The 72,089-nt window shown below is 42.0% G+C and overlaps 1 protein-coding gene across 1 annotated transcript; it reads left to right on the top strand.

Annotated features, from left to right (window-relative positions):
- Window positions 1-37,135: 37,135 nt before the first annotated feature.
- fam20ca (FAM20C golgi associated secretory pathway kinase a) lies at window positions 37,136-70,290 on the top strand. Its single transcript, XM_068579477.1, has 10 exons — window positions 37,136-38,612; window positions 39,361-39,545; window positions 42,499-42,577; window positions 64,018-64,110; window positions 66,074-66,189; window positions 66,935-67,115; window positions 67,250-67,359; window positions 67,485-67,566; window positions 67,789-67,848; window positions 68,522-70,290. Exons 1-10 carry the CDS (start codon window positions 38,062-38,064, stop codon window positions 68,778-68,780), a joined length of 1,716 nt encoding a protein of 571 aa, XP_068435578.1. The 5' UTR covers window positions 37,136-38,061; the 3' UTR covers window positions 68,781-70,290.
- Window positions 70,291-72,089: the final 1,799 nt, after the last annotated feature.

The raw sequence follows: 72,089 nt of genomic DNA, 5'->3' as shown, positions 1-72,089 counted from the left end.
ACTCCCACGCTCTCTGGTCTCCGTCAGCAGAAGGTACTGCCATATTTCACTCCAATTAAATAGTTATCTTAATGTAGCTGAGGAAAGTAGCCCAGCTTCCTCTCTCTCTCTCTCTCTCTCTCTCTCTCTCTCTCTCTCTCTCTCTCTCTCTCTCTCTCTCTCTCTCTCTCTCTCGCTACACCATCTCCCCAGGCTATAGCATATGTAGTATTTTCAGCTGAGACCAGAATGCCTCAACAGCAACACGTTCAGGTTTAAGTGGCGTCCTGAAAGTTTTTTTTTTTTAAAATCAATAAGAGGTATTGGCTTCTTTCAAAGCAAAAATGCATACAGTATGACTCCTTATAATAATAATTGTATAGCCAACTTTACTCCAATAAAGCCAAGTGATATTGATTAGCTGTTGGCTCACTTCATTCACCTGAATTCAGTAGTTGTTTAGTTTTTTTTCTGGCCCGGAGTCATCTCCTTGGTTTTCCTTGTCAGCTGCAGGTTGGGCTGACAAACAGGCATGCTTAAGATACAGTCAGCCTGAGACCCATAATGTACTGCCTCCACGGAAAACACAAAGGTTCACAACATGCACTACGTAAAGCTACTCCCCTCTGCACCCAGCACACACTTGTCTCATGCCTCTAATTCAGTGCAGTCTTGGGAGCATTAGAAATAAATTGGAGTCATTTTTCAACTTGCACAGGCTTCCTGTCCGAGACAGTCAATAGTCTGCTAAATACATGGTGTTTGTGAGGAGGGAAAGTGTAATTGTTCTGAGAGCTTGTCAGGGTCTAGCTGTACATCAAGGTGCCTTTACTTTGGCATCCAATGAGGCTGGAATAGAGAGATGTTTTGGAGACCCTTAACAGATTGTCTGCAAATTATTGAGTGGGTAAACTAACATGCACATTTCATCAAAAAAAAAAATAACACTGAAATTAAAAGTAAATACCTAAAACAGTACTGTAAAACAGAAAACATGTGAATAGTAAATTATACCTGTGAGCAGAGGCAACAGCTTGCAACAAAACATAATGATATGACAGAATAGGCCTTACTGTTGTGACAATGCTTCATTACGAAAGAAGTTCTCGAATAAACCAAACACACCAAATGAGGCAGACAGAAAAGAAAATACACTTCATTGACTTAAGAATTAAATATATTAATGCCTTAATCTGAACTGTAATAAATAACTAAACCAAACTTAATGCGTGACATTACATTTGCATCTAACTTAGTGCAAAAGTAATACTGTGTTCATCATCATCATCATCATCATCATCATCTCGGCTTGCCAATTTACTGAGAGTTTCTTTAGATGTTATTGGCATTTACAGCACAGCCGTTTCTACATTTCATAGTTATGAAGAAGTTCTCATATCCTGACAGCTGCCTCAGAGTCTGAATGCAGGTCTCTGCTGAGCATCGGACTTTAAATGATTCCCTCTTTGTGTCACCGATCACTTCTGTTCTGCTGCTGGACTATATTAATAGTTTGGAATTGCTCAGGGTCCACTACTAAAAAAGAATTGCTCATTCAATTTGGTATGTCTTTGTCTGCTGATTTACAACAGCATGACTTTAAGCTTTGCGGTGTGAAAGTGTTCTTTTTATTTTTTAGTAACAATTGTGTGAATGAAACCCACACATAGAGGCCAACAGCAGCTCAGGGTTGGGCAGTACAACCTACAATTTCTATCATGGTATTTTTGAAGTCCATGGTTTATTCCTGTGTCTTTTCTTTTACATGAGCCTCCATATAAGTGTTGTCTTTTTCTACTATCAGTGATACATATAACATACAAAAAACATTAAATGTCATCATGTATACTAAAGGCTTTGATTACTGTATGGTTTGCTTGCCCCCTAAAATTGTAAGACATATGGAAACATATTATAATGACTGCACGCTATGAAGCAATATTCTATTTAATTTACAAATGGTGAATCCATCATTTATAAAGTGTTGAACAATGCTTTATGAATGATGAATTACATGTTCAATCACACTTAATAAGTGAAGTGTTTCATAGCGTGCAGTTAATACAAATTACCAAATATATATTGAAGGAAACAGAATGCATCAAACAGCTGCAGAATTTAAAGAGTTTTTATTGTGCAAACTGAAATCCAGACCTTGACCACAGGTGCGTTGTCATAGAAAAGTGGGCGACAACACAGCTCAGCTTTCATCTGATTTCTGAGGTAAATGAAAAGCAGCTTTAATCATTGCTCTGAACCCTTCTTTCTCAACGGTAGTGGGGCCATGCACTTGCACGGGTGGATGGTTATTGCAATCATAATGTCCCTCCGCCGCTGCCTCTCCTGTCGTATGCAGCTCCCCGAGCAAATTCCTCTTCAAGCAATGTTTGACCCTTTGGCTTCGCTACTAGTCGACGGCCTCAAATCCGACTACCGTAATCGCTCTCTCGCTATTCCAACACACGTTTCTCTGCTGAGGTGACGGAGTAAATTACTAATGTTAGCACCACTGGCGTCAAGATTTGCTCCTGCTACTTGCTACTAGCTAGCAGCCACAGCGTCACCCGGAAAGTATTGATCTTAATTAAAAAAGGGTCGACGGTTAATTATGCCCCTCTTGCAGTGGTTCATTCACGCTCTGGGATATGAAAAATGTACATTAGACTGGAATTTAAAACCAGTATATCTGATCTGAGTCTTTATACCCCTCAGATCTGCCCCTCACATGGTAACACTAGGGATGTTGGTTTTACTCACCAAATCTTACCCACTTGCATCCATGTGTAGGTTGTGTCACAATGCTGAACACTTCAAGAGAGAGGATTTGGATGAAACAAAGATCAAGTCAGGACATTCAAGGTCACTGTGTTTTATATTTCAGATTTGTCTTATGAGGATTTGTTTAACCGCTGAAGAAAGAAATGTCGTTTTACCCCACGGGCCTCTGTTGGTAATGTTGGCGAGACTGGCGATCATATTCTCTCGAGTCATCAATCAGCGGCCGTATGATCAATCACATGTCAACTACACCTTAGCGGGTATCACCTTATTGGATCATCTATCACATATAATTGCACGCTGTGTTTTTGCGAGCTGTAGTCCATGAATTATAAACGGAAAAGTCTTCCAAGATGTGACAGAAAAAGACAAACCTCTTCAAAGTGTTGTTCCAAATGGATATGCAGCAGAGGGTATCTTTTGACTGTAACAAGGATGACATTCACCGATACAGGTTGAGGTGTCTACATGCCGTACGCCCACAGTGAATCCTTTTACAGTGCTGGTAGGGGAAAGTGAAATGATCAGAAGCTGTAATACAACCACAACAAATCAAAAACCAGGAGTGCGATAAAAAAAAAAAGAAGATTTGTGGGTTATACACGGCCCCAGAGAGGAGAGGAAAGGGGGGAGAAGGGTGAGGAGGACTAATTGTCTTTGTAGAGGCTCATAAAGTGTAGGGTCATTAGAGTTAATCTTGCCGTGCTGTCACCTAGGCAGCTGTGATTATCTGACTTCTATTGTTGCTGCTGCTATCATGCTCCTCGCGCTACGAGTGCTGGTTGTCTCTTTGTTCCCTTGTGTGGCTGGACAGCTCTCCTTTTCACCTGCGTCTGTCTGTCCGTCTTTGTTGCTCTCAGACTATCAAGAGTTTGCTTTCTCACAAACTCACTTGCTTTTGTCAATTTGTCCCTCCTCCCCTCCTATCTGCGGTATACATTTCAACCTGGATGTCAACAAAAAGTGCTGGGTATTGTTGAAATATCGCATTGTTTGATGGGTAAACCGGATTTGGTTTCTGTTTCAGGGTGACCCTGTTTACCCTGATCACCTAAAGCAAGTTGCCAACTGTTAAAATTGTCACAATATAGCTGTGTGAATGAGCACATATGTGTAGACTGCAAGATCATGAGTAAAGTCCACTTGAAAAAGGTAAAGACTTACCTCACTAAAGCATTTTAACCGATCTTGTGTTTTTGTTTTCAGGTTTTTTTTCCCGACACAGCTAATGTTAAAATGCTTAAATGGCAGAAATGCACCTCCAAGCAGTGACTGCTGCTGTTGATCTGCACCTTCTTCATTCTTTGCCGCTTTCATCTTGTGACTTTCCCTGCCAGGGACATTGAATATAAGTCTATAATTGATGTGACATAAGATGGAAAATGAAACCCACTTGAAACAATTTCAGTAAATTTCCATCACTCTATCAAAGTGCCAAATAATGTAATGCCACATAATACAGAGGAGGCCTTTATCCATTTATCCTCACGGCATCCTGACAGCAACACTGCTGTTGGGACTGAGCACTGCAGCGCTGTCCAAGGTGCTGGATAATACAAGCTCCCCAGATAGCTCTTCAGCAGCACACAGACAAACACAGTGCACAGAATATGCAATAGCTTCAGAAAGGCTAACCAAAAACATGCACTTGTGTTTAAAAAAAATACTTCTCCTCAACATACATTAAAGTACAACAATACATGGCAACTCAAAGTACTTTTCTTAGATTTTCCACTATACAACGTCTCATAAAGCAAAACACAAAGGTGTCAGGGAAGGAAACTATAAAAAGGCTCTGACATTAGGGAATCGGTAATAACAAATTTGTTGAAAAAATAACGGAACTGGGAATGTTTTCTTCGGTCCATCAGTTCCTACAGGACACTGTGCTTTGGCCAGTGAAGGGTCAGTCTCCCTGCAATGGTAATATCCACCCCAAAAATCTTTTACTCTCAATCTCTAACGTCGGGTGAACAAACGGGATGGTAGTAGGGAAACAAGCCTATCTTTGATGACATCAGTGAGCAGACTGAAGCACCACAAAGACCCACGCAACTCAGACAGCAGCAACACAAATCACGTGATCACAATCCCATAGGTGAAGATCACCCATCATCGGTGTTCTGAGGTTAATAAACCACGAGCAGGTGATGACAGGGTATTTTGAGCCAAGGGACATAGACTCTTTGGTTTTATTTAGCCTACATTTGTTCTTTACAGAGTAAATACGCTTTATATTTAACTTCAATGGATGTGAATGTTTCATCTGTGCAGTTTTATTACGAAGGTATAAAGGGTCAATGGAGCGAAACAAAAGGCTAAAAACACCCCAAGTTCCATAAACCAGCTGAGCAAACTGCAGTTATCTATTTTATCCTCACACACTTTATTTTTAGATATGACTGAATAGTCAGCCTTCATTTAGAAGTATAAGTAGACGACAAATATTTGTACTTCAAGGGCAATGGTTTAGCTTTTTGGACTTCATTATTCAAATAAACATCGTTGATTTGAACCATCTATTACTCCCTTCTTTCTTCCTCATTTTCTTAATTATTGAATACTTAAATTATTTTAAATCAAGCTTTTGGTCAGGATCATTAATAGCGCAACTTAATCAGCACTGTTGTGTTGGCACCACAAAAGAAGTACTACGAGTGTGAGGTGACGTAATCTATGTTCGCAGTACCTTAAAACATTCTAAAAAATAGTTTAAATTTCCCTGTTTTCGTCTAAGCCTACTTGTATCTGAGTTTATGATCTCACAATTAGGTTTAATGCATGTGCAGTAGAGGGCTTTACAAGCAACAACCGTTTTTACTGCTGTAATACAATGCACTGTGAAATAATCATCAATTACTATTGTATATAAAACACATAAACGGACTATTTAGGTGTTATTTGGTTCAGAACCAACCAAAACCTAATTAGTCCGTAGGGTCTGGTATGTGTTATTTCAATTGTGGTTGTACAATGCTGTGGAGGATACACATATACTAGTGTCAACAAAAATATTAAAAGGCAATAAACATCTGTCTAAAAATTGGCCCCAAAAAAATAAAAGTACAATATAAAAAAATAACAACCATTTTAAGTCAAAATTACATCCGTAGGGGATGTGGCCCTGCATGTCTTAAAGTGTTGTGCAACAGCATGATCGATAAGCTTCACCTCAGACTCCCTCCGCCAAACACACCTGAAGCACAAATGGCTTCTCTGCTCCAGCGGCCCGACGGTTCCTTTTTGTTCCCCTCCTCCAGCGAGTGAGCCGTAAGCTGGAGACAATAGGTTTAATGGGATTATAAAGGGCAGCAGAGGAGTTTCCATGGATCACAAAGCTCACAATTGATCCGCGGAGTGAATCCCAAACAAGACAACATGGTTAGGTAGGCCTCTGTTTCCTGTAACAACATGCTGACTGTGCGTCTTGTCTGGCCTCTGGACCCTCGTGAAGGGTCAGAAGGAAGGTCTGGAAGAGGGTCTGGGTGGATGTGCTGCGGCCCTGAACTAAAAACCCAATTACCCCAGAAATTCAGTCAGGCTTAATTAGGCTTGTCTGATGTGCAGCGGCTTCATTATGTTTCTAATTAAGTGCCTATCAGCTGAATAGAAATAATGTCTTTATGCTACATCAAAACCACGCTGCACTCTGCTGACATGAATGCAAAACTATCCTTCGGCAATCTTCCTAAGTGGGTGGTCGCATGGAGGCTGTTGTCTCCTTTAAGAGGGTCTTTGGAGCCGAGGTGTTCATCTTGTGGGCTACCAGGCACAGAATGAGCTGTGGATTGAGATGGGAGTATTTCTCAACCACCAAGAGAAACCAACTACAGAGTATGACGAGTTTTAAAACATTAAAATGGCTTTATTTTGTATCTTCTCAGCACCAGGGCTTCTAATGTAAAACACAAGATGTACGTATGTTGTAAAATGCCCGAATCTCAAACTTTGTGCACAAATTTCACATATATTTGATCTCACATGATATATGGATTTAACAATTTACATTAGTCTGGTTTGCATACTATATGACATCTCTGTAGCTCAAGTTATTTGGCTTGTTTCATATATGTTGTGCAACTTGACAGTAAGCAGGCAGAAACCTTCACAGGGAGAGTGAAGTCAAATATTTGCTTTGTCAGCTCTAAACTCTGATTTAAGAACCTCTTAAAATGTGATACTTTACTCTAAAATAATTCCTCAGTTGATTCAAGGACAAAACGAGTAAAAGGGCTTTCAAAGCAATTTTGACCTTGAGAAAACATTCCTAACCTTTGGATATTCGCTTCAAAACATTGACTTATTCATACGAATTCATACGCAAATGCCTTTATACAACAATGGCAACAGCAGCTTGGCAAAGATGTAAAGCAATATTGGTAAACAGACATGTCGCAACCACTCAAACAAAGCGGCGTAGCTAGTCGAGCTCTTGGCCTTTATCTACTTCATGAATTTATGTGGCACTCTAGAGAAATTGAAAATAGAGTGCTTTCATTTGTTTAAGGCTCCAACTACAAGCGGAACACAAGTTCTGGCTGAGGAGCTACTAACTGCTGCTGATTTACATATCTCAGAGGATGAGATACTGCAGGGACAAATGAAGGCTCAAGAGGAGAGAATGTGGCGCGACACGTACCGAGGCGCTCTGAAAAAACATTTGAAAAGCAGCCGCCTTGCAGTAGAGTCAACAAATGATGTAAACAAAACAGACGCCATGGTTTCTTTTATTTCAGTACTTTCCATATTTATTTATTACAATAGCATATCATTTGAATGTGGTTTCCAGTTTCCAAGAGTTGAAACAAATCAACACATCAAGACAATTGCTAATTAGGCAAAAAGCGAAACACATATGTTTGTATTGGGTAATATTTTAAATGTAAGATTTTCTACAGTTTTTACCTTGTAGTATTATTACTTTTAGCTGAGTTGAGACTTGTGGATTTTCTACCTGCGCTTTCCGTCTGAGTCGACTTTTGTTTTAGAAGCTCCACTCACCTTTAGTTAAAAACCGCCACGTTGTAAAGCAACAGGAGGAGCTGACGTGATTGGTCATTGTTGAAGTCATCCAACACCACAAAGCAATGTTTTCCGCACCAAAGTTAATACACTTGCCGCCCGTGTTTGCTGGCTCCCGGCCTGGCCTTCGTAGATGGCCCTTCAGTGCAGTGTTCTGTTGTGTAGACCACTTTGGAGTCACCCAATGTGCCAGGGAAAAATCAATATCAATATGGCTCTTGTGATAGTGACCAGTGTTCCAAACAGGTTTCTAATGATAGGACCTTTTCTTTGATCAATGGCAGATCAATGCCACATAGTTATGACAAAAAACCTGTTGTTTTTAACGCCCCATAAGCATCAGGGTAGATTATAATATTCAATCACGGCGTCATTGATCCACTGTGAATTTATGAAATATGAAACAGTTTCCTGTCGAAAGCGATCATTTGAGGCGCCACAAGTCGTACACGGCTTTGAATGGCTGGCAGAGGAGTTGCGTGTCATGTGTGTGCGTGTGAACATTCAGTTACATTTATGGATCACCAAAAAAGAGGCCCAGGTAAAAATGTGATCAGCTCACAGTAAAATGTGTTATGCATAGTCTGTCATGATGATTGACAGGGTCTGTCGCACTTGAAGGCAAAAGATCACTCAAGAGCACTGCTTTGCATTCAGTAAGAAGACTCACAGTGCCTTTAATTGTAAATCCTTCTTGCAAGGCACTTAGCTCTCTATATCCGCGCGTATGAGTGTGTGTGTGTGTGTGTGTGTGTGTGTGTGCGTGTGTGTGTGTGTGCGTGTGTGCAGCTTGTGGGATTTTATTTTATCGTCCAGTGGAGCAGAAATATGGGAGGCAGTTGGCGAGCATTGCTGCTGGGAGACATTTAGAGGAGCTGTGCAGGTTTCTCTCGGGGGGGAAATAGGCACTTGGAGGCAGGTGATTGCCGGGATAGCCCCAAACCGTACTTTAAGTTTGTCCCGGTCAAAAGATGAATTCTTCCTCTGTGGAAGCACTTGGTAAAACGATGGGTACAAATAAGCTAATTCTGGGTTGTGTGGTGTGTACGTAAGGGCGGCACACAAGGCACCATGAACGGTAAGACAGACAGACCCCAAGCGAGAATCTTTTTGTCTTTTGGCTGTCGTCAGATACCTGACATCACTCTTCGTGGGGGTGACAGTTATTTGTGAGGAGGAAAAATGTCAAGCCTGGCGTCTTGTTTGTTGTAAAAAAAGAAATGGAACAGGACAGACTGTAAGTTTATATGTGAAGTATTCAGCCCTGACCGCTTAATAGTCCCGAGACAGTGAGTGAGAGCAGCTATGTGATTTTTCATCTTTTTGACAGAGGTCTGGACACTTGTTGTTTTTTTTTAAGACAGTGTTTTGAGCTGTCATTGTCAATATTCTCTATAGAAGAGTTTCGCTTTCGGAGTGATTGAGTGGGTTGTCATGTCGTCGAGATTCACATTCTTGATAAGTACATTTGATTGAATTACTCCAAACTGCAATCAATAATGATTACGGAGTTCTTGACAAGCAAATAGTTACTGATTCAGGCATAGATATCCATTTAGAGAAAGATTTATGATTTCATGTCTCAAAAACACTGTTGGAGATCTGACATTTGAATGAAAACCCCAAAACGTTTTTACTTTAATTGGATATCCTCACAGGATATTATTGTTATTACAAAAAAAGCTGAAACTATATAATATTGAACTATATGAAACAAACAGATTACAGCAAATTGTAGAATTTAACACTTAAATTAGGGCTGAATCTTATAAATACTGACTCACCTCTCCCTGACTTCTGCTTTGCATTTAGATGACAACCGCTGATTAAAATCGTTTTCCCCTGGATCCACAAGGCCTGTGTGACAGCTTAAACCAAAATGTCACTCGTGATGTTGACTCACTCCTTAAGGCTGGACCACACGTCTCCAAAACCCAGTTTGTCTCAAGTAGAGGTTTCAGGGTTAATAAACGTGTGACGACACTACACTGGACATTTTACAAGAAAAGATATTCATTGTTGACGCTCAATATCTGGAGAGCAATTACTTTGATTTTAAGACGTTGGATAGCTTTAGCTATTGTTGCTCTGTGCAACATGCTGTGACTCATCAATAATGGACCAGGTTTGTATTTTTAGTAGCTGAGAGCGTAGAGAAGGCTCCCAGGACACACCGTGTCTGGTGGAACAAGCGTTTGTCTCAAATTTACAGATCGTCTGTTTGACGTATCAGGATTCTTTAAATCAGACATTTCGCAGAAAAAGGGGAATTTTCTTTTCGCTTTAACACTAAATCCTCTGCCATCTTCTCTTGTCGGTCAACTCTCTTTGCTCTTGTCACATGATAGTTGAAGATAATTTCAGTTTTTAGTTGTGTTAATATGCTTATCATTTTTATGTTTGATGAAGGGGGCTATTGAAGGAAGAAATGAACAAAAACATGTTTGTATTATATATATATATATATATATATATATATATATATATATATATATATATATATATATATATATATATATATATATATATATAAATACAAATATAAACTATATAAATATGTATATAGTAAATACAAATATATGATTTATTTATTTTTCGCTGTTGTATTTAGAATGGCAGACTTCAACTAACATATTTAATCAGCAGGTGTTTGTCCTTGTACTGACATTTATTTTTAAAGATAGATTCAGATAATCCAAAGGATTATCTGCTCCCGGTGATGTAATGATGCTCTCACAGCTCACAACAGTATAAATCCTTCTGATGGAAGCCTGCAAAATCTGTGAGGTTGTTTTTTGATTTTGGAGGAGTTTGAGTAGCTAGTAGGTTTTCATACTTTATTATTGGGCATCTATTATGGCTCACAGTACGACCCAGGCCTTGCATCATTCATGACAATCAGAAGATTAATGTCTCAATGTGCAATAGCAGCACACTAGTTATTTTGCATAGAAAAAAAAAACATTTGTTTGTATTGCAGCAGCCACATTACGATGAGATCAGCCTGCTGGTTTTAGGTGAAACGCATAGCTGTTTCTCTTCAGCATGTCCCCAGCCCACATTGGCAACGTTTTCGCTCATGCATAGGGAATCTTACCTCAGAAAGCGTCGAAGGAGTTTTTCATTTCTGATCTGCAGAAACCTGCCTGACATGGATTGCATGTCACACGTTAAGAAAAGAATCACATCTTCTTACTGACCGCAGTCTTTTCCCATCTGACACGAGCGTTAAACAAATCACAAATACATTGGCCACTGGAAGTGAACCGTGTCAAGTTATGTTTTTTCAATAACGGCAATCTTACACTTCAGTCTTGCCGTGCTTGTCTGTTTTGATTGCTGTGATGCGAGGGACAAAAATATGTTTTTATTTTTCTTAGAATTCATGAAGGCGACAAGTTATCAAACGGTTTTCTGGAAAATAAATATGTGGGGTTCTGATAACTAAATCACCAGCATGTTAAAAAGTACAATGTTATTGCTTAAAAGCACTGAAATAATGAATTAGTGAATCACTGAAAATAGTGAACCTCATCCTTCAATCGGTTGGTGAAACAAAGGGTGCCTTACTTTCTGACAGTTGGGACAGTGACCAGTGAAACTGAGATTCATTAAGCATAGCTGCCTTTTCCTCCCAAAAAATCTGGCAAACAAACCATGTGCCATTCCATTTTACACCTCATTTAGCAAGCTAAGCAGATAAACCATTATTGCCTGGTGGCAGAGGACTAGCCGGCCTCTGAATACAACACTGCTCGGATGGTGACAGAATTAGCAAAGCTAAGTGTTTCACACTTCAAAGGTCAGGAGCTTGCGGTGATTGAATATTAGCTTGTGTAGCACAAATGAAATAAATTACCTTTGCGCTTCATGAAGGGAGATGAGAATACAGAGAGGGAAGAGAAAGACAAGTAAATCTGATGGAAAGGGACCGTCAGTGTGGAAGCTCAGTATAGACCAATCCACAGCCACGCTCATTCACAGCCAAGACCGTCTGCTGGGCTTTTTCTCTTGTTACTGTAGTGGGGAGCGCTCCCCAGAGAATGGAGGGTAGAGTTTTGACGGCAGCCATCTGCCTGGCTCCTCCCCCAATTAGTGCCAATTTATGAATGACACCTGTTGTGATGGCCTCGCCCCCTTTTGGCCCCTGTCCTGGCGCTGTGGTGGCTCACGCTGTTTTGCATGCTTTGCCTTGTGAGGACTTTGTTCTGCATGTTTTGGCTGTTAGTTGTTTGTCGTTGATTATTTTTCTTTGATTCCTTTAATAGACTACTGATTCATTTTACGAAACACGTCTTTGGAGAAATATCAGTCATGAATCTGTGTCCTTAAAACAATTCTAAAACTATATCTTAGGGTTGTTAGAACTTGTATTTCTCGGGGTGCGAGTCCCCAGGTGGCGTTGTCGGTTCTCCTTTTCTTTCCCCCTTACCCGAAGGGCCTGTCACATCAACACATCCAAGCCTTTTAATCAAGTAACAATATGTTTAACTAAAGAATACAATGTGCTTTGTTTCACATTTCACTTGTGTTGTGTTAACAAGGCCGTCTTTTCTTCAGGCTTCGGTCTTTATTTTCTAACATCAATGTGTACACAAGGAGGCTAAGCAGCGCTGCCAAAGGTACTGCTGGAGACTGCCTCTGCAGCTACACAATTACTTTAATGCACAACGCAGACACAAATGAATAACTGTGAATTGTACATCTGGCTTGTGTTGCCAATGTGCTACAATGATTCACAGTTCTGTCTAAATACAGTTATGACTCGCAGCATTTTGTATTGTAACCTTATTACAAGCCAAGAATAAAACACGAAACTGCAATAAATGGAGATGTAGAGGCTCATTGTCGGGGACATTTTCATCCACCAGCAACAGTTGGGCTTTTCACACTTCAGTGGGGATCCAAATGATCACCGTAATGCTTATACAATGAAACCAGAACGTTAGAAATTGGTCCGAGCAAAACAAACTAAATGCAACGTGATGTGATGCTCAGTTATAACGATTCCATGGTCTGCCAGTCTCAACAGGTTTCAGTGAAGCTCTTTCACCAGAGTACAGCTTTTTTATTACATACTGTAAAAATAGGAAAAACACCAGCCGCCATGAATATGTATATTAGCAATTCATGCATTCCGATAGTTCACAATAATGAAAAGGTGGCGTTAGTGTTTAAACACCATCTTCACTTCTTGGTTGATGGTGATGGTTGATTGACCTGTCGTGCCACATTAATGTCTTTTATCATTCAGTACATGTAACTCAGAGGGAAAAACTTTACTGCAACTATATGTACATTATTTTGGACCATATCTCTCTCTGTTCATCCTCCCCGGATGTCACACCAAGCACACTGTTTAACCAGAGCCTACCTGCTTATTATCTGTCCATCTCTCCATTTATGTCCACTTTTTAGCGGCTAAGTCACGGGGGAATAGAGCAAAGCAAGATATTCCAAATGTCCGTCTCCCCAGAAAGGTTTAACGGCTCTTTTTCAGGAACCTCGAGGCTTCCCGGGTCAGATGAAGACTATAATCTCTCCATCTTGTTCTAAGTTTACCCTTGGGCGTCTTACCAGTTGGACGTGCTCGTAACAAACGGTAACAAAATAACTTCACATTTATTGTATTTCAACATGAGATTAACGTCAATCTTCTCATCTGCGAATAAATATATTTATACCTATTGTTTAATGCTTGACAGGCAGGAGGAACAGGCTGTGGCTGGGTATTAACTTTTAATATCCCTTGGGCTTTTTGTAGGACCTCTTCTCACCAATTTCACTGCTGCTTGGTGGATGGATACCAATGGTGTTCTGGGCAGTTTCAATCACTCGCTTTAGAGCCGTCTTGTCCTGGCACGGGAATTTTTGACTTATTCAAGGCCATTTGTGAGCTCTTTTCACGAGAATGGAGCTGCCTAATGCCCATGACAGGCATTTGTAATCCTAATTTCCAGAAACATTGCTTTACTTGCTACATCTTAGCTCCATTCATGTTGGCAGCGGATTGTATCTTTCCCTCCTTTTTCCTAAAATCAACAATCAACTCCATGGTTTTACTGATATTTAGTAGTAGGTTGTTTTCTGACCAACATTGATTTGTAATCTGGTCAAATGGCGGTAGTGACTCACCTGCAAAGTTCTCTTCTTCTTTGGGGTAGAAGTTGTGGGTGTACAGCATGAACGGGAGGGGGCTGAGCACGATGCCCTGCAAGAGGTGTGGCTGCCAATCCGAAGTGCCTGGGTGGAGATGGCATCCTCTTTGGATCTATTAGCAAACTGGTGATTGTCCAGGCTGTTTTAGATATGACGGAGAGACAGTTTCTCGAAGAACTTACACAGAATTGGAGTATATGCCGGAGGGTTGTATTAATTTAGACTGGAACTTGTAGACGGTTTAGGTACAGGAACTCTCTCCTGTGACAGTGACATGTTGAAAATGTCAGTGATGACTACCAGTGAGCTGGTTGGCACATGTTCTAAGTACAGGACCAGGAATATTATCAGGCCCAGCAGCTTTACTCATATTCCTTCTTATCAGAGTTTTTCTCAAATCTGTCGTTGATACTGACAGTGGCCCATCCTCTGGAGGCGGGGCGGGCTTGACAGCTGACTCTTTGTTGCGGAGATCAAAGCGTGTATTAAGAGTGTTCAGCTCATCTGCCAACAGCTTCACACTTGATGGGATCTTCTGCTTATGATGGACAGGTAAATCCAGAGCTGTGCCTTCCAGTTCAGCTGTCTAGTCACCTCGACGGTCATTCCTGATATTTGTTCTATAAAACCTTGCTTGCTATTGTGACAAACAAATCTATCCATCTATCTATCTATCTATCTATCTATCTATCTATCTATCTATCTATCTATCTATCTATCTATCTAGCTATCCATCTATCTATCTATCTATCTATCTATCTATCTATCTATCTATCTATCTATCTATCTATCTATCTATCTATCTATCTATCTCCCCTTGAGTAATAAATACATTTTACATAAATGGCATTTCTTCTCAATATTCCTGTCTTAGCTTAGTTCTGTGGGTTTTATATTTACTCTTTTTTTTTTACTTGCTCTGCTCCACTCTTAAGTTAAAACAGCAGCACAACATATGTCGTCATTTCAACACAGCACCTGTCGACTCTCTCAGATCTGCGGTTCTGGAGTCCAGCCAGCGACTTGTGCCAACACTTTGTTGATCTGTCTCTTTATCTGCTGAGCAGGCACATATTTTTTCAGACAGGATTGCTTTATCTAACTTTCACTCGTTGACGCTTGTATTGTGTTCACTGCATCCATCGAGTGCCCATTGTTACTCGAGCTTCCCTTGAGCCAGGCATGTTGTTTTAAAGTCTGCAGGGCTACATTCAAATATCAACGCCTCCTCGGGAATGTTTGGGCTGTCAGAGAAACCACCATGCTGCGCTGCGGCACCAACGGAGATGCTGAGGTGGCCAAATATAGCCCCTCCACAGGAGCTCCATCCTTTCCAGCTCCTCTTAACGTTTGTTTAAATGCAAGGACAGGCCTTCCATTTCAACTGTATTACTAAACCTTTTACAGCAATGGTAAATACTCCGTGAGGATATACAATGTATATTCATGAAATATAATTGTCATCATGATTAATTTGAAGAAGATAAGTTTTGGTAAAATGAACTTTGTGAATATTAGCAGTAGTGTTTTAAGTTTTAAGAGACTTTCATGTTCTTTGCTTAAATAAACAACTATGCTGCACTACTCTGACTACTATGTTGTCTTTTTTTAAATATCTATCTTGTTTATTGTATAAAATATGTATATATGAGAGCTACGTGAAAGTGGAGTCAAATTCATATATGCGTAGACACACGTGGCCAATAAAGCAATTCTAATGGTAATGTCCTATCAACTTCATAACCTGTAGCCACCTTTCCTCTCCCTTTGCTTCAATAAACATCAGATTGATTGTACGGGAAATACAACAAGTTAATATCTGTATAACAAATTGTCAATATTCTCCTCTGTACTGAGATGTAGTGCAGGCCTCCTCTGTTCCCTCCCACGCCTGATGACTTATCTCTCTCTTTACCTGCAAGGAAAGGAGAAGTGGCAAGTGTGGATGGTCTGACAGATCTGATTTGTCAAGCCATTACCCTGGTTATGTGCTACGGTGGCTTCGCCAAGCAACGCTACTCAATGAAATAAATACGCATTAGCCCTCGTCTGCATCAGCCCACAACATTGCTCTCATCGTTCATGGCATTCTTGTAGCGGGTACAAATGTCTTTCTGTCAAAGAGGCACAAGGGGGAAAGCTCTGTTCAAAAACTGGAGACGGATGAAGTTGGTGTGGGTCGGTGGGGAGGAGGCGCCGAACACTTGAGCTGTGATAAAGGCATTAGTCTTCAATAGGGTGGAAACGATGTGTGCATGCGTGGAAGGTGTGACACCAATGCATGAGAGAGCAGGAAACACAGGGCTGAATCAGGCACAGAGAAGCTGAGCGTCAGAGAGGCAACGAATGAAGCACAACTCAATCTTATTTTGATGACTCATCTCAATTCAATATAGCATATATAAAACAATATAGCAATACATACTAGACGTGTGCAATTCTCTACTGACAACCCTCAAAATGTTTCTTTTCCAGATAGTTGCCACAGTGAGGCCTGCTGACACGAGTTACTGTACCAACTTTGAGCTCCGTGTCCATTTAAACAAGAAAATGGCTTAAATATAGAACTGTGGCGTCTGTCCTCCAAGTAGCCGATGACTGAAACCACAGCTTTGCTTTGGTCACAGGCTGGTGACACATATGTTAAGGGCTTTGTGCTCCTGTGTGCATGAGGGTGAAATATGACAGAATCCTCATGTTTGATAGGATGCAGAGGGTGTCTCGTTCTTCATGATGTTATATATTGTTAAACTTACTATGCTATTCTCAAAGGTTATGTGAACATAGATGACTTTTGCGCACAGCACAATATGTCATGAATTTGTATATTGTATGCGACTTTATTTTCCCGTGTCCGCCTGTGGGCATGCATGTGTGTGGACACATACCTCTTGCACGCGCGAGTGTATGTTTAGACGTTTGCTGGGCCTAATGAGAGCCTTGAGTCTCTGGGCTTGTGTGGGTGGCAGGTTGGTGCTGTTTGTGTCGACTTGTGTGACGTGCAGTCACAAGTCTGTGTTGACTTGATGTGTGTTTGAGGTCAAGCTGTGGAATTCAGACGTGTGGGTGTGTGTGGTCAGCTGTGGTAAAATGTGGATTTCCCCCTCCATGGTTATAGCCTAACTGGGTTGCTCAGAAACCACTGTGACTGTTGTTGGACGCTGGCCACTGTAAAGGGAAAGGAAAAGAAAACGCTCTGACAGTACATGAACAAGTCACTGTTTCCTCTTATTCCTGTGTAGGTTGCATGGAAGAAGAGACGCAATCTTTCGAAATCCATCACACTTAAAGGCAACATTATTTCCACTTTATATTTTAGGAATAATTTGTCATGTGGAGGAACTTATTTTAGGGCTGAGTGACAAGACGCCTGTGTTTCAGCTTATGAAATCAAGAGCAACACAACGTTTTAAGTTTGGAGGTCAGGTTGACTTCCACTGAACGACAATACAACGGTGAGATTAGGATGAACCACCTGACTGATTGCTGGCATTTCAAACCCACACTAGGTAACCCTCCCTGGGCGGCTGTCACAGCTGGCCCTGAGCCTGCAAAACACGGAGGCCTAAATGTCACAGCGCCTTTTTCTCCACAGAGGTGAGACAGCAGGGCACCCTAAGTGCTAGTGTACCCACTCAATATCCAACATGTAATGCTCTTAAACGAGAGAGCGGACAGTGAAATTATATGAATTAAAGCATTTGAAATTTGAAACTTTGGCAGTGACATACTCCATAAAAGCAGTTTACTGAAAGACATGACCAGATTTCACACAGCTTTCTTATCTTTCTTGTATTCCTCACATTTTCCATGTATTTCTGGTTCCAATGGACAGAAAAGACGGACGTTATAGCATGGACACCAGTACGGTATGCAGCCGAAAAGCCCTGAAACCAATAATGTTTTAATAACGTATAGTATTCATTTATGTTATTTATGTTTAAGACTCCAAGTACTTAACTTGAACTGTTTTGTGGAAATAATCAAATGTGAGCATGCTAACTTTCTAAACTAAGATGGCGAACATTAGCTATAGCAACTTACGCCAGCATGTTAGCATTGACATTCTAAGCGTGTTAGCATTTACCTCAAATGGTTTTGTTTCAATGCTAAATGGACTCGACAGGATGATCCCAGCATCGCCGCTGTCCTGAGTCATTGTTTTGGATTTCATTACATTGTAAAATCTACAAAATATTGTTTTAGACCCAATGTACAACATTGCCAGACCTAACTGATTTGCTGCACACTTTTCTTGAAAGTAGTTCATTAGTCTGAGAATACCTCCCACTAAGGCCCATTCCCAGTGCACCACTTAGCCCTACGCTGCGTTAATAGGTTTCAAAAATGATGATAGCATAACAAAAACATTGTTAGAATGCAATGGTGTTGGGTAACTTTGCAACATTTTTTCTCTGGCTGATTTGTCCATGACGGTCATGCATTTTATATATTTCAATGTCGAAGTTGGCCCCTGTTGATGGCATGTGACGCCCAACAAATGTAACCTCACCAAAGCAAAGTTGCTATAATGATATAATTGCTTTCTTTTTTTAAACTACATTTATGGAAGAACACAACATTTACCCAAGATGCTTTGAAACTACTCCTGCGTAGTTTAGAAGAAGGTTTACCTGTAGCTGACTAAATGTCTCTGTAGCTACCAGACAATCAGTAGAAAAGAAAAGTAGCATTTTCCACAGTATCACATATTTTATTTACAATCTTTCGCAACGCTCTGCTGACTCTGTGAACTTCAAAAGCCATTTAGATGGAAGACAGTAATTTTCCTGTACTGTATGAAAACAATGACAGAGAAATTGATTTGGATAGGATCACAGGTGTATTTGCGAGATATACTCAAATGTGGTGAACAAGGGCTTGGGCAGTAATGGAAAACTTGGAGTACAGACTGTGAAGACTACAGAATAGATGGTGGAAATTAGAGGGTTAATGGAGACAAAGCTCAGTGTGGGGGTGTGGAAAAAGAGAGTGAGCGAGCACATGAGCCAGATAGAGTAAATAGAAAGCAGCCCAGAGAGAAGAGACAGAACGAGTGGTGGAAGGGAGCAGATGGTGGGGTAATAATACTCTGCTCTCATTACTTCCCCTTCCCTGACATTATTGTTTGGGAAATGGATATTACAGCGGACATAATAGCGTTTATTGTCAATTTTCCCCTGTATAATTCCCTTGGTTCTGCTCCTTCAAAGGCAGATGAAATGCGTACTGGATGAGGGGAGAGTCGGCACTGAGGAGACAAACCCTACCCTACTGGCATTGACAGCATGCTGTTTATTTCAGCCAGCCTTGGTGCAATGCATACAAAATCAATAGAGCGGTCTAAAAATCCATGAGGGGTAAAACGTTTCCAATACGATTCCATCTGGCCGTATTCTTTACCAGCCTGTTTGGTGCCATAAAAATAAATCTCAGAGTGCTCCAGAAGCCATCAGTCACAGGAGGGTTTTTCATTTAAGAGCGAGAGAAGCCATGTCTTTACTGTGCAGTTGAATCACAGAACTTTATCTTAGATGCATCATGGACATCGACAAGCCATGCGATGTATCTTTGCACATGCACATGGGTAATTGCTGGTTGAAGCTCGTGACCACTTAAGGTGTCTTTGGTTGAAAATGTTTCAAACAATAAATCTAACAATTGATAAATCGCTCAATTCTACGCATGGATCTGCAAAGACAAGCGCACTTCCTTCCCCCTAAACAGTCCAATGAATATCTATAACACAACTGCAATGGGTTTTTGAAGGAGAATGATAGGCTTGGCAATTTCTTTCATCAGCAGATTGGTACGACCAGAACAGCGCTGCAGGCACTAATTGGAATAATTTAACTGCTGACTTTGAAGTGTAAAATACGTGCGCTAGAGAGGAGGTTCCTGAAAGGTCAGTGCTAAAGGCGGTACACGTTGCTGCTTTGAGCCGTAGAGCGACATAAAAAGACAATATCATTATCTGGATTTCTCTTTGATTACCAATGCAGGTTGAGGTAGTCATGTGCATTTGGGCCACAGATATTCACATTAAACAATTTGTGCTCGCTTTGTTGGAAGCGTTTTTTAAAAAGAACCCACTTTAGGATTTAAACTGTTGATATCAGATGTTCTGCCGTCCTGCCCGCTGCCTTGGTCATGTAACATTAGCTTTGATTGATGTGTAAATCTAGTTGCATCCATACTGTATTATGGAAATGAAATCAAGACTTTGTCTGACCCCAACAACTACGAACTGAGACTTGTGGATGCAAAACAAGATTTGCAGGCGCACACTCAGAAGTGCAAATGTGTTCTGAGAAATGTAAATGTGTACCCAAGGTGCCAATCCATTTTGATCTTCACCGTGCTCAGATATGGCTGCCGTGTTGTTGTGGATGAGTCCTCTCCATGGATCTTCTTTGTGAAACAGACATTTACAAGACGGCATGAAGAGATCAAAGCTTTTCGGTGCTGTTGCATGGTAGTGGGTCGCATTTTAAGCGACCACATTTTGCAGATCTTACATGCTTAAAGTGTACGGGGAAATTAAAGCTGAGCTAATTCTGCATATAGTTTCTGAATTACGTGCACCCATTTTAGAATACATGTTGCATAACACAGTCATAAGATATACACATCTTACACTCTATCTAATGTTTTGTACAGATTCAAAGTAAGTTAATATATTATATTTTTTACTTAATGAGTATACTCTACATCAAAATGACCTCCTGCACCTATGACTACTGTTCATACTACAGTACTTATTAATGTTCGATTCTAATAAATGCCTTCTGAGGAATAAATGTTGCAGCTACAGTTTCGCACTATAAATAAAAGCTGTACAGTGATGGATGACAACCAGTGCTTTAAACTAATATCACCCTATTTTTCTGTTGCCAGCTTGGCAATTTTGTTCTACCACTTTTTTAGTTTTCCACCAAACAGGTTTTCAGTGGCTGGGTAAACTAGCTCCTGATTATGACCATGTTTGCCATTAACAGCGACGCTTAGCATATATTTTCATGTATGACATCATCTGAAGCAACTTTGAGTTGTGAAAAACAAAAGTTAGAAATGCTGTTTAATAATTGTTTTTGCACAAACCAAGGAAACAAAAAGAGCTTGGTGGTGTAAGCTGCACTAAACTCTTCATTCCGCACACTGTCCACTGGTGCATCCGATTCATGCATGTGAACGATCATCAATAAACTTGTTTTCAATCACAAATATTCCGGTATTAGTTCTAGTGATCATGACACAAGCTATTATGTGCTTTGTTACTTTATAATAATAATGTTCCTTGGATGATAGAAAAAGTTTGGCAGAGATTATAAGTTCCAAAATGTTGTAGAGCCGAAGCAAAATACAAACAAACAACATGAAGAAATGTACAAATGTTGTATTATCTATATATGTATGATTATTTGTTTCATTATACAAGTCTGAATGGAATTGCACTGTCAATAGCCGTGGCCCACAGTTGAGTAGATGCATATAACCTGATGCAGAAGGCTAGTGCAAATTGCCATGTGTGCTTTCAAAAAGCCAATTCCACGCTGTCCTTCAGAAGGCATTGAAATGCTGGACACACCGACTCGGAGATTCTCAAAGCGTGCTGTTGCTGCGTATCTTCAATGCCGTTTGAACAAGGAGGCTGAATGCCATTTGTCACCGACCCATTCTCCCCAGTTATGACTCATAAGACTTATTTGCCCCAATTATTTCTTCACTTTGCTTTTGTACATCAGTAATGCATCTGATACCTGATGACACAGCCGGAGGAGAAATGAAAGGGTGTTCATGTTTCACGATGTTTGCAATAGTTACAAAGATGTGAAGGTCTTTGTTGTCTGTACAAGCAGTACAGTCTGTGTTCCCGCAAGAGACCGCCATGAACTTCTTCTAGTGTTGACACCATTGTTTGAGCGTAGGTTATGATTTGGTTTCCTGATTAAGATGACATATAGGGAAAGCTATACCGGGGACAAAACACAGCGGGGGTTCTGATTCACTAAAAGGGTCTAGACTAAGAAGGCCTTTTGTGGGTGATGATTTTCATGTATGTTCATGAATAGCATACCTTTTATTGCAAACTACTTTAGTTGTGAAACAAAATGTTCTCAAGAGTATGACTCATGCGTTGCTGAGCGTTGCAAAGCCACCATGAGGTTTCGTGTTACTTCCTGTGCAGACTGTGACTACTGGTGAATATGAATGAAGGTTAGAGTTTTTAATGCATGTCTCAAATCCCATATATATAATGAAACATGTAGTCACAATAAATACATGGACAGGTTTGTCTCCTGCATCAGCTTCCTACGTCTGCTGGATCTTAACTTAAGTAATGTTTTGTGTCTCGTAATATTAAAAAAAAAAAAGGAAACAAGTCTCATTAACTGTCTGACTTGAAATGAAGTTGGAATCTGACTTCCTGCACTTTATCACCTGTTTATTGTCCTTGGTGGGAATAAATTAACATGACTCTGCATTACATTAGTCAGCTGATGATAAAATACTCATTACCAACTCCCTCTGCATACATCTCGGTTTAGCTTACTCAAGGCTTTCCGTGTATTTGATCCTTTTCATTATCTTTTCATGAAGATTACATTCATTTAGATTGGCTAATTGGCATTGCTCCAGAACTTTGATCGTCGTTTGCCGAAGAAAAATAATGCAAATAGTGTAAAAATATCTGCTAATATATTTTGTTTCTATTCATACAAAGTCCTCTACAGTAGCCTTAAGGTGCTGTGAAAACTTCATCAAAATGATGATTGGAATCATAATAGCTTTTCACCTCAACTAAAATATGTCAAACAAACCTGTGTAAGAAGTAAAGCCATCATAAAAATGTAATGTACAACGCTGATTCAATTCTGTATGAAATGCTTATGAGACGCAGAGGCAGTGAATCAAGTTGTCAATGTATATTTAGTTTCACAGAAGCAGAGATAAAAGAAAAAATAATATCTTTCACTTACAATGTGGTAAAACATATTGGCTGTTTTGACATCTGATTCAAAATGAGTTTAAAAATATATTTGGTATGTCTCTGAAAACACACACAGACACACACACAGACATCCAGCCTCCCAGACGGCTCATTGGACGGGAGCTGTTTTATCTCTTTGACATTTGCGCTGACTTTTAGCGGGAAATGTTCTCTGACGTTTAATACCTGACAAATATTACCGGATATACCGAAATGAGCTCATCTCAAAATATTTACCTTGCTGGTAGTATGTATTGAAGAGGCAGCAAGCTTTTCTACGTTATCTGCTTTAAGGCACAGTTTGTCTTCTCAGAGCAGCGACACAAAAGTGATGAGCTGCACTTTCAAATAATATGAGTTTGTATCGTTAGTTGTAAAGGTAACGCTGCAGGATTACCTGGAATAAGTTTTCGAGCTTTTGAAACTCGAAGAAAATAGAGAACTGAAGAGCAATTTCCGCAATTTTGTCCACTCCACCAAAACCCTTGTAGCCATATTTGTGTCAGTATGTTTTTGTATCAACCCCTCACATAAAGTCACAAATCTCTGGCATCAATCGACATCACTATCACAATGTGTGTACTTTCTTTCTTCTCTGTTTCCCCCTCCCTTCAGTTTCATCAGCCAACCTGTCAGTCATGTATCTGTTCAATAATTCAGAACTATATTTTTCTTTCTCCATCTGATAAAGATACGTTTATTTATGCTGTGGAAACTGCAAAGACCCGAGACTAGGCCGTGAAATTGGACTGCCAGGCAGGCACTGACCTGGCTGGGTATGTACATATTAATATGCTCATTATCTGCAGCATGGAGGGACACATGGTGTGTGGCACATCAATGACATTCAAGAGGACACAATGCAAAGACACATGTGTTTGCATTGGGAAAGATGTAGTTCGTGGATGCACCAAAGGATTTGTCTTTAGCCAAACACACGCACACACAACCAAGTCCACTCTCATGCACGCTCATCTTCTCCTGAAGGATTAGGGTTAGGACAGCATTATTAATCATGTGCAGCTTCTAACAAAAAAAAAAGCAAGAAAAACAACCCCCAAGTAACAAACTGTAACTTGTTTACGCAGAAAATTAATTCTCTGTCATGCACATCTTGTTTAAGAATTAAAGAAATTAGCCCGGGGTGAAGACGTGTCCGTGGTGCGTGTTCGACCTTGTTCTTGTTCTGCCTGTACAGGGTCTATATTAGACCAAAGACAAAATGAATGTGCAGCAGCACCAAAGGATATAAATTGTTTGGAGGACGTAGCTGAGGGTTTATGGGGTACGGCAGAATAAAAACAAGCAAAACAATCGAACGAAATATCGGTTTTATTAATCATCTCACATTTCTTAAAACACTTTTTTGTGCTGCTTCTGTTGAGCCTTGAGGGTTATCAATATTTTTTTTTTTTTTGAGTAGCACATCAGACATATAATTGCAGCCTGTGGTAGTGTATTAATCAATTCCTGTTTTGGCTTTCTGTAGTTTAACTTCTGTTATCAGTTGCTGCTTCACCACAGTTAATGATTGACTTAAAGGTTAACGTTGGTACTTCTCAACCGAGTCAGCAAAGTTTTTTGTCTATGTGATTAATGGGAACAACAATTTTGGATATTGGTCCAGTATTGAGGGATATCGCTACAGCATGGAGCTGATAAACGGACTGAATTATGACCACATTGGACCAATATCAAAAAATGTTGTACTTGACACAAAAACATTGGAAAATAGGATTAAGGTTGAAAAATAAATAAAAACGTGACCCTGGCTTTGCCAAGTGACGCCTGTTGTTTTTGAGTCCCACAGCAAAGAATTATGGGAGTTTTCTATACTTAAAGAGCACTTAGTTCACTCCTGCTTTATTCCCCTATCATACAACACCACTCATTGTGTGGAAGAGTTATATAAGTACACACTGAAGGCTCTCTGAAGGATTAGCATAATGACCAGCTGCAGACTTTAAAAAGCTGTAATCAAGTTCCTCAATGAATCTGTACATGCTAATTAAACTCAAGGAAGACTTTTTCAAAAAAAGAAAAACACAATCTCATGTGCCTTCCAGCGAAATTTAAGTGTAGAGTTGTGCTGAGAATATGAATCTGAGGAGGTGGAACACCTACTTACACTATATTTACTTTTAAGAAAGCGTTACTCTGCAAAAATGTTATGGAACGCTCTCGGGATTGTGTCCGTCCATTTAACGGTCTTCTCTTCTCAGAGCGGACGTGAACACGTTTTCTTATGGCCTGACTCATTGTCCAGTCCGTTGCAGCCGCTCCCAGTGGACTGGTGAAACATTAGTACAGCTCACTCAGCTTCGGGCCGGCGGCGGCGGGACAGGAGGAACGGGACACAGAGCATAAGGACAGCCCGCGGTGCTGGTGAATAAAGGCATTTAGGGCCATTCATGGAGGACAACCATGGAGGATGGTTGTGGGTGGAGGGCATTTTCCAGTCCGTCAGCAAATTGCATGAAGCTAATTTGAGACGCATTAATGAATGCTGTAAATGAAATATGTATAATGCGCAGCAATGTTTGAAATATTAACTACACACGTTATGAAGAGCCTGCATATCATGTCAAAATAATGTGGGGCAGCGGGTGATAACATAGTTTGCTGCACTACTGGCTCGTAGCCAATGCCGCTATCGTAGTTTGACCTTTACAGTTACACAAACAAAAGATGTTTCATGGGAAAAGAGATGTAGTCATGTGATCCTCCACAGTATTGTGCTCCGGTGGCCATAAAACGGAGGTAGTAGCTTCAACACAATTTGCCCATAAGGAACATTATTGTTAGTAGTTGTATGTATATCGTATATAGTATATGAATAAAGTATCTATCTATCTATCTATCTATCTATCTATCTATCTATCTATCTATCTATCTATCTATCTATCTATCTATCTGTCTATCTATCTATCTATCTATCTATCTATCTATCTATCTGTCTATCTATCTATCTATCTATCTATCTATCTATCTATCTATCTATCTATCTATCTATCTATCTATCTATCTATCTATCTGTCTATCTATCTGTCTATCTACATATCTATCTATCTAATAGTAGTAGCGGTAGTATTTCGTAGTGTTGTATTTACTACACAATAAAGAAGAATGGGAGATATCTTGTTTTGTTACTCACATAGTTTGTAGAAAAATAAAAGCAAAAATAAAATGAGCTCATCACTACTGTCTTCGCATGCTTAGCAGCTGTCTTGGTGAATTGAAATGTAAGAAAAAGCAATCCCAACATCAATAAAAATGGGAGACATAGAAAGTGTCTTATGATTGTTTTTATTTCAACTCCATACATTAGCATTTTCTGATGCGATGTTCTTTTGTCATTTATGGTACATCAATCCACACGTCAACAAAACTGTGTAACAATCTGTCTTTGTTTTCCCTTTTAAAAAGATGACTGATCCACACATTTAAGAAGAAATGACAAAACAGCAACATAGACGGCAGAGATAACGCAGTTGCTTTACATGTTGCTGTGCTCTTATGATAACTATTGTCTAATTTAGATGTGCAATAAGCCAAGCAGAAGTTGGCATGAGATATTTTGACATTTTGAGAAAGACAAACATCAGCCAGGCCTGAATATTTACCATGGAGAAGACCAAATGTCAAGAGAGACGTGGGTGAGAGTGCTGAAAATAAAGCTCTCTGATTTCTCTGATTATGCATGTAAATCCTGAAAATAAAATGTACTTAGGGCTCAATACTTGTTTACTAATAATACAGTCATTTTATTGATGTTTGTTATGAAAAATTGTAGATGAAAAAAAAAATTAAATCCAAATATTCAGACTTTGGGGTGACAAAGTGACACAGACCAGAGCAATATAGCTCTCATAGAGAAAATTGTGATTGTAGACCACAGCATGGTCTAAGGACTATACTAAAACATAAATACAATCCACTTTATTAAAGCAAAACATTCACAAGTTTGTTTTCTAAGAACCTGATCACACTGCGGCTTCATTCTTTGCAATTGATGACTAATTTTCTCAAAATATTACAACTTCATTCTCAAATTCTCTGTTTTTTTTCCTCTACCTCGTCGTTAATAATAATTGAAACATATTGACTCTTTTATTATTTTATTTTTTCATTTCTTTCATTTACTGTTTGTGATTTTGAATATTTTCAGTCAGTCCTGGCGACGTGAGATGAGAAGAGAATTTATTTCATCAGCTGGCTGTCACATAAAATAATTAAAAAACACCGGATATGCTAATAAGTGCAGTGTTTATTAACAGCTGCAACTTTCAAAAGAAAACCAAGCGAGACAATTATATCTTTAAAAGCTTTGACTCATCACGTCCTGTCATATTCACAACATGTAATATTAGAAGTTTATCTTGGGGTGGAATTTTCTTTTAAAAGCAAGACACGTGTCACAATTTTCAGCATGAGAATGTTGCAACAAACATCTTGGCATAATCTGAAGTGGTTACATTTGTTTGAGGACACACATTATGCAAATGCAGCACCATACAGTAATTCCTTAAATTGACAGTGTCATACTTAAGCTGATTATATCAAAATCGTTCTCTCTGTTTGGATTGCATGTTAATTTGGTGACGCCGAGCTCATTTTGTCTGTTGCTATTGTCATAAACAAGCATGAATATGCATGAGGGACAGTTTAATACAGTAATTTCTTCTGACGGTAGACTAATGCCTGTCAGTGGCAATGCTGAAGAATGATATTGATGAAATGTGTTCAAACAGCCCTTCCACCCTCCACCCCCCAGCACATACAGGCGTGATGATCTCCAATAATTTCATCCTCACATGCATCCCCAGCTGAGACATGGAGAAGTCAACATTTTCTAAAAAAGCTTCGGGGGACAGCAAGCAATGGGCCCGTCCAAACTTTGAAGACTACTTGGCACGCGCTCACACACCAACATACCAAACAGACGCCCTTGTATCGGCTGCCCTGAGCCGCCCACTGACTAAAACCACTTGTTTACTTAGTGATTCCACGTTGGCTTCCAGACCGCAGTGACCTGGGAGCAGGGTGACTTTCCACGGCCCTGCCTGCCCTGTAGCCACTGTCTCTGGCTGAAGATCAAGGTCGTCCGGGTTCACAAGCGATCGAGAGACGAGGACCCAAACACCGGATGAGAAAGAGAGGGAAACGGGCAGGGAGACAAGATGGCGGTGACAGCACAAATCACTGACTGCGGTTCCAAAAAATGCCCGCTCTATAATTTCTGATGATTTATACACTTGTGTTATTTACTGGTGCAGTATCACATCATCACTCAGGATATGTTACATGTTTTATGTTTTTTTCTGCTATTACACAGCATTGTTTTTCTTCTTATCAAGCATGAGTTGAGGTGTTAGGTGTAAAACTGATTAGGCGTGGGGTGATAAATAATGTGAGCAACAACAGTCAGAGGAACACAGTCTATGAGTTCGCATACAGTTTTTGTTTATACTTCTTGAGAGGAAGGTGGAAGATTGATGGATTGGTGGTGCAAAGGGAATTGCAAAGCAGTCAACAGTTGCCCGAGGTGACCCAAAGGTCAGGAGAAAGTATATCGATTAGACTCAAACTCAAGCCTAATTGGTTGGCATTGAAAAACTGGGAGAATGGATTACGTTCAATGTGTAGTATAAATCAGGAAACAATAGCAAACAACGTGGTGCCAAAACAATGGGTGATAATTTACACAACAACAAAAAAACGCTTCAAATGTATTCCAGCGATATGAAGCGTGAAACAGCTTTCAGAGAATTGTGGTTTGATCCGGTTTCACATCTGCCACACTGCTGCCTCTCCATCAGCAGGGACAGGGCTCACCTCAGCCATCAATAGGCAATTATTCTAATGCAATTAAACATGACTCTACTCCGCCTCTTACAATCGATACCGATCATTTCCTCTAATCACAGGAAACGTGTCATCAAAGTCCACCGGGGGTGTCACTTCTGTAATCGAGCCTCAAAAGCTCCTCTCATAGTGTTTGTTAAAACAGGCCACTCCCTCTGCTTAACCTCATCCTTCCTCACCAGCTTCCAGTGCTGTCTAATTATGGGCTTTCAGGATGAAGAGTCATGGCCAACACAACATATCCCACAAGCAGCAGCCATGGCACACACACACACACACACGCACACACACACACACACACACAGTAATGAGAAGGGAAATATCTGCCTGTTGCTCACCAGACAAGCTCAGCTCAGCGTGTGCAAGTTTTCCTATATTTGTGTGTCTGCCATGTCTTTTTTAAGTCTGAAAGTTTGGAAGCAGAGCCAACGCCCTGCAATGACCTATGTGTCAACAAGCGAGTGGGTGCAGAGCGGTAACAGGATGTGGCCCACGAGGGACGCAGCAGCAGAACTAGAGCCATGCCAAATTATTTTGTAACTAACAGCCTGTTAAATCACCCAGAGCCAAGAGGAGGAAGTGAGGGCCGGTGGCTGCCCTGTTGCAGACGGATCCCGCACGTAGGATGAAATCAATAGAGAGGATTGCCACATCATCACACTGGCCCTCTTCTGGTTGCCCTTTCTGGTGACCCATTACATGTCAAGCTAACCAGACACTGTGCTGTATCTATTGTTTTTACAATAGATGATTAGGTAACCTGGCGGTGGGTGGTCCATTCATCTTTAACATAATGTTATGGATAACCTTTTATCTCAGAAGTACTACAAAATTGAACCGGGACTATACATTTGGTGGAGGGCAAGGCAACTTGCAGCTAATATCTGATTAGTTGTGTTTGTTTATGAACAGGCATGGTCCTCAGAGAATTAATTATATTTTTTGGATGATCCTCCCTGGCGAATTTTTAGCACCACCAGTCCAAAGTTTCCACTTTCCACCAGAGACATCACAATTGATGAACCCGAAGATCATGATGTTTCTTCCCCACTCCTTCAGCACCAGCTTTAGAGTTGTTGTCTGTTGTTTCAACAGAAGGTTTTGAGGGAAGCACCTAGAACCTTTTTTCAAACTAAATATGTAGTTTTCATTTCCCTGAACTCTAAAGGTTCCTGGATTTGGAGTCATCTAACCATACCTGTTACACATCACTGTTGAAAATAAATCAATTGTATGATGTGATGACAGTATTGGTGAGGTTTTGGTATAACAACTCCTCAATTATGGTTAGGGAGACACTATAGTTTTGGGTTACCTTTAAGCCTCGGTTGGGTTATGGTTGGTACAATAATAACCACGTGGTAAGGTTATGCAACCGTCATGGCCATGGTTAGAAGAAACCAACGTTGACTGTTGGTTTGAAACAGGAAACCAACAACAGAAAGCGACAAAGCAGGAGTCTGTTGGTAGTTTCCCGTTGACCCCACTCTCCAATAGCCGTAGCACTACCATATGACCTCATTCACCTTTGATAACATCATGGCCCCAACCACTGGAGCTGCACACAATGCAGCTCCAGATCCATTGATTACCCATATACCAGATGGACATTGATATGGCGTGAAGTCTATGTGTATGACAGCGGTTAGTAATTGTATTCTATGCACTGCGATTTATTCTCATAACATCCCCAAAAAAAAGGAGGCAGAAATCCTGTGACTCTATGGCAAGCTAAGGGCAATATCCAAAGTATGTATTATTGGAAGTGACACCTCACTAACAATATCATCATTATTCACTCATGCGCATTACTTTTGTTTGGTTGAGCAGTATTCCAGCTCCAGCCCCGCTGGAGGAGATATGGCCCGTGATCTCCCTCTGAGGCATCCCACTCTGACATCCAGAGAGCTAATATGACAGCATATTACCACTGCAACCCAGCTTACCAATAACCTTGCTGAAATATAAGACTCGGCTACAGTGAGTGGTTGCAGGCCTGTCCTCTCTCACGGTTAGTGTATTTTTGTCATAGCTTTGGACAAGGTGTTTATTTAACCTTCCGAGCCGTTGAACGTGATCTTCAGAAATTGTTATTTCCATGTTAACAATATGCATTGTGAATGAGGAGCTGGAGGTGCAACAATAATAAATCACTTTCTCCTATGTGCTCAAGTGCAAAGTCATTAAAATAGGTTTCTGTGATAAGCGTAATGACTAATAAGTCAAATGGAAATTGAAAACATATTCTTTTCACCTCATGTTTATTGTTTGTTGCCGAGGTGCTTAATTGAGGGCAAAGGTCGTCGGCTCCGACTAAACTCACCAACCCTTTGTTGTGCGAGACCACATCCACACGCGCATATGCATCACAACCAAACACATACTAAAACACACAAACGTGAAACACTAGAAAAGGTCACGTCTTACCTTTGATACACAGCTAGATAAATTGACGCAGGCTTATCTCTCATATGTAAGATTCATGGACCACACACATTCATTATCTTGTTCCTCTTCCAAGTATATTAGCAGCTGATGTCAATAAAGAAAAGATGATGCTTTAGTTCCTAATTAGTCAGCCATTAGTTGGAACAATTAGAGTCTAAGATGTTTAGTCGAGAGACTCCACTGTGAACAGACAATGCGCTCTTGGGAGCCATACTGGATGTTTGATTTCAAACAATCAGTAGGTGCAAGTTAACAATAAACAGTGTTACAAAGTACTTGTACCTTTCTCTGATACAACTTCTCTTTGCTCAATATCCAATCTACACCTGCAGAGCAAAAGGTAACACATACACATCAGCTTATCGCCGTGCAGACGGTTGGATATATTCTCGGAAAGATCATTAACAACACTGACGAGCACTTCACGCGCTAGGTTTTGGGTCAAATAATTCACATCATTTTAGACTCACTCGCTACAACGTCTTTGTGTTTTTGTCGTCGTGCAGGAAATTAGGACTGAAAACTGTTTCGATACTGAGAGGTCTCAGGTGCTACGTGCACAAAAGCCAATATGTTTGTCTCAGCCGTGTAGGCTGTTTAGATGTCCTTAAAGGTGAGTGGCTCAGTAGAGAAAATGCCCTCAGGCATTTCAAAGGCATCGGCCTAAATCACAACCAGAGGCTACGGCGGAGAAGTATATTGCTTCGATTCATCATGCATGCCTAAAAAACATTTGTGTGTTGAGTGTGTTGTTCTTGTAGCCGACAATGTTGAATCAAGAGTAAAATAGAAACAAGGGATCTCGGTGAGGAAGCTCTCCACAGAGGGAACGAGATGTTTCCCTTTGTTCCACTTTTGGTATATTTTGTTAAAATCTCTCAGCGGGGTTGGTAAACATGAGCGCTGCACACTTTTGTCCAGTTTCATCATTTCTTCTTCTCCATCCATTTCGTAAGATATTGGTGCATATCCCAGCATGCCCTTGGTGAAGGCAATGTAGCACCAGTCTAACGCACAGACATTAACATTCACATTTATACATGCATGCGCATTTAAATTCCCAGTATACCTGAAATGCAGTTCATACAGTGAAATGAAACCCAGGCACCACAGAGAAGCAATTCCACATAGAAAACTGGGATTGTCATTTATTTTATTTGCATATAAAATGACAAAGTTTCATCAATGCGGCGGCTGAGCTCATTTTATATGGATAGTCACTTCAGAGTAAAAGGAAAAAGCAGAAATCTATCATCTGGCGTTTGGTAGTGGTGTGAAATGGGACCTTGGGTGACAACAAGGTGTCAACGAATTTGTCAGCAGATGATGGACATAAAGAATTCACCACCTGAGCACTCTGGTGATAGATGGGCCGGCAGCTGCTGTAACACTGCCATGTCTCGTTTAGGAATGGTGCATTCACACACACCAAATCACACGAGGCACATACAACCGTCCCTTCGGTTTCCTCAACTTCCAAGGTCACACCCTACCACCCCCTCATTTAAAATCCTCAAGCTCAATTTTACTCTTTGAGTCTTTGAGATAAAGAGATCAGCACAGCAGGACCACAGTACCGCAGCGCGTGACGCCCGTAGTCTCATTATTCTAATTCAGTGTCGTGCTGTGATTGGCACAGGCTCCAAATGAAATACTAATACAGTCCATGTGCCAGCGAAGCTATGCACTGAAATTCAAATTACAGCAAATGCCATTTGACACCATGCGCAGTATTTGAAACCGAGAGGAAATTACACGGAGGTAGCTTTCAGTGGAGATATTTCGAAACTTACAGTCAGTGATGTGCTTTTTTCACACAATGCCCCTCACATGTCCTCAAAGAAGTCCGTTTTCAGCTTGTAAATAAATGTGCCATTACTCAACTCTCTGCGCCACACTCGTTTCTTCTCTCTCCCTCAATAGTTCTGACTCGCTCGGCCACACCCTCTTTTAGTCTACCATACCAGCGGTGTCCAATGACGAGCCGCTGGTCAAAATACAATTTGTATTGCTATTATTTGATCGCATTATTCCCCAATAACAACTTCTATACCTGTGACAGCCTGAAATTAGCTGTTAATAAATCATCAGGCTCATAAACTGGGCTTGATGTGATGGAGTTTATAGCCTTTTATGGAACGCAGCAATACAAGTTATATTTTTTATTATCATTGTTTACCCGAGGGATATTGTTCATATTTGATTAATTTGACATTAATTTTGCTTTATTCTGTTGCTGAAGTGACCTTGATTCCTGACTAGTTTGACCTTGTTTGGGTCTGGAAGCTCAAACTGAACTTGACGAGTAAGTATGCCTCGAACCTGAGGAGCAGATAAACCTTGGGGTCAAATATTCAGACAAATATTCCTCAGTGGATACCAATGGGCCAAGTCAGACCTGAATCCAAAATTAATATTGATTTTTTTTTTCCTTACTGTAGCTCTTGTATTTCTCCCTCTCCTCCATTCTCATCTTATTTTAAACACAAGATGAATCGTTCTCTGATACCCAGGGCTAATCAAAATGTATTAAGTCCAGCTTCGGCTGTGAAATGCAGAAAGACTTTGGGTCCATGCAGCTGGACGGCTCCATGTTTCGTCACAGGATTTGGCTCAGGTCTTGAGTTTGACGCCTATGCATTAGTGGACTGCTGCTGTAGTGAAGCTGTGAATTTATTTTGGACATTTTCTAGATTAGTAACATGTGAAGACAAAATGAGCCAGATGTGATGTGAGACTGGTTTGTATGTACTTATGCTCTACTTTAATATTGATCATGTCTTCACGAAAGAAAAATGAATACATCAAAGACAAAAGCAGCATGTGTGTTGATTGTTTTGCACAGTGACTTAATAAGAGCACATGTGCAGAGTGGCCTCACTATTCCTGGATGTAAAAATACCATCCTGCGATTTTCACTTTGCTCCTGATGTTTTACAAAATGTAGAAATAGCTGTGGCTCATTCTGGAGCACTTTACCTTCTAAATTAATTTGACTCCATGGCCTGAATCCAAAGCAAAAGGGATGGCCTTATTTAGACCTGTCAATTGTATGCGTATTGCTTTTTTTGTTACATTCTGACATTATAATTCCACATTCATTAAAATAAAAATGTCGAGCAGTATAAATCTCTCAATTTTCCTTTCCATAAGTGCTCTTAATTGCTTTGCTGCAAAGAGCATGAATGATACCATTGCTTTATAATCAACACAAATGCGTATTTAAGTCTCTCAGTCACTGTTTGCCAAAACAAATAAAGCATTTATAAAAATGTTATATGGACAGCGGGGAAAAAAATGACCTAACTGGTTCAGAGAGGAGACAACAATTACAAATATGCTTTATCGGCTGAAATCGGTTAGCTCAGCTCACTGGCAATACACACTGACGTTGTGTGCCAAAAGCAACTGTAGCACGCTCACAGGCTCAGACTGCTCCGTAAAATGTAAAAAAAAATAGATTGTATGTGCATAGCTAATCTTTTATTTATTCTCTTCGAGTCCAAGGAAATTATATAATTAATCAAATACCTTCTTAGTCAGTGGATTCCGACGTGTCTGAACGTGCCAATTGTATTTTTTTTTTTTTCGAGCACATGTCGAATTGGGACAGTTAATGCGTTTGCTTGTTATCTTTAAGATTCTGCTCAAATCTGGCAGTGGCATGAACTCGGGGCCTCTGGGAGCAGTGGCACACGCCAAGTGAAGCTCTCCCAACCGGGCCCACTTAGTGAGCCATGTGCAGCACACACACACAACACAGGCCAACAGAATATGTCTCATTTGTTCATTTTATTACTCTGTGTTTCCACTGAGCGGACATTATTAGCTTCCCATCTGACATTGTATACCCCCTTCTGCTTTTTGGCAAAATGGAAAGATTTTCTTGGTGTGTTTGTATATTTCTGTCTGGCAGCTTGAATGAGCTGCATGGCACGACTCATTTAATCCTGCGGAGTCTCAGAGAAATCTAGTCCAGACCCAGCTTTAAGTGATGGCTTCAGTAATTGCTGTCAGTGTGTTGTCCCCCTGCAATTAACAGTAAATGAAAGGTGTGTTTCACTTAATCAGCAAATAGAAGAAAACAAAGGCTTTTGAGAAGGCAGACAGATGTGTATCAAAAGCAAAACTTCCATGAAGGAGGACAACAAACAACCTTATTGGAAACCCTTTGATTACAATATGATTGTTAATGTCTAAAATAAAAGTTGGGTTGAGAGCATAGCATGAGATTCCAAGTGATACATTCATATAAAAAATAAAAATAAACTCACAAAATACCAAATATTGTTGATATTAACACCGGATCAAATGACTGAGCTCTCTCTCTCTCTCTCTCTCTCTCTCTCTCTCTCTCTCTCTCTCTCTCTCTCTCTCTCAGGTCAGTATGCTGGCACCATTGCGACTAAACATGGTGCAGCTGCTGGCGGGGAAGCCATGGCAGGTCCCACGGTGCGGAGATGCACAGTTGAGCGGCCCCCATCCTCCACTTCCCGGCAATCAGCCAACGGCTGTCGGCCTGGCCGCTGAAAGAGAATCATTTTTACAGGTTAGGGTTTCCCCCCGCGGTGATGTGCAATATCCAGGGAGCCTGAGCCGCTTCTATTACACCGTAGTAGCATAGCACACTGTATTAACTACAGTTCATGTCATGCCTCTCATTTTACACTCCAACATTTGTATTGTATCTGAGCCTTCCCTGACTCAGTTAGTGTTAAATGCGCCAGACAGCAGATGAAGTGTTCCAGGACTTGTACTTTCACACACTTGTCTCAGGGTGCGCCTCTAATCTGACCATCACGGATAATGGGCTGCACATGGACCATTATGATACCTGTTATGTGCACTTTTCTGCAGCAACAGTGTGGAGAGAGTGTAACATATTATTTCTCCACATAAGGCTGACGTGGTGTTAAATGTGACGCAGCCGATGCCTCACCCCCTTATGTCCGGGTGTCTGCTGTCTGCTTGTGGGCCTTGGTTTCACAGTGACTCAACTTCTCCCTTAACCAATAGCGAAGCCAATACTATTAGTTACAAATTGAACCTTAGATTCTGTTCTCTACGATATGGCTCCACCTAAACCGGCTGAAGAAATGTTGGTTTGATTCGGGAGCAGAACTATGGTCGCACGACTGTTGTATGTCTCAAGTGCAGCATGAGAGGGTCCTATGCGGAACAAAAATACATCTTTACGACTGTGGATGCACACAGGGATAAACCCAATGACGCCGGGTCTTGGATGGCTATGCCTGGTCTTGTAGAATCTGGAGTTACAATACATAACTAAAGTTCCTGTGGTACAGTATGACTGTGTGAGAAGGAAGCCACTTAAACACACCAGGCCACAACACCAGGCTATTTATTTGCATTTCTGCATATGCATGTGTGAGTTCATGAATCAGCTGCCTTTTCTCTTGAGCTTGATATGAATTCCAACAATCTATGTTCATCAAAGTGTGTCGGTGTAAGAGTGGGTGTGCTTTGGCCAGCATGGTTAATTTTGTCTCAAGAAACAAACTATTGTTCTGGGTACCAATATAATAGTCTATATCTGTCATCTGTCCTTGTGTCAGCCTTTCATAAATGCTGAATGAAATCCAAATATTCCGGGTTTGCTGCTGAACACTTGGCTCATCCTCAAGGACCCATCATGCCCCTCAGGAGCCCACTTAAAAAAAAAAAAACACTGAAGTTTATTGAGCACTTTGCGTGTAGTATACATACACATTGTTCTTCAGATCATATATCACAGAACAAAGCCAGCGGAGTGTTGCAGGTTGTGCCAACGCCCTCTGGCTGCGTGCAGTGGAGCTGCAGCCACAAAGGCTCTCAGTCCACATATCTTTCTCCCCGAAGCTCGCCTTTCATGTCACTAGTCCTACAGTACTTGTATGTGCAGACGCAGCCAACCTCTTCCTCGTGACGCAACCGAGGCTGAGCTCAGAGGGCTCCGATCATAATATTTAACACACCCACCGTGGATGAACACTTGGAAGGAAGACAAGGCGATGTGAATGGTGGGGGGGTGGGGGTGAGGGGGACAAATGACAACCCGGATCCCTACACCTGCCAGCCAGTCTCTGATTTGACTTCAACGAGGCTTTGCTTACAGCGGGAGCGGGACAGCAACCACGCATCTCAGCGGATCAGCTGTTTTTTTTTTTGTTGTTGTTTTTTTTAATGGAATTTACACTTCCTTCTTTAATTATCAATTCATCATGAATACAAGGAAGGCTGTGGACTACACCAATCTCTTCTGTTACTTTTTGTTCAGTCATGACACAATTGACATCTCACTCCGCGCTGGCAGCGACACAAGGAAGCAGCTTTGAGGAAGAATATCGGTGCTTTTAACAAGACCTCCTTCCTTCTTCCTGCTATTCTTCACCTTTTCTGAACGATTCATTGCGGGGTCCGTCCTCCTGACACGACATCCTGTTCAACAAGGCAATGAATGGAGAGCACTTCTTGAGCCGCTGCCAGTGAAGTGTCCAGAGCTCACAATGTGTCGGTCAGTCCACCTGTCTGGGAAGGAACAATTTGGACAATTGTAAAAAAAAAAAAAAAAGAAAGAAAAAAAGAAAAGATATACATATACAGTATATATGTATTAAAATAAGACTGAGCACATGATATAGTTCTTAAGGTGGCACGCATCATGTGTGCAATGATCACAGTACATCTTCAGCCTTTGTCATCGCATCACAGTCTTGGACATCAATGTCGTCGCTGTGAGGTGCGCTGCGCTTAGATCTTATTCGCCTGACTCTGCGTAAAGAAAAAGAAAGAAAAAAAACACACCCCGAATTATCAAGATGATATTGTTTCGTAAATTCAGAGTGTTGATAGTCATGGTGTTTTTGGTCGCGTGCACCATGCACATCATGATAGACTTGTTACCAAAACTAGAAAAGCGGGCGGCGGGAGCGGACGGCGGAGACGGCGGCTGTCAGTGCGCTCAGCACCCGGGCGAGGAGTCGCAGGGCTGGGGGAAGCAACGCGCCATGTCCGCGGCCGAAGCGGGCTGGCCTAACAAGCACACGCTGAGGATCCTGCAGGATTTCAGCAACGAGCCGAGCTCCAACCTCACATCGCATTCCCTGGAAAAGATCACGGCAGCCGGGGACAGAGCGGAGTCCTTCAGGCGGACGCGACCGTCAGCGGGGAAGGCGGAGGACCGCAAGCCGCTCATAGGAGGCGCGAGCGGGGGTCGGACAGTGCCTGCCCACGGTGCATCCCGCCTGTCGGCTCTGTTTGAGCATCCTTTCTACAAGGTTGACCTTCCTCCCCTCACAAACGATGACACTTTGTTCAACGTCAACACTGACATGAAGTTTTACCCCAGAGCAACCGGGAACCAAGCATGGTAGGCTGATGGAAATGTTTCAAACTTAGAGGGTTACAAGTGGGAGCTGAACAGATGCGTTAACCTATTTGGCTGTTGATAGGAGTGGGATGGAAGAAGGAAGGGCACCAGAAGTAGGTGATATTACATGTTTGCTCCGGAAAGAAACACAAGTAATGTGATATTTACATTGTAGTAGTTGAATTCAGTTAGATAGATAGATAGATATGTACTATATTAATACCCAAAGGGATTTTTTTACATTTTTCGTCAAAGTAGCGTTTCAGTTATCTCTTGTCCATGCAGGCATGCACATCATGAGACACTTGCCCATGCACTTATATCTGCATGTCTGTTTGTCTGTTTAATTGTCATTAAATCAACCATCAAAATGGTCCATACACGCGCCCGTTTTCTCTGCCTTCATGAGAATAGTCCATGGATGCATCTGCTGCCTCCACCCACCTATTATCATGCCATTTTACCTTCTCGTGCAATTTATAAGTTACAATCATGCTGGGTGTTCTATATACCTGTAATTTAGGCTGCACGTTAACCTCATAACAGTATACACATCCAGATGAGCATTGAAATGCTCTGTGCCAAAAGACTACCTTCAGCATGCATTAGTCTGATACAGTTAGTCTATATTAGGACTGCAACAAATACTGTAACCATCAATAACAAAGGCTAAAAATAATCTCAAAGGAATGAATCTGCTTGCACCACAGCTTCTTGTTAAACCTCCTCTCCTCTCCCTGTTTTCCAGGCACAACGAGGAGGGGAACGAAGAGGAGGAGGAGTTCTCTCCAACGGGAGAGGTGACCGCAGAGTCCTACCCCAACTGGTTACGCTTTCACATCGGCATCAACCGCTACGAGTTGTACTCCAGACACAGTCTGGCGCTGGAAGCCCTCCTGAAGGACCTGGTCACACAGAGGATCACCAGCGTGGGTGAGTTAGTCACCAAACTGTAAACTTTGAATGAGAACATGGGCTGGGTTACTAAATTAAAGGCCAGATGGGTAGAGAAGAAGCATCACACATGCCTGAAAAACATCACTACGGAACATCTTCTGGCAAACGTATTGGCAGGAAAAATGGAGAGAACATTAGTCTGAACGTGGAAACATTGCTTTCATTTTTATATAACCATCACTGATTTTACATCAGATTTAAATTCAAATTCGATGCAACATGGGGTGAACTTGCGCATCAATTCTGTTCTGTAAATAAAACAAAATATGTGCAAAGTGCAAAGATGCCAATAAGTATTTTTGGAAAAATGTTTGATCAGTGTCTGTTTTGTTTGCAAGAGACAGGTCTGCTACAAGTGAATGCTGTCGTTACTTTGTTGTAGTTTTTTTTTAACTTCTCATTATGCTGATACCATCTTGAACAAATCTTCGTGAAAGAGATCTCAGTGTGAACACGTTATCATCTTTGCGATCACAGCTTCATAAAAACTGGACAGTGAACACAAAAATATCCTCCACTGGGGCGCGTTGTCTTCTCTATCTCTTTGTGCATCAGCGTCATTGTATTTCTTATTGACGCTGTCTCCACTATCTCTTTGTTATGAGTCCCTTTGGCAGCTCACAATCATTCATCATTCATGCTACACATCTCAGCCCAAACGTAATAGTTTGTGTGGCGTTGGTCGCCTCTGTTTATAATAAAATAAACCATCAATCTGTGCCCAGACACACCTATAAAAACACACGTCTGTCTTCTGAAATGAAAACCTAGTGCAGTGTGTGTGCCTGAAAGTACGAATTACAGCTTTTGTGCTCCATAATTTAAGCACACCCGCGCCTCGTATCTGTCTCACTAAAAGTAGAAAACAGAGAAGTTTCTCTGTTCAGCATTTTCCCCGCAATAGTGCCTCCCACCTCTGTGTCTGTCCCTCTGCGGCCTTTTGTTCAGCCTCCAGCTGGACTCATAAATCATACGCACAGTGCCGTGAGGTGGCACAGGTGAGAGCAGGGTGGATTTATTACCATGGGATGGGAGGGCGATGTGTTGGTGGTGGGCGCGGCCCGGGGCTTTCTGAAAGACCGGAGAACATGAAGGTTTCGAAGAGACTACATCGATCGGTTTGTGGATGCTTGGAGAAACAGAGCAAGAGATGGATGGTTAGATCAACAGAGGCCCATACATCCTCACACAGATACCAAGACAGATGGCCTTTAGGAGAATCAAAAGAATCTCTTGTTGAAGTTTGCTGTTGTTCAAGTCACGTTTGATCGCATGTCAGCGCAGATTCACTCCGGAGAAACAATCAGCCGAGCGCTGCCAGGGTTTTTTTTTTTTTTTTTTTTTTTTACAGGGGATTAACTTTTGTAGTTTCCAATTAGAAACAAAATTTTATAAACGTCCAGCACAGAGTAGAGAATTGAGGTCATCTCCTCAAGGATTGTGGCTTATGGGTTCAAAGTCACAGTATTAAAACATCGTCCAGTTGTTTGCAATCTCTCAAAGGTTTAGGTTTGTTGTATAGCTGTACTAAGTTTAAAGATTACTCCGGGTCTCTATCCTTTTGACCTGGCTGCAGCAAATCGGGCACATGCGTCAGCATAATGGTCTTGGTCCATTCTTTGGCTTTAATTCCAATCTTTGTTTAATATCCATCCTCTGTTGTGAACAGGAGGCGTTCAACCCAGGTTACGTGGGTTTGACTTTGTGCATTAGTGGATGTAAAATACGGTAGCTTTGGAAAATGAGTCACAGTAAATGGGGAGGCTTGCCAGCCGTGAGTGAAACAAAGTGAGACAGACAGAGCATAGCAGAGACAATAGGAATAAAGGGATGACATATACAAACAAGGGAGCGGAAAAAGGAAATAAACGATATGAGAGAAACACCAAGAGAGTCAATAATCACAAAAGGCAGTTCTGTTTAGTGGGTAGAGTGCAGCCAGCTACTCAGCCAGCAAGCCATCCAGTAAGTTGGTCCACTACATGGGGCTTATGTTGATATTGGGGTTAGGCAGAAGCGCTGTGTTGTGTAATGTGCTCAAGTTAATGCGCTGTAATAAATGGGCAAATCCCCCGAAAGCCTGTCCATTATGACGGAAACACAAGGCATTTGGACAGGCCTGGCGGTGCCTTTGTTTGAGTGCGAGGCAGGCAAGAAGCTAAGGCTCCATTAGCCTCTGGGAGAAACTGTGGACATGACTGATAGTCAGAGACATGTGCTCAGGCTCATGTTTTGCTCCTGGAGATCAGTTTGGTGGAAGTAAGAGGAGAAATGGTCATGGAGAGTCTAACCTGCACAAGCATTTAATATGCACACCCACACCTACACACACACACACACACACACACATCTGTGTACAGACACACATCTGGTCATGAGCTGGTCTGTTATGTGCACACATGGATGGAAACACAGAGTTCATGTTTTATTTGATTCAGGAAATGAAGATTAAGCCAAGTTCTCAAACAAGAGGATTTTTCTACACATTAGCAGTACGCTGCTGAATTGTTGTACTTAATGTGCCAAAAATGACGGTACTTCTTTCCCTCGATTACTGTGCGTTTTCTGGCCAAGCGAGACTTGTTGTTCTAAAGACAGAGTCGCTATTACACTCCATCTGAAATTGTCCATCTCCAGTTTCATCAAACTCAGAACTAGCTGGAGTTGTCAGCAGATGCTTTTCACGCCACTTCTGCCTCTCAGTCACACCCACCTCCCAACTGCCACTTTGATTGTACAATGTCTGGCAAATTGGTCAGCAGATGTGATAGCTCTATTATGTAGTCATGCAAAATTGCATCCTCCAAATTGGCAAATAATGAAACAGCTGTGCATATGTGGAAGTGTATTTCAGTGTGTTTGGGTATGTGTGTGTGTGTGTGTGTTTGATTAAAATACTCATCTAACATCTCAATTGTTTTTCTCTCAGCCATGAAATCAGGAGGCACCCAGCTGAAGTTGATCATGACTTTCCAGAACTATGGACAAGCTCTGTTCAAGCCCATGAAGTAAGTAAAACAGATAGACTACATTTACACATTACTCACCACCAAACCATCTGGGTATCGCAGAGCTGGGTAGTTCCCATCTGAAAACAGTTTCTCTGCTTTAAAAGCACCTCTCAGATTTGATCAAATCTGCATTTCCCCCCTAAAATAACTAACAAACAGATCAAAAATCTGTTTGATACACTCGGTTTGATGCGCCCACTTGTAATGCATACGTTTCAAGAGGGCTACATGAAATCTCCTCTGAATAAGTGCCAAGCACTGCCGCTGCATGTTTCGGTGCGTTCGGATATACAGCTCTCCCCTCTGTGTGATCTTTTTTTTGGTCTGCTTTTTAATTAACATCAACAGGCTTATGTGTTAATTAAAATGAGCGTCGAGCCATCGTCAAGACATCTTTGGGGAGGCATATATGCTAGCAAAGGCGCTCGGCACATGAAAAAGAAATACCCTCCTTCTCAGCTGTCTGAGTTTTGCCCGATGAATTCCCATGCCGACGCAAATAAACAGCGTCCAGGCCAACTGGAAGTAATTGCGCAGGAGCCCGATGTGATTGCTATGAAACGCATAATGGGTTTCTACATGAGAGCCTCAGTGGAGAGTGTACGATCCTGGGAGAGGGACAAGGAGACAGACAGAGGGGGTGCCTGTATGAGTTTTTCTTGCAGAACTGGTGATTAATATTTGTGAGAGCTCAAAGTGTCACATCTTGACAACATGCGCAGGTATACTCTGTCGGGATTCTTTATTTCAAGTGAACCAAGTCCATTACCATGCCAGCCAAAGCCACACTAGTGGGAGGATAAGAAGTTCAGGCCTGTTAGGCCAACAGCAGCTTGGAAATGAATGATGAAACATTATATCTTTTACCTGTCAGGGCCTGATTTATGGAGAGGCTGCAACATTTTTCACAGTTTATGCACTTAATATTTGGTGTCCGTATCCCTTATTCAGCTCCTCTTTACGGGAATGTAGTGCAACTTTATAGCTCTCGTTATATGTACACATACACAGCAGCAGTGACCGTTTGGAGTCATTTTTTTCGTGTCCTAACTTTGGCATTTCATGTCATAGTCAATAAGCAGCTGAATCTTTATAGCATGAGGCATTATTACAAACTTGGCTGCAGAGAATGTATAGACCAAATGATGGCGAGCTGAGCATCTACTGTAGGGTGTATGTGTGCATAGCGTGTGCACAGTGTGTATTTTGATTTGAATAGATGTTTGCTTGGACGAGCCATGGGCCCATGCATGAGTCCTGTGATGTCAGGATAGGTTAAAGAAGGAGAGCGCTGTGGGGCGTGGTCACATGAGCCGATGCCCTCGGTATCATCCAGTATTCATAGTATCAGTTGTTGCCATGTTGCCACACTTTTCAATTTACATTTAGCAGATTGAAAGATTGAAGCCTCAAGTTCAGAGTTATGAGAATCAAGAAGAGTAAATTGTTTAATTGTTTGTGTTTAATAAAAAATGTATTTGATGTTGCTTAGCAGGTATTGGATACATAACACCTCTTGCAAATGAAGTGCTCGTTTCTTACACTAGATATAAGTCAAACTTATCTTAACTTATCTTTCTCCGTTGCTGTCAGGAAACTATTTTCATGGTAATTACATGTCAGTTTCTGAATTACATGCAACAGAATCCCGCAGCTCTTTATTTATCCTGTCATATTTTATTCAAACTTCTTGCTTTAATTGTCACAATCATCTGTCTCCAATGTTTACAGATATTTTACAAAAGTCCTTTGTGCGGAAATAGAAAAAAAAACATCTGCGAGAAATAGTGTCGAAATATAATCTTTGTTCTTCTTTTGTTAAAGCACATCATTAAGTTGTGTTGTTTCTATCCTGGCATTGTCCCACTTTTATTTTAGGATCTGCTGTGCATTCTGGGTACAGTAGTTCAGAGCCTTGCTGTGTTGCATTGTTTTTTCTTCACCTGTCCTATTGTGCAGCATCAAGTGGTGCTTCAAAGAGGCTTTGATGTTTCAGGCCTCCTTTGAGCTGAATGCAAATCTCTACACTGGCATGGACCAGGAGACTGCAGAAGCTGACAGCTTGCCAGACTCCTCCACACGATGTTTTCTCTGTGCAGCTCTGGGAAAAAAGTTTGTTGCTCGGTTTTATTTGTCTGACAAGCTCTCTGATCGTGTTTGGTGATTTAAAGTGTGTGCCCACAGTCGGCTAGACGATGCTTGTTTAGTTTTTCAAACTGCAATTTGGTAAAGTAATTTAGGTCATGACGACCTAAGAAATAAGTGTATCCTGTGATATTGGTGCCAGCTGAATGTTTCTGATTCTCCAAATAATTTGTATCGGACAATCACACAAGTACAAATGTAGTTCCTTCGATGCGGGTATTGTAAATCCTTTTTCAGGGGTAAATTCATGCAAAACTGCATGTCTTTGCAGTAATGCCTTGACTACAAATTCAATGAATTGTAGTCAGGTCACCATGAGATAATATCCAGCCAACAAATATGAATGCAAATTCTATGTGAACGAAAGATGGGGCTATCAGATGGCTGTGAATAGGGATGGAGAGGAATGAAGTGGCATGTGAAAAGAGAGAGGGCTGGTGTTGGAAGACAGATGACAGGCAGAGATAGACCAGAGGGCATGGGGAGCAGTTAACACTGCCAACCTGTGAAGGAACTGGGTCTTCCAGCTGGAGGCAGGTTACAGGCTGAGCGGAGACCCTCCATTGCCAGACCCCTGTGTCTGTATGGCTCAGGTCCCTGGTGCCCGATCCTACCCATCCCCTGCCAGGATCCTGGTTGTGGTGCGTATACAGAACCACAATGTTCATGTCATGCTAATTGGATTTGTCAGATAGAGGGTTGAGGGATTGAAGGCGGAAGTGTAAGCTGCAGATATGCAAAGAAAGAATACTTTCCTCCATCACATGTTGTTTGACAAGCTTGTCCCCCCCCCCCCCCCCCGCCTTCTCCTCCATTTGATTTTGTTGATAGTCTCACAGTTTCAAATGGTGTATGCATTGCAGGAATCGCAAAAATAACTTTGATCGTCCCTGTTTGTTGTGTGCATGCCCCAGTCGTGCCAAGAGCGGTTATATCAACGCACAGGGTTCGTTGCATGTAAATACATGTGCTAGAACATATATATATATATATATATATATATATATATATATATATATATATATATATATATATATATATATATATGACACACATGGCTGTCCTTGTGGGAAATCATGAGACATGCTCATCTGCATGAATGAGATCAGCTATGACAAGCTCTAGCGCTGGTAAAGCCAGTGGGGATGGATTCTTAGCTGCAACACCCAAGAGGCTGTAACGTTTTTATCATCTGCAGGCTGTTTCATAACCAAAAGTTCATTTGAGTGCCTTATCATATCTGCTGTGCCCCAGTTGGGTTATGACTGACATTCCTCCATGGATCCTTGCTGTTGATGGGAATTATATGAGGGCTGAAGCCATCTAGTGTTCTCTGGAGGTAGTCTCTCCTTGCTCCTGTTGTTGATTTTATCATGAAAGATTGATGATTTTAATAATGGTTTGCCTGCATTTGTGTAAAGCGCGAGAGGAAACAGAGCTGTTCATAAAGTGTTTTTGATGGCTTGTGGTTTTCATGGTAAGCTTGATACTGGAGAGTTCACCTGCTGCTTTAAAATTATTTCAGCTCTACTCTGAGTTCCCTCCGGATGTTTGAAAACCTCACTCTACCTGTAAGGCTGAGCCCAACAACCCTACGAAGGAAGCTCATTTCAAACGTTTGCATCGGTCAAGACCCAAAGCTAATGACCGTAGGTGAGAACGGAACATAGATGGGCTCAGCTCCCGCTTCAGCACAATGCCTGCAGTCCTGTTAATGCCACACCGAACAAGACCCTGAGATACTTAAACTCCCTGGCTTGTGGCATTGACTCACTCCTAACCCATAGGGTACAATCCACCATTTTTTAGAAGACAACCATGGTCTCAGACTTGGAGGTACTTACTCTCCAGTGTTGAAGGTCACGTTTTAAACGTCCCCATTGGCTGTGCCTTGAAAATCCTGTCCATGACAACCTCGACCACAATCGTTGACGAGAGACCACCCTGGCAGAGGCCAAAAGCCACTGGAAACATATCTGGTTTGTGTCATGTAAACGGACACAGCTCTCACTTTAGTTTAAAAAAAAGGGCCCAATGGCTCGTAGCAATGATCCCAATGCACTGTATTCCTACAGAACCCCCCACAAAACTGATAAGATTGTCTATAAAACACATGTAGACACATGATCCCTCTATTCACATTACTTTTCCTGGATCTGAGTTTCAACAATTAGTTGGATCCTCCTTTCCAGCACTCTGGAATAAACTTTCTTTCCAGAGTCTGAGCAGTATGAAACCAAGATAATTGGAGCACATTCCCTGATCTCCCTTTGTAAAAAATGAATGGACTCACCCCCCAGGTCTTCCACTCCACAGGCATTGATCCCAACCTCCATGCAAAACTGAAGAGGCATGTCAGCCAACACAGCCCAAAGATGCCCAGAGCCTTCAGCATCTCAGTAAACATTGAATCAACCCCTGGTGCCCCCTGCAACCTATATGGATGTAGTATCCAGCCCTCCTCCATACAGGAAGTGGTGGTCAGGTTTAGGAGTTCCTAAAAAGAGATCTTTCCAGCACTCAACAGTACCCCAGGTCCCGTTCCAAAGTTAGGAAAATAGTCTCACATTATGGGAAAAGCCATCACATGGAGGTTCAAAAGATTCATCCTGAACCAAAGATATCACGTGGGCATCTCATTTCAAGGATGAATATGGCCTGATTACATCATTATGCATGCACTTTAATGTAAATTTAAATATGCATGTATATCTATGGATACGCAGTATGCATTGCCCATACACACAAAATCCCCCTCTGAATTCATCATCATCCTCATGTCTTAACATCTTTTATTTTTATCTTAGACTTTTAAGACAACATTATTCCTCTTCTTTGGTAGTCACTTGTACGGCAATGTTTCCCTGAAGAGCACCCACAAGGGCCTTAACAATACCGCAGGCTCTCATAAGTTAGACACACTTTTGAGAGGTGCACTCTGAGCTCATCTTAGGGGGTGTGCACCAATGAAGCAATGAAACATGTTACTATAGACAGCTGCTCCCACAGCTGCGGCTCTCACACACACACACACACACAGATCAACACATACATTTACATGTTGCACACATGCTGCAAAGAGAGGTTAGCTGTGGGGATTAAGAAGTTCATGCACCCTCCATCACCCGAGGCTGGTAGGGGAAAATTGGGCGAGCAGTGAGCCAAGTCGCAGCTGTAACCGCTCATTCAAAACTGTGGGTATATTACACAGAAGGTGATGACCGCAGGCCCACACTTTGCCTGCACTCACAATAGAAAACTAGCTCATTCAGTCCTGACCGCTCACCATTTAACACTTCCCTAATGATTTCCACCCCGACGAGTCAAAGAGCCTTGAAGCAAATAAAGACACTTCAAATGTGATGAAACGTGAAATCTTTTCACTTTAACATCCTCGCCTTGTAGACCATGATGAAATTCTCTGACCTCAATCTTGCATATAATAAACAGCATAGTTGACAGCAAAACTATCTTTTCACGTGCCGAGGTTGCGTAAACCGTAGCTGTCGCCTCTTCTGGTTGAACGAACCACAGCAACGAGAGACTCCTCAGGTTGTCAATAGTTATGGCATCAAATGGTCCTCACGGCCTGTCAGCATTGAGTCACACGAGCACACGAGACCATTCAGCTATCACAAGGATGTATTTATTTCTAACGTGTCGTGCTGTTGGCTAAATAGAAAAACAAAAGAGAAAAAAAGCATCAGGAAAATCTTCAGTCTGCACTGTCTGACAGATGTAGACAGAGAAGCAGTTGCCTCAGCGTGTTGTACAACACTTCCCAACAAAACTGTAACGAAACAGTTTGAGTATGTTGACATCTGTGTTGGGGTTAGTCTTTACTTTCTCATGGTGATGTTGTGGATCTGAATCATGTTGATGTTATAAAACTGCTGTTGTTATTTGTTTTTGCAGTTCATTTATTTATTTCAAAAGGTTACATTGAAAATGCAATTAGTGCACAGTCAGAGCAAAAGCCTCATTATTTTTGTTTGACAGCTGACTGAAGAAATGGAGGACTTTTCTATCGGTCTTGATTAAATTCAGACTAAATCGTCTTAATTTGTATAAAAGTGTGGAATTACATCCATATTGTGTGAAGTACAGGAAGTAGTGTCTGCTTCATACTGTGGGTCAGGGTGTGGTGGATGGAAATGAATGGAGTTTGCATACATCACAAACTTGCAGTAACATTTGCCTTTTAAGCCCTAACCACAAAATGTCCTAAACTTAAAACCAAATGTCTCGCCTCACCGGAAACATACCTTGACCAGATTTTTCAAGATATCCACAATATTTCCCTGAGCGTATCCATAGTTATCTGTTTTACCTTTACCAGACTGGTATTTACTTTGAATAACAGTTCTTTGCTGCAGTAAAAGCAGTTTTTATTTTGCTCTTTTCCAAAATAACTTTCGCCTTCTGGTAAATAATGTCTGCTGTCAGATATTTTCTGCTGCTTCCCTCCCTTGCATTTTATTGTTTATATTTCTCACACACACACACACACACACACACACACACACACACACACACACACACACACACACACACACACACACAGAGAGTGAGAGTTTCGCGGTGTCAGGCGTTCACAACATCTGTTTCTCATGCAGCTTTGTACTCTCATCCAGGCAGCCGCAGAGGGCCGGACCCAAAGGCTCTTCTTTAGGCTTTGGGCACTCACAACTCCCTCTGCAGGTCTTTAAGATTAATTTGTTTTTTTAAGCGGCTCTGATGTGGCTGAGGACTGCTCATCTCGCTTCTCTTTCCCCCTTCCGTGCTCCCCTTTCATCCCCGTCCTGACCTCTCGCCACCTTCCTTCACTCTCGCAAAGAGCGATACTGTCGCACCGTCCATCGTCTCAGTGCGGCTTTCGACCACGTCTGCACTCTCGCACTGTGTTTCTTCTCCCTTCTGATTTATTCGACTTGTTCTGTTTCAGACTTGTTCCACGTTAACGACCCCAAGTAATGAAATTCTCGCTCTCTCTCAGCTCCACACTGACGTTTCTTCTGAAACGATGTGGGTTGTTTGCATGTGTTTGAACTTGAAGTGTTTATATTTGGTTAACCATGCATGTCTGTGACTGTGTGTGTGTGTGTGTGTGTGTGTTTGTGTCCAGTGTAGTAAGTGCGTGGGCGCTGTGATGCGTTCTTGTGAGCTGTGAGATGAGCCAGTTAATTAGTCCGATGCTTTAACAGTCGTGTAACCAGCTGGTTTGTCACATCTGTTTCGCCATCAGCGCAGACACTTGCATCAGTTGAGCATTTGCATTCGTGAAGACGTTTTAATAAAGCTCGGTGAAGTATTCATAAAGCCTCCTGCAAATGTTGCCTGCGTAGTGTTTTAATTGGAGTGCCACTCATTTTTGTGTGTTCTGCTTATTATCTTTAATTTCTCGTCATTAAAGTGTGCTTTTGGATCTTCTGCAGTCATTTCATATCATTCACATCTGTCATACAGTAATTACCACTGACTCATTTATATTCCGTCGGCTGTATGTTCTCCAAAGAAGTCACGTCTTTCCATGTTCCTCTTTCCGCCTGTGTGTCTCACTCTTGTCATTGTCGTCTATTCTTGATGCGAGAGGTCGGCATCCGGCACTGAACGTGCCCGTATCCTCAAATCTCAAATCTTTTTTGTCTTATTTTAGACTCCTGAGCCTTAAACTCCCCCCACACCCTCCCCGCTCTCACACACTTCACATAAAGACATCTCTCATGAATGTTTTACTAGGTCAGCTCCTGAGGAAGTAACGTTTTTTTTCTTCACGATCCCTCCCTTCCTCCCTTCTCTCCGTCCATCTCTCTCTCTCTCTCTCTGTCTCTCTCTCTCTCTCTCTCTCTCTCGCTCTCTCTCTCTCTCCACCTCCCGTTCGTGCTCCTTTTTGGACTTTGTTTGTTTGATTCGCTGAGGCGGTACTAATCCTCGGCTTGTCCCTCGCCTCGCTGCTCTGTATTTTTAGATTCCCCCCGTTTTCTCTCTCCGTCTAACAAGTGTTTATGCACTCACAGTGTAATGTGGCCATGCTGTGAGTACCCAAATCATAATGTGATTACAGGCCAGCTGAGTTGCTCGTGATGATACTAATTATGCGTGTGTGTGTGTGTGTGTGTGTGTGTGTGTGTGTGTGTGAGGTTCTGAGTTAATAGCAATGACCCCAATCATCAGCAATCATACCTCTGTGTCGCATCTTATTACAAGATATTGTGCCGCATCATGTCGTCTTCCATTCTTTTTTACAACCTGGGTTGTTTTTCTATAGTTCTGTTCATCGTTGCTTTTATTTATAATAATCTAGTTATGGACATGGAGTTCAATTGATTAAAGGAGAAATATGAGCAATTTAATCACACTTCTTTGGAAGCGGAAATGAAGGCAAATATTGAACTTGCCACCCTTTATTGTAGATTTGTAGATGGTTAAATGTTCGCCAGAATTGTGTATGCACATTGTATATTACAAATATTAAAGGAAGATTTTTTTGCGCGGTAACGTTCTGTGGTTTTGTTTTACAGTTGCTCAGCAACCTGCACAGATTTCAGGAAGTCCGACCCAGAAAAAAACCACAACATCTCATTTTTCCATGTCGGTTTATGTTCGTATTAAACAAAATATACGTAACATTTTTATCTGAGCACTTTAGATGTGCTGGTATGTAGTTTACGTTAACTTCGAACAGAGTCAAGCTAGGTGTTTCTCCTGTTTGGAGTCTTTATGCTAAGCTAACCAATGTTTTAACTCTCGCCAAGAGAGCAGATCAGCCTATTTCCCAAATGTCGAACTCTTCTTCCTGCCCATATTTTGGATAAGTAAAAGAAAAAGGAGAAAGGGTTTTAAAACACACATGTTTCCTTCCTTGTGATTGTCTTAAAACCAGTTTGATAGTCAGAATATCCATATATAATGTATGTATGTCTATTTTTTTCTTTTGCTTTGTGGTGAGGAATGGTGGTTGCTGATGTCGCGGTTTGGAACAGTCAAAACAGTCAATCAGCTCCATACAGTCGGCTGACAGCACAGATTTCTGATGACTTGATCAAGAAGTGTGTTCATACTTCAGACCAAAAGTGTTGCTTCTGCTATGTTAAACGCAGACCTGTGTACACATGTGTTTTTGTGCATTTGTGTCATGCCTGTGGCTGCGTGGTTGGGACCAGAGCGTGTGCGCTCCTCTGCGTTACGCCACATCCAAGTGAATCACATTCTTGCAGTTGAGCATGCCTGTCGTGGTTCCTGGATCTGTTTTTCTCACTGCTTTGTGTGGTTATGTTGCTCAGCCATCCAAACGTGTAATTACAGCCTAAAATACTGTTGGGGAGAAAGCTTCCCGCTAGGAATGTCGCTGCCGCAAATGTCTGGAATGCAAAAAATTAATTTCCCTCCAGGAGCTGAATTCTAGACATGTCAAACTACAATCTCTTTTTATGAGGCGAGGGAAGCAGGCCAAACCTTGACTTACGAGGGGGATGTTTTGTGTACCTTCGACAGGAGTTTTAAATTTACACAAAATGTCCCAGATCGTAAAAAAGAGTATTCAGGAATGCTGCATGTAAAAGGGAATATTCGAAAGATAATTGTCATCTAAGTGCTGTGGTGTACTCACTATCTGCAATTAAGACCTTGCATTTTTTTTACTAAGTTAGACAACAACTTGCTATGTTACATAACATCTTGCTAATGGCCCTGATGTTTTTAAATTTGTGTCTCCCTCAGAAGCTATAATGAGGATAATTATTTGGCCTCAGACAGACCAAAAGGGGATGATTATTCTTGTTTTCTTTGCAGCAGTCTGAAAATGACAGAGCACACATGCCTCGTTGTTACTTTGTCACTAAATCAACTGCTGCCCGTTAACAATGGGACCACACGCACTGCAGCGACCCCTCGGACGGAGCTCAGTCATTAGATAACAGCTTTTCCCAGGTAGATCTATCGCAGTCCACCTGGATGTCTCTCCAGGCCGAATGAATGAAACAACAGTTCTTGGACAGCGAGAAAAAGGGAGAGCATTGTGGCTCTGAAACTTGGGCCTATTGTAATAACATGCAGAGAGGTTAATATACCCATTGTGGGCCAGGCCCTTACATGTCTAAGCCTGTCCTTTGCAAGGTGGCAATTAGGCTATGTGCGACTCCCCTATCCCCCCTGGCAGAGGCCCATTGGAAGGGGGAGGAGAATACAATCATTGTCTACCAATTAAACCAGTAGAGGGTGCCTGGGTTTGCCCATTGTCAGGCCCAGGATGTGGGAGGGACTGCTGTCGCCAGGTCTGGTATTACCGGGCCACCCGATCCAGAGGGCTTGCCTGGGTCACCCCTTCCCTCCCACCCTATTTTTTTTTTTGCAGATCTGGGCAGCAGTGATGCAAACAGAAGAGCCTCTGTGTTGGAGGTGCAGGGAGACTCTCGTTCAGTGTTGCTGCTGCTGGGAAGATTGTTCGTAAAAGGAACCTCTGGGTTTCACGAATGTGTCAACTGGATGGTGGCACTGCGAGCGAAGCCTGGGGATCACCAAAAATGAGCGATCCTTACGCATTGGGATCCGCAAATGGCTTTACAAATTGTTACGGCTTTCCACCTCGCCCCTCTTTGTGAGGTATCCTGTGTACACATGGAGGACCAATGCACCCACTATTCATCATCATTACAAGATGATGAATAGGCACACGGTCTGCAGGGACAATAAAGGTCACATTACGCATGATACGCTGTATGACCAGTAATAGTAAAGAAAATATGTATTGCCTCTCAGATTCTTGTTTTTTCGAAATTTGAGCCAATATTCTTTGGCCTCTTCTCATTGTGAGCATCACTGAGTGAACGAGAATAAGAGCTGCAGTGTTTCTTTAGAGTGTTGTCTTTGATAGATACTGAAAGTGCATCAATTTGTCAGAAATGTATACGTGGTCGTAGTAAGCAGTCACCTCCTTATTCTTTTCACATATTAACTCTTAATACCCTCAAGTGCACTGGACTCGTTCCATCTTATTTATCAGGATAAATGGAACTCTTGGAACTGTTTTTCCAGCGGTTTCACCACTTCCTCCTTCACCGCCATCACCCACTCATGACCACAATGACATCTCTCAGCCACCACTTAGCCTCTGATAGATGGTTTCTATTTAGGAAACGGCATCTGACCGCAAACCACTGAGCACAACAAGACTGTTGACAGGCCTAAATAGAAAAGTTCAGCTGCGGGAGAAGCGAAGCACAAACATCCATGCCTTAATTTGGGGGCCTCGGCCGCAAAATAACTTTCTGGAAAAACTCTTTTGATTGCTTTCTTTGGTTGGAGGTATCGAAGTTTTTGAGCTTTATTTAAGTTTCACTCGGTGCCGTGGAATCCATTTTGGGACGGTGAGGAGAAGCAGCGTCGAAAATAACTGACAGCTTCCTAAGATTGAGCTGTTCCCTCTCTGAGCTGAATGTGGTGATGGATAAACTTCAGGAGCGGTTCGCGCTGAGCAGAACAGGTTGTCACGACTCCCCCAAAGCTTCTCAGGTAATTATTAAACACATTCATTAGGGAGCTAAAATCAAAAGACAGCATCACTAAATCAAATGGCATTCTGTCATCAGTCATGCGCTGTTGGAATTTGGCATTTCAACAAGACTCACATCGGACTAATTAGGGTAAAAGTCTTTAGAGATAATCAAAAGTAAATGACAGCCCCCGTGGATCTGCTGCTGTGTGCTTACAGAACTGTGTGTGGCCTTGCGTGTGTGTGTGTGTGTGTGTGTGTGTGTGTGTGTGTGTGTGTGTGTGTGTGTGTGTGTGTGTGTGTGCATGTTTGCATCCGACAGTCTTCATCTGCTTTTGTGGTTTGTCCACGTTAAAGTAATCACAGATGGGGAAGGGAGAGGCTGGCTAGCAGCCACTTTGCCCTTCAAGGAAAAGGAAATCAGAAGGAGGGAGGTGAGAAGAGGCAAAAGAAAGAGGGGGGAAATGATAGAGACGTGTTTGTAGGTATACATGGCCGGCTGGTTTATACCCAGGCAACCTTAAGGGGGCTCACACTGCCTGAAGAAGGGCAAAGAGAAGAGGGAAGATCATTTTGGGAGCAGTAAAGATGTCTGACAGCTGCAGCAGGTGATATTCACCATGGTTTTAAACAGTATGCCTTTTGGAGCGAGAGCGTGGGTTTGTGTGTGTATGGGTTTGTGTGTGTTTCGTATCTTTGGGTCAACATAATGGGATTGTCTTTCTCCCCCTAACAGATGGGAACAGATAAAAGATGTCCACAATGCTTACTCACAATCCAATTAACTTCTCTTGGCTCAAACCATACAGAAACCCTCCATGTCCTGGCTGAGAGTGGTGCATGTGTGTTGGCATGGTGGGTCTGGGAAATTAATGCTTCCTGGGCTTTAACATAATTTGCTGTAATTGCTGTTTGCTGTTCGGCAACTACTTAGCAATAATCAAATCAATCTTAATGGCTTGTACCATAGGCTAGCTTGGAGGATGGACCTGCGTGCAAAGCCGCTCGGTAAAGATTCTCAGTTTAGGGATGATTTATACAGTTTGGCAGGTATTCCAGCCTCCTCTTCCTCAGCACTCATTCTGGCCCGCTCATCTGCCAATTTCCACTCGGGGAGTCTGCTTTGAATTTTGTATGAAGAGGAGAACATGATTGTTTTTTTGCCCTGGTCACAGATTTGTTCGTATCCTTTTTTAACCTCAAATGTATTTTAGCACAAAGAGAAAACATGCAGCTGTCCGAAAAACAGAGCATTGCTTCAGCTTTGGCAGCATCCTCTTTAATTCATCAGATTGTTCCAGGTGACAGTCAAATGCTGAGAACAATCAAAAGGAACTGAGACTGAGAGCAGAAAGTGTAGCTGCTTTCAGTATCTTTTCCCAAATCCTCCTCAGTCTGAGCGGAGGGACTACGGTGTGCTATACCTGCAGTCTCTGCAGTTTACTGACACTCGGGCTGGGATTTGTTTTTTCCCTCCTCTCATCAGCTTCAGCTTACACATCAAGCTGAATACCAGTGCTTGTTACCCAGTCCCTGTGAGATGAAGACTCATGGTAATGCCCATTGATTTTGTGCGCGGGCAGAAAACAAAAACTCACACACCCATGCGGGGAAAGCTCCTAAAATCCCCGCTGATCCCGACAGACGGAGCGCTATCGAGTTTGTTTTCACTATGGAAGTGATGTCGGCCTTTGCAGACTTTTTGTTGATCTCACGTTGCATCTGTAAGAACAGAAATGTCAAGGTGGGAGCAGTCTTGGGCTTTTTCCCCACATTATGTAGTTTGGACCTTGTCCGTCCAAACCCCCCCCCGCCTCCTCACTCTCTCACGACTTCTGGAGCTGTGAGGGAGAGAAACAACTGGCAGAGGCTTTCTGGAGGAATTTCCTGCTGCAATAGATTATAGTACAGGGGCTGTGCTCTTCTGTGCGTGAGTATTAGTGGCATTGTGATTGCTCTTTGTAACACTCTTGGGTGGTTGGGTGTGAAATGTGTTCATAACAACGCACTGCCTCCTTGCATTCCTCGTAATCTCTACATACATACTGTTCATGGTGGATAACCTGTTGGGATGTTCAGTTTGCTCTTGCTGTCAAATTTGTGGTTGGCCTTAAATGAAATACTCTACTATCACTGTTACTAATACTGTACAAACTAAACAGGGAAGCTTCAGGAGATAATCACATTCTGTCAGCACGCAGCGCCAACACGCACATTTTGAAGCTTATTGTTCTAAACATCCCCGGCACATTTTGACATCTAACCGCTGTTGACCCAAGAATACCCTCTGTGTTTGTGTATGTTCTGCATAATTCATAGTTTGTATTCTGTGCAAAGCCTGTCATGAATTGCACACCCTGTGAAGGATTGCCACAGACTTGCGCTATTGAATGTGGCTAATCCTCTGTGGATGGATATGTAAATAGAAATGCCTGTGTTGCTCCTGATTGTTGAGGATAAACCGATGTGCATTTTGTTTGTTGTGCGTGATGGTGTGGGAGAGAAGGGAGACAAAACCATAAGCATAAAGATCTGTCCCATTCTTCAAGTATACATAATCCCCTAAGTGAACACACTCCACACACATTGCACACATAAAGACAGCAGTGTTAGTCCAGTATATGAACCTACAGCACGCTGCACCATCAATACTGTTTCAATCATTCTTTGCCGTGTATTTGCGTCACTCTTTTTCGCCTCGTGCTACGCGTCTGCGTGATAGAGTGTTAGCAAATGTTACACGTCGATTGGCACGTCAGAGTATCGTGAGATGTGGAGAGTCCGCCAAAACAACGCACCGTCCGTACAGCTCTAGCTCCAGCCGAAGGAATTCCTTTCTTTTTTAAAAAAAAAAAGGAATTTGGGGTTATTTTATGCCTTCTCTGTCTCCCTCCCACTTTCCTTGATTTTCCTTGACAAGACAGAACCACGCTGTATGGCTTCACTTTGTCATATAAGCCAAACGGACAGATGAGTTTCAGCCCAGTTGAGAAGTGGCCTCGATCCAACGAGACGTCTTGCTCACCTTATTGTCGCTCCCTTGGGATCAAACTCCTTCAAACCGTCGGCAACCCTCTGTCCTTACACAAAGTATTCATCTTCTATGCGTTTCGCTTGCATCCGTCAGCTCGCTCAAAGCTTCAGCTCGTCTGATGAAAGTCCGCCAGCTCGGAGGAATGTTACGTTCTGCAATGCAAATGTCCCCATGTGCCAAATGTTCCCTTCAGATGCCTCTCACGTACCTGAAGCTGCAGTTACCGACTTCTTATGTGAAGCCAAGCTCAAAATGAAAAAGTGTGACATGATTCATTGTTGTCATTTCCATGGGGACCATGAAATATCTTTAGTACATGCATCCATTTAATATATATATATATATATATATATATATATATATATATATATATATATATATATATATATATATATATATATATATATATAATATATACACAATCAAAAATCTATGGTCTTTATATATATATATATATATATATATATATATATATATATATATATATATATATATATATATGCTTTTTACATACACATGTTATATACAGATATAAAATGTATATGTAAAAAGTGAGAAATATTCATGATACAAAGTGATATTAAAAAATGAAAAGACATGACTAAAATAATCTTTTTTGTCCTTTTCTCCAACATCTGTTGCTGTAGAAAAAGTGAAATGCAATTGAAAAGCGGTTGAGTCATCAAACGTTTCGTCCGTTGATATCAGGGAGCTGTCATTTGCTGGCACTTCTTACTGGGAGCCACCAGTGAATACGCTCATCTAGTGACACGCTAAACGCGTATTTTGACATGGAAAAGCATTCATGCAATTACTAAAATATGACTTTTAAACGATGACAATTAAAAATATGCAGCGTTGCGAATAAGATGTCCAGGTCTTTGTTAACACACCAAGTGCATTCCTGACTCAGGGGATCCCATTAAGAAGATTGTAGGGAGGGGATCCCAAAAGCCCAGATCTATAATTCTGCTGCTTTGCGTCAGTACTTTACAGTGATTTCAGGTCTTGAGAGTGATTTCAGGTCTTTAGAGTGATTTGAGGTCTTGAGAGTGATTTCAGGTCTTTAGAGTGATTTGAGGTCTTGAGAGTGATTTCAGGTCTTGAGAGTGATTTCAGGTCTTGAGAGTGATTTCAGGTCTTTAGGGCTCTGTGAGTGATATGCTCAGAGGAACGCGACTGAATGTGTCACACTTGTCAATTAAGGCCAAGCAGAGAGGAGAAAAAAAACAAAGTTTGCGGCCATTTCAGAAACAGCTCTAAGAGCAGAGCAGAGTCGATTAAAGGGAGATCCAGCCTCACAGCTGCAACTTGGGGAATTATTTGATACGTACACAATCCTACATGTTGACCAAGCATTAGGGATTTTCTGAAAATCCTGACCACATTACTGAGCACTAACTAATCAGCTAAATGGACTTCACACTGACTCTCCATCTGCACCGACATCCCAGACCCTTCATTATATCCGTGCAAAGCCCGACGAGATGAAGGTCAGTGTACACAATCCTATGTAATGTTAGATTTTACATTCATTCTGCAGCTTAGTGAACCGAGTAGCACCGGACCAGTCTGAGTGTAGAAGATGGCATGACTTGCAAAACCTGGACTTCATCAAATATTTAAAGCCGCGTCTCCACTGAAGTGTTTTTCTGATTGTTTAATGTCTGAGCTTCACTGGACGGTATGATGTTTGAGCTTGTGTGACACTAGAAGGATGTTTTCACAATCAGTTGCTGAATGTTCATTATGAATTTTTGGGCAATTCTTTTGAGTGTAGAGACAATCAAAGTCCAGCATGTAGCAAACACAAATGTGATTTGTAAACTTGAATCATCTTGTTAGAAATGAATGAAATTGGCACACGTTATTCTGGATTTCTGAAAGAGGGAGAAGGAGGAGAAAAAGATGTAATTAATAAAGATTTTATTGGCGTGTTTGAGGTCACTTTTTTATGGATAAAACATATTTGATATGCATCCTTATTTAAGTGGGGGATCTCTAAAGCTCGGTGTAAGTTACCAAGTGAGTGCAATGTAGCTTATCATATTTACTATTTCGTGGAATTGGACATTTCCAGGACAGGTTACAATGTTTGTTTTATATTTCTCACTATGAAAAAAAGAGAACTGGCAGTCATTCATTTTACTTCCCAGGCAACTTGCGAAACGTTCCCAGAATAAAATGAATGGAGAGAAATTGTGGGCGGGGATGGTGAAAAAACTCTATTTACGTAGTTCGGTGGTGTTTCTTGTATTTACACTGACGGTCCTCCAGGCATTACAGGGGTTTCAGTCACAGACAATCATATTTAGACCAGAGCTTGAAGTTGACCTCCTGTTGTCGTCCCTGATCCCCAACCTGCTAGCAGTCATACAGTAATGTATGTGTTTCATTCCCAGCTCTCTGTGCAGTCTGCATGCACAGAGGGTAGTTGGAGAGCAGCAGGGCTTTGCAGACCCGTAAGCCATGGGCTGATCCCTGACATATACCGACAGGGTCTCCCAGCCATCTGGCCAGATGAGACAGTTGGATAGGCACATTCTCTCTCTTTGACTCTCGGTCGTGACTCAACATGACTCCACACACACACACACTCACACACGCACACGACACATTTTACACTTGCTCTGAGGGGTTTCTGTGATCTCATGGGTAGCCGGAGAGCTCTGGTGGTCACAGATAGTGACCTAGCCGCCGGCTACGCAGCTTCCCTCAAAGCCGTACATTTAGATTCCAAATCCAAGTTCTCAGATTCTGCCTGCAGGTTTTATTCTGGACAGAAGGTCAGACAGCCAAGAAAGACTGAACGAACTGGGGATAATTGTGAGAGAAGGAATATATGAGATTGTAAACGGTTTGAAATCATTGGAAGATAGAACTGGAAAAAAAAAAGTCAACAATGAGCTTTCATTGTAGCTTTGTGACAGACACTACACATTTAGATATTTATGTTTTTAGCCTGAAACTACGTCAATCTGGAGTTGTAAATGTCCCATTAAATGTGTTTGATCGTCACAGTGTTCATGGTCAAAGCTCAGTGTCCGGTGATTAAAGGTTAATCCACAGCGTCCAGCCGATCACAGTTGAGAATTCTCAGTGTGCATGAAGAACATATTCCTAATAGCATGCAATTTATGGTGCCTTTTCTTTAAAACAGTCCAAAATGTATAAATAACACACCCTTATTTTAATACATCCTATCTAGAATGCACATAATTCATGTAACTACATCACTCCCCAGTGAAACCCTTCCCTGATAAAAGATCAATCAATAGATAATTGCGCCTCGACACCGACACATACTGAATACTTTATGCAGCAGAAAGGTGATAAACTTGCTCTGCCTTCATATCAATGTCACACTCTCTCCCAGCTCATAAGTATCTAATAACAAAAAAAATGGAAGCACTGACTGAGGCCACCATCCATCTTCTTCAAGGCAAGTCTTTTCCTCGGCATTCTTATGATAATATCACCCATATTGCCTCCCACACATGCAGATAACTTGCCTCCATGGCGGCGCCTCGCCCTGTGTGTGGGGCTAGAACACAACTTGTGTAACATTTATTTGAAATTCAACCGAGACAGCTACCTTAGAGCTCTGGGACAATCCGTAGATCCCTCACCGATACAGATTCTGGAAAGAGAGGAGAGGAAAAGAAAAGTCAGGAATACACAAAAAATATATAAATACACTTACGGCATGTTGCTGCTTGCAGATGTAAACACAAGCATGTACTCCACACACACACACACACACAGCTTCCTCCGATACTTCTGCGTGTATTGCTGCTGACAGACGAGCACCCGGCTGACACAAATCACCAGGCTGTAGAGGTTTTATCTTGCAATCTTGTATCTGGTCCTCCATCCCTCCACCCGTCTGTCACCTTGAGAGGTGATGTGAGAACTCTACAAGGTGCCAAGAGTGACTGGAAAGTATTGCACTAATCACTTGTTTTTTCTTCAAAACTGCAACAAAAGACTCTCAGCAGACTATTCCCGAGAAGAAAAGGCCGTAGTGCTGCTTTCTTATCGCGTGAGTTGGGAGGGAAAATGTATGCATAGTTCTACTTTGGCGAAATGTGTTTTGTAAACAGTAATGGTGGGGGAAATTGTTCAGGAGGGAGGAGAGCAAGAGAAGGAACGACAGAGACACAGACATGAGTTCAGTAAAGTATTGTAAGTGGCGACAAGAAGGAGGGAGGAGAAGCTGCTGGACGCTGCTTGGTGTAATTGGTGTTAAATAGGGTCAGGCTGGCAGGAGGGAGTCTCATTTGGCTGCACGGTGACCAAAGTGAATTCGAAAATCAAAGCAGGTGAGACAAAAAAGAATCAGGGTTTAATATTATTTAATGTTATTTTCTTCTTCTTTCCCCTCCTTATGTGGGAAACTATTACTGCAACCGACATGAAAGCATGAAGGGGCGGTGCAGGAGCAGTGTGGCGCTGTGACAGGGGTCAGGGGTCCGGGGTCAGGGGTCAGTAGGCACGAGCACATGGGGGAAGTTGCCCTCAGGGCTCTGCTGGATATCTCCTGAGGTTTTGGCAGCAAGCCACTTCGTTAGGTTTTAAAAAAGAAAGGATGTTCGTTTAGTAAATGATGGTCCTATTCAGAGTAAAATAGACTTTGAAACAGTGTGCGCTACCTTGTGATTGGCAGGCTACTGTCACGGCACAGTCTACTCTGTGAGCATTCGTCTTACAACTTTAACCCTCCCTTCGTGTGTGTTCACTTCATGAAAGTCATTTGTAACATTAAAATGTCTTAAAATGTCTCACTTAGCATCACGTTACCCTGAGCTCTGCCTTCTTAACTGTGAATGGGCCACAGCTGTTGTAGCTGTGTTTGCCCACCCACCCCCTCTCCGATCCCATCCTTCTAATACAACCCTCCACTGTGCAGGTCTGAAAGCTCATGAAAGACCAATAAAACTGTCGAGTCAGCACCAATTGAGTTCACGTAGGCAAGCAGTTCAGCTTCCTCACCTCTCAAGCGCACACGCACACTCCTGAAGGCGTTCGCTGTCGCCTAATCACACTCTACTTCAGATAAAGTGCCTTTTATTGTCAAGGACACTCATTCATAAAGTGTGTGTGTGTGTGTGTGTGTGTGTGTGTGTGTGTGTGTGTGTGTGTGTGTGTGTGTGTGTGTGTGTGTCCATATTTGAGAGTGTGTGTGTTCTTGTGTTATGGCTTCTCACATCACAAACCTGCAATTGCCGTACATTTGAAATTCTAAGCTTCTCCCCGGACGGGAAATTGCATTTTACATCTTGGTGACCATGGCAACCAAAGCCCGTAATGCCTGTCAGTCAGGTTTATTTTACACTTTCTCCAAAGCGTAAAAGTGCAATCAGGGAAGAAGAAAAAAAAAATCATACATGGTGGAATAGCTCGGAAGAAACGGCGTCGTTAGAGCGACTGACTGGAAGCAGACGAGCTTCAACTTCAGTCTCTCGCTTTCTTTTTTTATTGACTTTCCACGGAGAGTGACTTATTAGAGTTTGAGTTGTTGTTATTGTGAAGAAAAAGCCTCCTCTCCATCTCTCGGTGTTCCAACGTAATTGCCTTTGTGCCACTGAGCCCATTTTTTTTAGCAACACTGATTACCAACCCACGATAAGGTGCTTTGATAAAAAGGCATGTTTGAGTGATACACAGGTGCGTCACAGGTGCACTGAGTGCGCTGACTCGTAAGGTCACCTTTTTAGAGCGAGGGCCCTTTTATTCCACCCCTCTTCGCCCACTCGGTATCGTCTATCCCGGGCCGCCTGAAATGTGAAAACGAACACCGTTGGACCCCTCCTCGCTCTGGGGTGAGAAAGAGGAGATGCAGATAGCGGCAGTTGATTTCTGCTTCCTTGACTTGTGAAACAATAAGACATGTTAGTTTCTTCTGTAAAGTTGAGGGGGAAGGAGGAGCGAACAGTGCACCTCGAGGTCCAATCCACAGTGACGTAAGGGAGGAGGGGCGGAGCAGGACGGGACACATTGAGTGGCAGCTTTGAGGTAAATGTGTGAGGTTTAGCTGAATCTGTGAATCGGTGCATGTGTGTGTGTGAGAGAGAGAGAGAGAGAGAGAGAGAGAGAGAGAGAGAGAGAGAGAAAGCAAGCGTGTGCATGTGGAGAGATCCTCTCCGACTGCTAGACGAGCGAGCAGATAGACAGGCAGACACAAAGAGGCTTCCAGCAGTTCCTGACTCAGATCTGAAGGCTCGGTTGGCAGGGATTCACCTCTCCTGGTTGTGTGTGTGTGTGTGTGTGTGTGTGTGTGTGTGTGTGTGTGCCTGCCTGCAGGATATGAGCAAGACTCTCATCCAGCTTGTCCACATAGACTTTGGTCTGTCCTAGAAAGGAATGCAGACGCTGAGATGAGTTTCAATCCGCAGGAGACGAAAATCCAATGAAAGCTGAGGAGATGGGCGGAGAGAGGAGCAGAACTGACTCAAATCAAAGTTTAGCATACTAAACATTACAACACATCACATAATGATATTTTTTCGAAGTACAATATTGTTTTTAACATCATCCCATTTCTGATAAGTCAGTCAGCCCCCATTGTATGAACTCGTTTTCATCATTTGCATCTTCTTCTTCTCCACTTTAACAGATCTTGTTTTCAGTTCAGGGCGGATAGAAATGTAGAAATGTTCATTCTTATCATGTCTCCTCTTGTTACTCTTATCTAAAGTTTTGAAATGAAAGACTGAAAATGATCCTGCTGATGTTGTGTTTAATGTTTTCTCAACCGCTATCTTTCAGGCAGACTCGGGAGCAGGAAACCCCTCCAGATTTCTTCTACTTCTCCGACTTTGAGAGGCACAACGCTGAGATTGCTGCTTTCCACTTGGACAGGTGAGTTTTATCATCTTTTTTTTCCCCTCTTTTTTTTCTTTTCTCGCAAAACCCTGTAGTGTTGACATTTCTGTCTTCTGTCCAAGCGCATTTTCAAAACATCCGTCACGGTCTGTTCCTGAAAGAATGACGAAGCTCGCACATGTCCGTTCACACAAACAACAGCACTGTTTATAAACTGGCGGTGTGCTTTCATGGACTTAAAGTGTGAACGTCTGAATGGGAACATGAAGGATTTGATAACACACCGAGCACTGGGATCATCTCCTTTACTTGCTGCTGAGTATATTGATTCCCACGTGATCCTTTAATTCTCCAGACTTCAGCTGACAAGGTAAAAAAACATTTTAACAAAAAAACTCAGCAGAGAGAAGAGTCAAACGTGATCGTGATTTGGGATTGTGGGGGAGGATGATTAATGATGCGCGGGTCGTCTCGAGGTCTGCTGAGGCCGATATAATTACCTCATACATAATCACAGATCCACACTCTCGCTCTCTGCTAGATGAGGTCAGCGGCATGTGTTTGCGTGGGCGGGAAGATGGAGCCCAACAGGAAATGACAGACGCACTATTACCACTAGGACATGGTTTTAGAGCGGGGGTGGGCGGGGCTGTTTTTAGATTGCGTGCGCCGGGCCTGGTTGCCTATGAATAAAAGACAAGTCGCCTGACCGCCGAAGCCTCCTGATGCCAGTCTGAGCCGATAGTATGGCTTCTTGTTGAACCAGGAATGAAGAGAAGGAGGCTACAACTTTAGTGAATTAGATTGTTTTCATATATCCTGACGATTTAAGGTAAAAGGCGCCATCACTACTTCCCAGTAAATACTTCAGTTTCACCATCTGCTCTTCGCCACACTGTATTTATCATCCTTGTGAACTCATTGTGACTCATAGGTGTATATTAGGCAGAGTGCACACAAATAGAAGCTTGAGTGTGCTCTCACGGGCAAATACACACACACACACACACACACACACACACACACACACTCACACACACACAGGTGCTCCTTTGTCGCCATGGCCCGACATGACGGTGCAGTTTGCAGCTCCTGAATGCGTTCCTCTGTAGGCTAAAGTTTCGCCAACTCGGTTCCATTCAGCCGCTCTGTCTGTCTGTGTGTGTGTGTGTGTGTGTGTGTGTGTGCATGCTCCCAGGAGGCTTAGCTTCGGTCTCGAGCCAGTCCGGGTCATTTGGACAGCAAACATACAGTGAGGCAGGCTAAAGAGCAGCTGAATCGGTGTCGTGTTCAGACATACGAGGGTAACAAAAGAATGGGAGAGAGAGCGAGACGGAGACAGAAAGGAAGCACAAGAGTCTGAGGCCATTAAGTGTAGACTTCACACAAGCATCTCCATATAGATTCGAGAGTCAAAGTGTCTTTGACTGTGGATGAGTGTGTGTTGGTGGGACAGGTGGGAGGTAGACACCGTTTGTTTAGCTTGTTTTGACGTGGATTCTGGACGATGAATGCTGCTGTAAAGATAATGAATTAGTAAAGATCTTGTGTGGAGGTCTGGATTGATTCTTCTGTAAAGAGAAAGTAACCTGATGGCTCACTTTTTTTCTTTGAGCTTTCTTTATTTAAAGAATAATGGACGTATGTGGCGCGCGAGTGTTGTTGTGTCGGCATGCATATGATGTGCATTTATAGATAGGTAATGCACGCAGGAAAGGTGCATAAATCTAGACCAGAGCACTGGGTCAGAGCAGCTCTCACAGCCCTCCTGGCTGGCTCTGCACCACCTGAGCTGAGGGCTGAAGCTCTTTTGTAGCTGCATCTGTTCGGGGCTTTGTGTTCAAAGCATTGTGTAGTAACAGTAAGAAATGTAGATCTGACTTTCCAGTCTTCAATGGTGGGAATGTTGTTATCGTTAGCAGCCATCCAATTTGCTTCATTTTAGATGTAAAGTACATTTAAACATTACCTTTCTGTTCATGTCTCCCTCTTTTTTTAGGATCCTTGACTTCCGACGAGTGCCTCCCGTGGCAGGGCGACTTGTCAACATGACGAGGGAGATCAGGGATGTGACGCGTGACAAGAAGCTGTGGAGGACCTTCTTCATCTCACCAGGTAGAAACTCTGCCGCGCTGGTTGGCTGCATCACTCATACTCAAGAGCCCAACAACTCTGGCTTCAATTGTAAAACACTGCAGCTGGTTTAATGAACTGGATTATTTACTCAGTGGGTTATGTTTCTGTAGTTGAGGGTATTCTGAGGTTTCTATGTCCTAGTCCGCTCTTCAAGGCAGTACAAATGGTGAGAACGTGGGGCTGCTTGTGTGGTGATCAAGAAAGTCGCCACCGGGTGGCGCTGTGAATCAGTTTATACACAAATCTCTACATCAGTGGTTTGGGGGGGGGGGGGGGGTACGTGTCCCCAGGGGGTATGTGAGACCGAAAATATGTAGATATATTCAAAATTAGCATGAATTCAAACATCATTTTAAAAAACGTATTCAATAAATATACTATAAAATATAAGTGTAAGTTCATAAACTGAGTTTTATATATTCTATATTAAATCAGACACTGATAACACAGCGCTGTGTATTACATCGCTTTTTCAACCAAAAATGCTTTTCGCTGGTTCGGTGGAACTTGGTATCACTGAAAAAAAGGTTGAGAATCACTGCTCTACATAATTTAGCCTTACAGGGGTTTTAATAGAAAATATATACACATCCATAAACAACCATCTATTAAAAATAAAAAATAAATGAGACAAAATAGAATATTTGTTATTCTATTTTGTTGCTTTTTGTTGACGTCTTTGACACAGTTTCTAAATCTGTGAGTTTGTTTTTTCTCTCCTCAGCCAACAACATCTGCTTCTACGGCGAGTGCTCGTACTACTGCTCCACCGAGCACGCTCTGTGCGGTAAACCGGACCAGATCGAAGGCTCGCTGGCGGCCTTCCTGCCGGACCTGACCCTGGCCAAACGCAAGACCTGGAGGAACCCCTGGAGGCGCTCCTACCACAAGCGCAAGAAAGCAGAGTAAAGAACCAACACACCCGTGCATCTGCCTACACACGTCTCGCCGAGCGAGTCCGGATTTCAACTCAGCCGACTGCTCTGACTGAATATGGATGCAATGATTTTTTTAAAAACACATTTGTATTTGTTCTCAGGTGGGAGGTGGACCAAGATTACTGCGACGAGGTTAAGCAGACTCCTCCGTACGACCGAGGCACTCGGCTGCTGGACGTCATGGACATGACCATCTTTGACTTCTTAATGGGTAAGAAGAAAATTGGGTATGACATCACATTAATCAATGGCATATTTATGCCTCTTTTTTCATCATATGTTAATGAAGTACGGTGTCCTCACATTTACTCCCCGCTTTGCTCTCTCCTTGTTCAGGCAACATGGATCGACATCATTATGAAACTTTTGAGAAATTTGGGAATGACACCTTCATTATTCACCTAGACAATGGAAGAGGGTAAAAACACTTTTTGTCTTGACATCTGCAAAACATCAAACATGTGACACTGCAAATTCCAAGCTATTAAGAGATTGATTCATTAAAATGTGCTGCATCTCCACACGTTGAATATGTCTCATGACGCTCAAGAAGCTTCAGCAGAATGAATGGAGCAATAGGATGAATTGAATAGCCTTGCATTGTGTTTGTGACGATCCATTGTTTGTCTCTTTCTTGTAGTTTTGGAAAACACTCCCATGATGAGCTGTCCATCCTGGTGCCCCTCAGCCAGTGCTGCAGGTCAGAGTTTAGTTTTTCGGGGGATTATTTACTGTACTTTTGGTTCTTTCTTCCTCCAGTCTTTCCTCAGATAATCCTTTAGCGGGTGCATTGCAATCATAGGATGTAACCCTTTTCTTTTTTTCACAACTCCTAGTTGCTTTAGCAGTACCCCAAGGACAGAGTCTACTTATTTTAGCACCTCTACTATATCTAGTGCATCAGCAGCTCGGCTGAGAAACTCGTGTGAATTCAGGATATATGTTGTAATTCATTAACCCTCACGTGGTCGTAAGGGTCAAAAATGACATGCCGCCACGCTTAACAGCCGAGGAACGCTGCTCATGGGCCTTTCACACGGAGAGCAGGTGAACATTGAACCAGACTGAACTTCGGGCGCAGCGCTTGGCGCTTAACCCCGCTGGCTTTTGCTAAATTGAAAAAGTTAAACATTGCGTGTGTTTATATTTCCCTGAAAGCTTTCCACCACCGGGGTACAAAGATTATCTTCGGGTCACTTTTGACCCCGCGGTTCTAAAATCATTTACACACCAACTTGTCCCCGTCCACGACCCTACGTGGCAAGAAAGATACGCTAATATATATCTTGTGATGTCATTATAGCAGGAATAAATATGACAATATTATAGTTGAGTTTAATTTAAAATAAGCTCTGTTTGATTCCTCGTTCCAGGGTGAGGAAATCGACGTACCTGCGTCTCCAGCTGCTGGCCAAAGAGGAGTACCAGCTGAGCTCCCTGATGGAGGAGTCCCTGCTGCGTGACCAACTGTCCCCGATCCTCATCCGCCGTCACCTTCAGGCCATGGACCGCAGGCTCCGGCTGGTGCTGCAGGTCCTGGCAGGCTGCGTAGAGAAAGAAGGTTACGGCAACGTTGTGGAGGAAGGTCTCGTCGGAAACACTGCCACCAACAGGAGCCCCGGCCACAGGTAGTGAGGCCGAGCCTCTCGGGTGACAGAAAACCACCATTGACGTGGGAACAATGGACCCGAGTCTGCGGCCGTTCGACCAATGGGATCGCACCAAAAGTCCCACTTCTGATATCAAGCTGAATTCAGTGAATTCCATGACTTGCCATCATTGCCTCTCTGGAAACTGCTTTTAAGTGTGTTTATGAAGAAGGAACTGACCACAGCTGCCATGAAAGACTGTGCTCACACAGAGGCTTTGTCTTCATCGGATACAGATGTATTTTTGTTGTCTGGGACAGAAAGGAACCGCTGCTAGGTTCTGATTTTATCCTGTTGGTTTTTTGAATATAGATGGAGGGTATCATTTTGTTTGATGTATTTTATGACATTAGTACATAACCAAATGAGAACGTTCTCTGACCGGGGCAGCATATGGCCAGATAAAAAGCTTTATTAGTTATTACGGTGGATGAAAAGGTTTTTATTTTCTCTTTATGAAATGAATAAAACATGTCAGGCCTGGGACAAAACCATCTACAACCCAGAGAATAAGAGTTTCAAAACAATGGACTCTCTTTACTTGCGGCATCAGCTTTTTTGTCTTGGAACAGACAGTTGAAAATGTTATCACATACTTCTAAACAGCATCAATCTTGAGTATGAGTATATTCGACACTGTCGTTCAAACAGTACATTACGTTCACTTTGCCTTATTCTGATTTGTACCTCTTTTTAAAATATGTTTTGAATCTCCCCTGCAAGTCCAGCTTGCGCAACATGCAGTACAACAGCACATCTAAAATAGTTTTTTCCAAACCAAAAATAATGCAAAGAGACCATGGTGCTGGTTCATTAAATGGCAATTTCATTCAAACTCATTACTATTCCCAAGTGAAGACCTGAAACATCTCCAGTTGTCTGGTATGACATTATTTTACAATGAATGCATTGCAAAATGTTAGAGTTTGTATGTTACAGTTGTTATGAGGTTTCATGTCCAAATGACTATTTATTGAATGGAAGCGGTTTTAATAAATTCTATGTCATGTTGCTTTATATTTTGGGAAGCCTTTTGGATGCTATTTCAATTCTCATTCCTTTAAATACTATTTTTATGTACACATGATGACAACAAAGCTATTTGATTTCTGACATCAGGTGATGCCATTCAGAGTCCTGTGCACTGGCTGACCAGGTACCTGTGCGATGACAGAATTACAGTACTTGAATGTTTTTTGGGGTTGGCAGTATGGACAGGATTTGAAGAGCAGCACATGGTGTGAAGCCTGAGTGGATTGACTCGAGTCAAAGAGGTGCTTTGAGGGTGATACAGGGGCTGAAAAAAAAAGCCTCTTTACACTATTAGGAGAACCTCGGGCACTGTCCTTTGATTTTCACATGCTCAGTGTACATACCATAATTACTTTGAAGAGCTAAAAAGCTGCACAGTGATTCGCTTCTTTTTTCTGCTATTGCATTGTTACTGTGAAGATCTGTTTACTAAATGATTAAAGTGTGCAATGAAAACAAAAGTGAGGAGAGATGTCTGATTGTGTCGGTGTCTGCAGGAGATGATTGTGTGTGAATGTGTCCTGTTTTTGGGGGGGTGAGGAACAAGTGAGGATCAACAATATTCTACAATACACACCTTTGTTTCAGCAGGCCGTATTGGACTTCTCACTTTTTGAAGTTCGAAAACTCGCCTTATATCTTTTTTTTAAGCTCAAAACCCCCCAAAGTACAGAAGACATTATAAAAATGAGAATGTGAGCGATGTCTTCAGACGCTCCCCCGCTGCTTCTTTTCACTCAACGTATTCATGAAAGTTTAATTTTGCTCAGCAGGAAGCGTGACCCTTGACCTTTTATGAACCTGCTTCATAGAGACACGTGGAGATGTGAAAGGCGAGAGAGGCTGGCGGAAAACAACAGAGACTACTGGTGTTTCATGTGAATTATGAGTTTCAGTCAGAGACTGGAGGGTCACAAAAAAACCAACAACACAAGGTCACTGCGGCCATTAGCTGCCGATGCTTACAGGGAATGTATTTGCCTGTTCAGTGTAACAAACAATTGACCCATCAGTCAAAGATTACACAGATGAAAATTAAATAAAAAATGTGTATATTACTTTTGTATTGCCACCTGTGTATCAGGATTTAATGAAGACGTCAAGCAACATACCAGACTGAATTTTCAGACACAGGGAGGCTCTCCTTGTTCCTCCCTGTGCTTCTCATGCTGCTCCTTTAGTGTTTTCTGAAGGTGGAGACTCATTACACGCACAACCATGTGTGTATAGAAGCGTTTCCAGCTGTGTACAGATGTTAGTGTTTTTGAGGTCCACCTTTTCTCTCTTTGATGCCTTTGTCTCCACCCAGTCTGCTGCTCCCCAAATAAGAGACACTTCTTTTTTGAATGAGTTGTTATCAGCCTCAGCTATGCTGAAGTTCTGAGGATCAGGGTTAATGATAATCTAGGGAATTGTTAATAACTCTGAATAATCTCTGAATGTGCATGTCTATTACAGACAATATTCTATAATACTTATATGTGGCTGCTACCAGTTGGTAAGTACAGATGACACTGTTGTAATGACTGCTCTGCACGCTCTGCCAGACAATACACACACGACACATGACATCTTATGAACAGTAAACGTTCAGGCATTTCTTCGCACTGCCTTAATTGTTCCTACTTTGTTTACAGTAAAAGATGTTAGGCCGTTTATTCCCCAGCAGAGGGCGCAACTGTACCGCAGCGCTGATGGCAGCGCTCGGGCCCAACAGGGCTTATTTCACTAAGCACTCACAATTGTGTGGTCATGGTTAAGATGCTTGCAGCTCTTTAGAGATTTATTGAACTAAATAAAGGTTATGAGCTGATTTTTTTATTTTATTTTGACAGTTAACCTTCACTTAAACTACAGGACGACACACTGGGCTTCGGCGTAATGATGGACTGTAACGTTTACTGCACTTCAAAGAAGTGACCACTGGGTTGTGCACTAGGATCGGGCAACACAGAATATGTGTTATTGATTGATTTCATAAAAATTACTATTACATAAGCCATTGCCATCAAAGTTTTATGTCTAATTAAATAAGTCCGATTTTACTTTATTAATAAAAAAAAAACTTTTTTTTATTTTTTTTTTTTACACAGCACACACTTACAAATAAAATGTTGACAATTCTTTTTTTACCAAATGTGATTAATTTTGTATTAGATGAAATAATCACTGCAGGAATATTCACACTATTCCAGATCTCTCGCCCTGAGCCCAAATGTAGTTTACCCTCCTCAGCAGCGGACCACCCCTCATCCTCTCT

The sequence above is a fragment of the Clinocottus analis genome, unplaced genomic scaffold (assembly GCF_023055335.1).
Source record: "Clinocottus analis isolate CAN_PGR_092001 unplaced genomic scaffold, fCliAna1.0.p SCAF_16, whole genome shotgun sequence".
Classification (NCBI taxonomy): Eukaryota; Metazoa; Chordata; class Actinopteri; order Perciformes; family Cottidae; genus Clinocottus; species Clinocottus analis.
Note: the sequence above shows the minus strand (reverse complement) of the source record. Positions and strands in the feature narration are given on the sequence as shown.

What these genes read in the sequence shown, in the direction of transcription:
- fam20ca (XM_068579477.1), top strand. Translation starts at nt 38,062, where the DNA reads ATGATATTGTTTCGTAAATTCAGAGTGTTGATAGTCATGGTGTTTTTG. An exon ending in ACAGAGGATCACCAGCGTGG is followed by an intron (nt 39,546 to 42,498) that starts GTGAGTTAGTCA and finishes TTTTTCTCTCAG; the next exon opens with CCATGAAATCAGGAGGCACC. An exon ending in GCTGCTTTCCACTTGGACAG is followed by an intron (nt 64,111 to 66,073) that starts GTGAGTTTTATC and finishes CTCTTTTTTTAG; the next exon opens with GATCCTTGACTTCCGACGAG.